The sequence below is a fragment of the Rhinoderma darwinii genome, chromosome 2 (assembly GCF_050947455.1).
Source record: "Rhinoderma darwinii isolate aRhiDar2 chromosome 2, aRhiDar2.hap1, whole genome shotgun sequence".
Classification (NCBI taxonomy): domain Eukaryota; kingdom Metazoa; phylum Chordata; class Amphibia; order Anura; family Rhinodermatidae; genus Rhinoderma; species Rhinoderma darwinii.
Window position 1 is genome coordinate 126,200,942 of NC_134688.1, and position 72,089 is coordinate 126,273,030.

Genomic DNA, 72,089 nt, shown 5'->3' on the forward strand with positions numbered 1-72,089 from the left:
ATGGTTGGTGATATTAACTTCCTGTTTATGGCACATTAGTATATGGGAGGGGGGAAACTTTTCAAGCTGGGTGTTGACCATGGCGGACATTTTGAAGTCGACCATTTTGTATCCAACTTTAGTTTTTTCAATGGGAAGAGGGTTATGTGACACATCAAACTTATCGAGAATTTCACAAGAAAAACAATGGTGTGCTTGGTTTTAACGTTACTTTATTCTTTCATGAGTTATTTACAAGTTTCTGACCACTTATAAAATGTGTTCAAAGTGCCATTCTTCATCAATGGAAACTTCAAGGCCACGGGATATCTGAAATTGCTACATGATGATGTGTTTCCCTCTTTATGCACTGAAGCTGGCACGTTCCCTGAGTTTTTCCAGCAAGATGGTGCACCACCACATTATGGGTGTCAGGTCCGAGCCTTCCTAGATTAACAGTTTCCTGGAAAGTGGATTCGTCGTCATGGGCCAGTTGAATGGCCCCCTAGGTCTCCCGATCTGACCCCCTTAGACTTTTATCTTTGGGGTCATCTGAAGGCAATTGTGTGTGAAGAGTGGGAGAAGAGGGTTGCATTGACAATCCAACACAGTGGGCAGCACTTTGAACACATTTTATAAGTGGTCAGAAACTTGTAAATAACTCATGAAAGAATAAAGTAACGTTAAAACCAAGCACACCATTGTTTTTATTGTGAAATTCTCGATAAGTTTGATGTGTCACATGACCCTCTTCCCATTGAAAAAACTAAAGTTGGATACAAAATGGCCAACTTCAAAAGGGCCGCCATGGTCAACACCCAGCTTGAAAAGTTTCCCCCCTCCCATATACTAATGTGCCACAAACAGGAAGTTAATATCACCAACAATTCCTATTTTATTTAGGTGTATCCATATAAATGGCCCACCCTGTATATAAGAAGGGGGAAATTGGAGTGGAAAGAGTGGTCAATGAATATTATATTACATCCACTACCACCAACCAGAAAGGAAGACCTTGGCACCAGAGATATGTCATATACCCATGTGCCTTAGTATCACCTTAAACTCCTGGATTAGTACATTGATTTAGATAGATCGAGAACTGCAACCCTGAATATGTGTCATGCCTACAGACCAGTACTAAAGTCACCTACATACACCGAACTCAAAACACCTTGTTCAGGTACCTCAAAATTGATAACATGAAAGTACAAAAAAACGGAATCACATGATGCCCAAGAACAGAGAGCAGCAAAATTTCAAGTATTAAAGAAATATTTATTATGTATTTATAAATCCGTGATGTCTTGTATATCCAGAGGTGATCTACGAGATGAACTTACTGCATGTCTTACACTTGTGTGTTTTTTGCGCATCACGCACTCATTGAAGTCAATTGGTGCGTGAAAATCATCCATGTGCTGTGCGTGATTCACGCAACTGTTGCTAAAGGAATGATTTTGAAAAAGAAAACCACCTCCTTCAGTTTATTTTGCTGACGTGAAACGCGTGACGTACTGATGACATACGCTTGTAAAAAACGCAGACACGCACCATACACTGATGTCACATGGAACTGCAACGCAGGAGAAACGCTGCATTTTTTACGCGCGCAAAACGGACACGTTCGTGTGAATAAGGCCTCGTGGGAACAGAACACCGTAAATCCCATTGCAAGCAATGGGCAGATGTTTGAAGGCGTAATGGTGCCGTTGTTCAAGCATAATTCGAGGAGTAAACGGCCCAAATTACGTCGGAAACCACTGCGTGTGAACATACCCTTAGTCCTCTTTCAGAAGAGTTTATTTTGCATCCATATTTTAGTCCGTAATACATATAACAAATACAGATAATACATAAAATACAAATGCATCCGTTTTTCAAAGGGACTGTCATTCAATTATCTCCCAAGAAAACAGCCCATCAGTAATATGGATCTAGCATACTGATGCAATACTGATAATATAAGGCTGAGTTCACACGACCTATTTTCAGGCGTAAACGAGGCGTATTATGCCTCGATTTACATCTGAAAATACGGCTCAAATACGTCGGCAAACATCTGCCCATTCATTTGAATGAGTTTGCCGACGTACTGTGCCGACGACCTTTAATTTTACACGTCGCTGTCAAAAGACGACGCGTAAAATTACTGTCTTGGCAAAGAAGTGCAGGACACTTCTTGGGGCGTAATTTGAGCTGTTTTTCATTGAATCCAATGAAGAGCAGCTCCAAATTACGGCCGTGATTGACGCCTCGCAAAACGCGAGTACGAGCAATTACGTCTGAAATGCAGGAGCTGTTTTCAACCTGAAAACAGCTCCGTAATTTCAGCCGTAATGGTCGATATCGTGTGCATATACCCTAATACTGATACACTGATAACATACTGATACAAACATATTACTAATCCGTATTATGACCGTTTACAAATACGCTTGCCTGAAAGAGATCTTGGGGTAAGGCCACATGCACACGACCGTAAAAAAAACTCAGAAATTGCGGACAGCAATACGGTCCGCAATTACGGACCCGCCCCGGTTCTATTGGCCGCGGACACCTTTTCGTAGCTCTACGGATAGGTGTCCGTGCCATAGAACCGTGCCGGGAAATATGGAGCATGTCCTACTTTTTTGATTTTACGAGCCGTGCTCCCATACTTTGCGTGCCGCGGTGCGTGTAGCTTTAACGCCTTGAGCAGCCACCATGCGGTAACACATGACATGACAATATTTCCAAACAATACTTACAAACATCCCCTGTATGGTTTTTTCAGATGCAGCAAAATCTATCAAATCAACTTTTAAAACGGCGTAAACCGTACGCTAATTACTCTTTGGGTATGTGCACACGATAACTGCAATTACGTCTGAAATTACGGAGCTGTTTTCAGGAGAAAACACCTCCGTCATTTCAGACGTAATTGCATGTATTGGCTTTTTGCGAGGCGTCTTTTACAAACGTAATTTGGAGCTGTTCTTCATTGGAGTCAATGAAAAACGGCTCCAATTACGTCCCAAGAAGTGTCCTGCACTTCTTTGACGAGGCTGTTATTTTACGCGCCGTCTTTTGACAGCGACGCGTAAAATTAAAGGTCGTCGGCACAGTACATCGGCAAACGCATTGAAATGAATGGGCAGATGTTTGCTGACGTATTGGAGCCGTGTAAAACGCCTCCATTACGCCTGAAAATAGGTCGTGTGAACCCAGCCTTTAAGGGGTCATGGGGTGGTGCCGCTATCCTGAAGAGTCACACAGTCCTGACTCCAAACCCAACTTTCCATGCTTGATTGACTTCTTCCTGGCTGTTCTGCATCACTACCAGTCTCCTCCAACTTGCTCGGATGCGCCATTGCCTTGTACTCCATCGGCACACTCTGTGCAGCGAGGTTTACTCTGCCAGGCTTCATCGCTGCATCGCGCATGCCAGAGGAGTACAAGGCAGCAGCGGATCTGCAAGAGTTGAGAAGGCTTGTAGTGATGTAGAACATCCAGGAGGATGTCACTGAAGATCTGGGTGGCGCCGTTTCAATTTTCGCCACAGGCAGCAGAAAAGCTAGAATCGGCCATGGCGGCAGCGTTCACATGGGATGAAACATCATCCCAGGAGGCCAGCCTGGATGAAGAAACACAGAGTTTTGGGTAAGTATAAGATATTTTTTTTCTGAGTTGCAGCGTTTATGCAAATACAATTGACATGCTGCGGATTAAAAACTGCACCACAGGTGAATTTTTCAGCGTTTTTTCCGCTCAGTGTTTATGCAGCGATTTGTTCAAATCTCATCCACTTTGCTGCTACTTAGTTATGCTGCGGATTGTACGCAATGAAATTTGTAGCGGAAAATCCCCAGTATTTACAATTACCCTAAGGCTTTATTCAGACGAACGTAAAATACGCGCGTGCAACGCGCGTGATTTTCACGCGCGTTGCCCGGACCTATATTAGTCTATGGGGCCGTGCAGACATGTGCGTGGTTTTTGCGCAGCGTTGCTCCGTTGCCAAAAAGGCACGACATGTCCGTTGATTCAGCGTTTTCAACGCATCACGCACCCATTGAAGTCAATGGGTGCGTGAAAACAACGCAGGGCACACGGAAGCACCTCCGTACGCACAGCGTTTTTCACGCAACACTTGTTAAGTCTATGTAAATGAGTTGACCAAACTAGACAAAACAAGTACAAACCAGGAAGTGGCTTTTCACTTTCTGAGCACATGCGCACAGTTTAAACTGACATCTGCAGCAATAGTAGTTTTTTTACCTGTAAAACCACCCAAAAACAACAAACACGGGCCAAAGTGTGAGGTAACGTGAAATCTTGATGCGAACATGTGCTCACAGCAAGCAGGTGTTGGAGAAGGTGTCTTTTTGTAGGCTGGCCTCTCCATTACTCCATCCTCCGTTGTTTTGACGCGCGTAAAAAACGCATGCCATACGCGCGTTAAATACGCTATCACGCTGCCCAAACGGATGCCACACGCAACTCCAACGCAACCGAAACGGCGCGTTTTTCACGCGCGCAAAAACGCAACGTTCGTGTGAATCCAGCCTCAAGGTGCAGTCACACGCGTCAGATTTTGTGGCAGAAATTTCTGTGACTGAAAATCCATTCCATTTATCTTAATGAAACTTGCAGAAATCCATACACCTGCTACAGGACCAACCCCATTCTGAATCAAAATCTGCAGCATGTGGCTGCGCCCTTAGTGCACGTTCAGACGTGGCAGAATTTTTTCGCTGCAAATGTTGGTGCAGATACGGGGCACTTACGCAACGAATCTGCACCAACATTTGCATTTTTGACAGGTAAGGGCTTATTCAGACGAACGTATAATACATCCGTGCTACGCGCGTGATTTTCACGTGCGTCGCACGGACCTATGTTAGTCAATGGGGCCGTTCAGACTGTCCGTGATTTTCACGCAGCGTATGTCCGCTGCGTAAAACTCTTGACATGTCCTATATTTGCCCGTTTTTACCCGCGCTACAGTAGTCAAAACTATGAATGAAAACAGAAAAGCACCGCGTGCTTTTCTGTTTACAAACATAAAAACAGAGTGTCATAATGATGGCGGCTGCGCGAAAATCACGCAGCCACGCATCAGATGCTCACGACGAACGGAGCTTTTATGGACCTTTTGCGAGCGCAAAACGCCCCGTTTTTTGCGCGCGCAATACGCACACGCTCGTGTGAATCCGGCCTTATTCAGATGTTGCAGATATCACAGCAGACTTGCCACAGATTTCAGTTTTTGCATTACAAAGGCTGAAATCCGCAGTGAAATTCCGCTTCTTCTCCGCAATGGAAAGTGCATGCTGCGGAGGGAAATATCTGCACCGCAGCCTAATTTCTGCAAAGTAATTTTCTGTAACGGCTGAACTAACTTTCCTAAAAATGTATAGAAAGAAATGAAAAAAACGGCCGCTGCCGAATTCCACTGCGGACTGTCCGCAGCGGAATTCCACAACAATTCCGCCACATCTGAACGTGTTAGGGTATGTTCACACGCACAAGTAAAAACGGCTGAAAATAACGGATCTGTTTTCAGAGAAAACAGCCTGTGATTTTCAGCCATTTTTTAAGCTGAAAATGTTTTTAGTGGTAATTTTTTCTTGACGTTTTTGGAGCTGTTTTTCCATTGACACAATGAAAAACCGCTCTAAAAATGGCTCAAGAAGTGACATGCTGCCTTTTACAGGGCGATTTTTTAAATTTTGAAATAGGCGGCGTAAAAAAATGCACCGTTGGAATGTTTGTAGGTGTTTACTTACTGTTTTTTAAGGCGTATTTCGGGGCATTTACGCCTGAAAACACAGCGTGTGAACATACCCTAAGGGCACGGCCAGACGAATCTGCACCAACATTTGCATATTTGACAGGTAATTCAGACGTTGCAGAAAAGACAGCGGACTTGCCATAGAGTTCAGTTTTTGCATTGCAAACGCTGAAATCCGCAGTGAAATTCCGCTTCTTCTCTGCAACAGTCAGTGCATGCTGCGGAGGGAAAATTCCACACGGCAGCCTATGGTCCGCAGCGGAGTTTTCCGCAACGTCTGAACTTAACTTGCCTAAAAATTTATTGAAACAACTGTAAAAAAACGTCTGCAGGAGAATTCCACAGCAATTGCGCCACGTCTGGCCGTGCCCTTAGGGTATGGGCACACGCAAAATCAAAAATGTCTGAAAATACAGAACTGTTTTCAAGGGAAAACAGCTCCTGATTTTCAGTTGCTTTTTAATCAAAATCCTATTTTTCGCTGCATTTTTGACAGCCATTTTTGAAAATGTTTTTCTATTTAGTCAATGAAAAATGGCTCCAAAAAAGTCACAACAAGTGACATGCACTTCTTTTTCGCGGACGTCTTTTTACGTGCCGTTTTCGGAAAATGAGGCGTAAAAAAATTCCCCCGTAGGAATAGAACGCCGTATTTCCCATTGAAAACAATGGGCAGATGATTGGAGGCGTTCTGCAAAGTGTATATACCTTTTAGGCGGGATTCACACGACTGGGTTTCCCGGCCGGACGCCGACCGTTCATAAATCGGCCGGCACCCGGCTGCATTAGGAATAATAGACCCGGGAAAACCGGCCGTCAAAAAATAGGACATGCTCTATTTTCGGCCAGGTGCCCGGCCGCCCGGCTCCCATAGAAGTCTATGGGGCCGGGTAATACACGGCCATCACCGGAATGTGTCCCGAGTGATGGCCGGGTCTACCGTCGCTCGCGCACTCTCTCTCCTCCTCCTCACAGTGCAGAGTGCATGTGAGGAGGAGGGTCTTTTATTGCTCGCTGTAGGAGTCAAAATCCCCAATCCCCGGCCGGGGATTGGGGATTCAGCTACAGGAGAAGTGCGTGACTGCACTGTCCATATATGGACACAGCGAAGTCACTCACTTCTGCAGCGGAATCCCCGACTCTATGGCCGGGGATTCCGCTACAGGAGAAGTGCGTGACTACACTGTCCATATATGGACACAGCGAAGTCACGCGCTTCTGCAGCGGAATCCCCGACTCTATGGCCGGGGATGCCGCTACAGGAGAAGTGAGTGACTACACTGTCCATATATGGACACAGCGAAGTCACTCACTTCTGCAGCGGAATCCCCGACTCTATGGCCGGGGATTCCGCTACAGGAGAAGTGCGTGACTACACTGTCCATATATGGACACAGCGAAGTCACTCACTTCTGCAGCGGAATCCACGACTCTATGGCCGGGGATTCCGCTACAGGAGAAGTGAGTGACTACACTGTCCATATATGGACACAGCGAAGTCACTCACTTCTTCAGCGGAATCCCCGACTTTATGGCCGGGCATTCCGCTACAGGAGAAGTGAGTGACTACACTGTCCATATATGAACACAGCGAAGTCACTCACTTCTGCAGCGGAATCCCCGACTCTATGGCCGGGGATTCCGCTACAGGAGAAGTGAGTGACTACACTGTCCATATATGGACACAGCGAAGTGACTCACTTCTGCAGCGAAATCCCCGACTCTATGGCCGGGGATTCCGCTACAGGAGAAGTGAGTGACTACACTGTCCATATATGGACACAGTTACGTCACTCACTTCTGAAGCGGAAATCCCGACCTGTGGCAGGGAATTCCTCTTCAGGAGAAGTCAGTGACTACACTGTCCATATATGGAAATTGAAGTCAGTGACTTCTCCTGGAAGGGGGGATGGGTGCAACCTACAGGGGGCTGTGTTGCATCACCTACAGGGGGCTGGGTGGCATCACCTACAGGGGGCAGGGTGGCATCACCTACAGGGGGTAGGGTGGCATCACCTACAGGGGGCAGGGTGGCATCACCTACAGGGGGTAGGGTGGGTGGCATCACCTACAGGGGGCTGGATGGCATCACCTACAGGGGCAGGGTGGCATCGCCTACAGGGGGCAGGGTGGCATCGCCTACAGGGGGCAGGGTGGCATCGCCTACAGGGGGCAGGGTGGCATCGCCTACAGGGGGCTGTGTGGCATCACTTACAGGAGGCTTTGTGGCATCGGCTACAGGTGGTTGTGTGGCATCGCCTACAGGGGGCTTGGTGGCATCGCCTACAGGGGCAGGGTGGCATCGCCTACAGGGGGCAGGGTGGCATCGCCTACAGGGGGCTGTGTGGCATCGCCTACAGGGGGCTTGGTGGCATCACCTACAGGGGGCTTGGTGGCATTACCTACAGGGGACTTGGTGGCATTACCTACAGGGGACTTGGTGGCATTACCTACAGGGGGCTGGGTGGCATTACCTACAGGGGGCTGGGTGGCATTACCTACAGGGAGCTGGGTGGCATTACCTACAGGGGACAGGGTGGTATTCCTACAGGGGGCTGGGTGGCATCGCCTACAGGGGGCAGGGTGGCATCGCCTGCAGGGGGCTGTGTGGCATCACGTACAGGGGGCTGTGTGGCATCACCTACAGGGGGCTGTGTGGCATTACCTACAGGGGGCTGGGTGGCATCACCAACAGGGGGCAGGGTGGCATTACCTACAGGGGGCTGGGTGGCATTACCTACAAGGGGGGCTGTGGCATTATATACAAAGGGCTGTGTGTGGCAACAAATTGAAATGAAATTCATCCGATTTTAAAACGGACAGGGAAAAAAAACGGATGCAAATCGGGTCCAAATCGGCCGGTAAAAACGCCAACTCGGCCTGGAACGGAACGGCTGCAAACCGGATGCAAACCGGCCGGCAAAAACGGCCGATTTTCCCGGCCGACACTCGGACCCTGTCGTGTGAATGAGGCCTTAGGCTAGATTCACACACACAGCGATTTGCTTTCCTGTTGTTTGTATTTTGTGGTGTTTTTCATGGAGTTTTTTTTGCAAAGTTTTTTGTTGCGTCTTTTAGCACTGCCAAATGTTAAATTGAAGTATATGGTAAAGTATAAAATGCACTAAACACAACTGCGTTTTGGTTTGTGGTGTTTTTTAGGCAATATTGTGGTTAGTGGTGTTTTTTTTCCCAAACACAGCATTCTGTGGTTATGGCATTTTTTTCAGGTGCCTTTCAAGTAGGCTTCTCTATAGAACTTCAAAAACTCCCCAAAAAAACATGTACAAAATGACACCAAATGAAAAACAAAAATTTATTTTAAAAAAACGCATTTCATTTTAATAACGCTAGTGTTCTCAAAAGCGTTTTTAAAGCAGTTTTGCCGTGCGTATATTCGTGCGGCAAAATCACAGAGTTAGGCCCCATACACACGACCATAAAAACTCCCGTAATTACGGGCCCATAGACTTCTATTGGCCACGGGTACCTCCCCGTATGCTTATATGCTTACGGGAAGGTGCCCGTGCCGTTGAAAAATATAGAACATGTCCTATTTCAGGCCGTAATTACGGCACGGGCTGGCCCATACAACTCTATGGGGCTCCCGTAATTACGGGTGACTACGTGTGTGCACCCGTAATTACGGGAGCGTTGCTAGGCGACGTCAGTGTATAGTCACTGTCCAGGGTGCTGAAAGAGTTAAACGATCGCCAGTAACTCTTTCAGCACCAGGGAGAGTGGCTACCGATCACAATATAGTTAAAGCTGTAAAAAAAAAAAAAAGACGTTCATACTTACCCAGAACTCCCTGCTTCTTCCTCCAGTCCGGCCTCCTGGGATGATGTTACAGCCCATGTGACCGCTGCAGCCAATCACAGGCCAATCACTGGCTGCAGCGGTCACATGGACTGCGCGTCATCCAGGGAGGTCGGACTGGATGTCAAGAGAGGGACGCGTCACCAAGACAACGGCCGGATTACTGTAGTGTAATTTTGCAGCGAAAACATGCCCGTAAATACGGGTGGAATACGGGTGACACCGGACCCGTATTTATGGGCACGGGTCCGTAAATACTGGTGCAATACGGGTCGAATACGTGTGACCAAGGACCCGTATTTACGCCAGTATTTACGGGTGGACAAAAATACGGTCGTGTAGTACAGTACCAGACTTCAAGAATTATCATCTACACATTGCAGATTTTTTTCTGCACGTAAATTGACCTGCGGTCCGTATTTTAAAATCTGCAGCATGTCAATTTATCTTGCGTTTCCACTTGCGAATTGTATCTGTATTTAAAAAAAACCTCACAAAAATCCACAGAATAAACGCGCACCTATTTCCGCATCAAAATGTAAAAACCACACCTAAAAACGCATAAAAAAATGCACTATTTGGCCGGATTCACACGAGCGTGTGCGTTTTGCGCACAAAAAAATGTGGCATTTTGTGCGCGCAGAAGGCACTTAACAGCTCCGTGTGTCATGATCATATGGTGCGCGGCTGCGTGCTTTTCGCGCAGCCGCCATCATTATGACACTCTGTTTGGATGTTTGTAAACAGACAAGCACGTGGTGCTTTTCTGTTTTCATTCATACTTTTCACTGCTGTTGCGCGAATCACGCGCGTCCCACGCAAGTGCTTCCGTGTGCCATGCGTGGTTTTCACGCACCCATTGACTTCAATGGGTGCGTGATGCGCGAAATACGCACAAAGAACGGACATGTTGTGAGTTTTACGCAGCGGACTCACGCTGCGTAAAATTCACGGACCGTCTGCACGGCCCCATAGACTAATATAGGTCTGTGCGAGGCGCGTGAAAATCACGCGCGTTGCACGGACGTATATCACGGTCGTCTGAAAAACCCCTTAAGGTACAGATTTTACCTGCAAAATTACCTAAGATTACTTGCAGTTTTGATGTGGATTTTCTGCACCAAATACCTCAAAACATGTGCATGTAGCCTCAAGGGTCCATTCGCACGTTATGGTTGGGGTGCGGTTAGGGCACGTTCAGACGTGGTGGAATTTTTTCGCTGAAAATGTTGGTGCAGATTTGGGGCAATTACGCAACGAATCTGCACCAACATTTGCATATTTGACAGGTAATTCAGACGTTGCAGAAGACACAGCGGACTTGCCACAGATTTCAGTTTTTGCATTGCAAAGGCTGAAATCCGCAGTGAAATTCCGCTTTTTCTCCGCAACAGATAGTGCATGCTGCGGTCTGAAAATTCCGCACCGCAGCCTATGGTCCGCAGCGGAGTTTTCCGCAACGTCTGCACGACGTTAACTAAAAAGGTGTTGAAACCAATGGACAAACTGTCTGCTGCGGATTTCCACTGCGGACTGTCCGCAGCGGAATTCAACAGCAATTCCGCCACATCTGAATGTGCCCTTAGTAATGCATTGAAAAACTGCACTAGTTTTTTACTTCAGTTATGTTTTTTACAACACATTGAAAAGCAAATCAAATCTATGTAAAAACGCATGCGGTTTTTGGATTTGATTTTTCAATGAGGTCCTAACCGCACCTTAACTGAAATGTGTGAATGGACCCTAAGGGTATGTTCACACGGCCTATTTTCGCCTGTTTTTGAAAAATGGCCCTGTAAAAAAACGACCGCGAAAAAGAAGTGCAAGACACTTTTTGGGACGTTTTTGGAGCTGTTTTTCATTGATTCTATTGACAAAAGCTCCAAACACCGACGTAAAAAACGCTGCAAAAATCGCGTGTGGCTTAAAAAACGTCTGAAAATCAGGAACTGTTTTCCCTTGAAAACAGCTCCGTATTTTCAGACGTTTTTGAGTTTGTGTGTGAACATAGCCCTACTCTCCTGTAACATTGCTATGGAATTGAGTGCTTAATAACCTGCATTTCACGTTCAGATTTCTGGGAGACAGCCCTGCCTTGCCCATGCACCAGATGCTGTGAGTAACAAAAAGTCTGCTTGTTTAATGCCAGTATCACGCACACAGTTTTTATGCAGCTTTCGTGGCAGTTTTTGGCTTGGTTTTCTGAGCCAAAGCCAGAGGAGGATCCAAAAGGAAGGAAAGGTTTAGGGTATGTGCACACACAAACTCAAAAACTTCTGAAAATACTGATTTTCAGAAGTTTTTTAATCAAAGTCGCATTTTTCGCAGTGTTTTTAACGGCCGTTTTTGGAGCTGTGTTTCTATGTGAGTCTATGAAAAACAGCTCCAAATGCGGCTCAAAAAGTGACATGCACTTTTTTTTCGGGGCCGTTTGAACAGAACGTTGTTTTTCCTGTTGAAATCAATGGGCAGATGCTTGGAGGCGTTCTCCTTCTGATTTTTCATCAGTTTTTCGGGATGTTTACAGCCTGAAAAACGGCTGAAAACACTACGTGTGAACATACCCTTAAAGAATAGACTGATGCATCTCCTTACTTTTGTGTCCACTCCTGTGTTTGGCTAAAAGAAACTGAGGCAAAAACTGCACCAAAACTGCATTAAAACTGTGTGTGGGTGACAGTGGCAGATTAAGTGTACCATAGGCCCTGGGCTGTCTACACAACTTGGGCCCCCTCCTTCCCCCTCACACGCAATTCAACCCCCCAACCCGCTGACACTGTACCCGTCAGTGCCACTGTCCTGACGGATACAGGTTTTAGCATTAGATACAGCTGCTCTGTATAAAGCAGCTGTATCTCAAAAAGTAAAAATCATTTTTAATAAAAAGTAATTAGAAAGTTGCACCAAACAAAATAATAATAATAATAATAAAATAAAAAAAATTATAACACCTCTCTTTAAAGTGTAACTAAACTTTTAACATAGCATAGTGATATGTCAGAACTTTTAATCGGTGGGGGGTTCGAGCACTGAGACCCCCATCGATCGCTAAAGTGAAGCGGCAGAAATGCACGATTGAATGCTGTGCCACTTCGCTTCTGATCAGCATTCCTCGGAGTGGTGTACGTCCGTACACTGCTTGCTCGGCTTTCCGAGAAAAGCAGATCAGAAATGAAGTGGCACAACGGTCACCTGAGCGCTTCTGCCACTTTGTTTTAGCAATGTTTTAGAGGGATGGCGCCGCTTGCGTCGTTGAAAGGCGAGGATTGGCAGTGCAAAATGACATGCCCCGTCAATCAGCGCCCTTCAAAAATGGATGCGGTGCGATGACGTCATCGCGCCACTACCATCGTTGATTGGCAGGGCAGAATGACTTCCCCCGCCACTCAGCACCTTTCAACAAGTTAAAAGGCGCTGATTGGCGGGACAACTCATTCTGCCCTGGCAATCAGCATCATTGTAAGGTGCTGAATGGTTGGGCAGGGAACGTACCCGGCCATTCAGCCCTTATACATGTTATTGTACCTGCGTTCTATAGACGCAGGTACAATTAGTACAGGAGGGGGTGGCGGCGGCTGGTTTCAGTTGCGGCGCTGCCCCCTCAGAAAGGCAGCAGAGCGGATGATGCGGCTCTATTTCCTCTCAGCCCGCCCCTCCTCCCGATTAGCAGCGCTAGAGCGCTGCACTGTAGTTTTTTTTAAATGATGTGCGGTTCGGGCGGCCATGGGCCCCCTGGGAGCCGTGGGCCCCGGGCAGCCGCCCGAACCACCCATATGATAATCTGCCACTGGTGGGTGATTCTGTCCTAATGGTGTAAGTTACACCTGGCAGATTTTGATTTAGAAATTTCTGTGCCTGACAATTCGTTCCATTTATTTGAATAGAACTTGCACAAATCCATGCACCTGTTGCAGAATTATACACATTCAGATGAAAATAACTCATTTTCAGTCGCAGAAATTTCTGCAGCAAAATCTACCGTGTATGACTGCACCCTAATCCTTGATGATCTTGGCATTCACTACTAAACAAAAAGTGATGGCCATGTCCAGGAGCAACCCACCTTCGTACAGAATCATACAGATGCGTGTGTACAAAAGACATACAGTAGGGCAGGTCAGTATATGTGGCCTCACCGCTTTCAGTGTCAAGAGATTTACTTGCTTTCATCTTTATGAGCAGACGGGGCTCATTGCCAATGCATAAAGAAAAACCGAAGGGAAAATTAAAGTCATCCCTGAATTCTCAGAAGTTAAACATGTCATAGAAGAAAGAACATTATTATGTGATGTGAAGCAGAATCTCTAGATTGGATATCACAAGTTAATCATTAATACAACAGACTATAGAAATGTCAGCTGAGTCTTTTAGGAGGTCAAGCATATAATCGGCCAGTGCACAGCCACGGTCTATTTAACATTCAAACAATATTATTTCATTTATATATGTTTGCATAGGCTGAATGGTACTGACTATATTATTTTTACCATCATCATATCATATACTTCTGTGCACATACAGTAAACATTGGCCTTTGATGTGAAAGAATAGCGCTTTATTATAATCACATGAGAAACTCAAACCTGGAGATGTACTTGTGACTGCAGTTTAAGGGTATGTTCACACACCCTATTTTTAGCCGTTTTTCGGCCTGTAAACGCCCCGAAAAATGGCTAAAAATACGGGGGCTGAAAGCCTCCAAACATCTGCGCATTGATTTCAATGGGAAAAACGTTGTTTCGTTCCCAAAAGGTGTTTTTTACGCGCCTTTTGTAAAAACAGTGCACAAACGAGGCGTAAGAAAAGCTCCGTAAAAAAAGAAGTGCATGTCACTTCTTGAGCCATTTTTTGATCCGTTTTTCATTGTCTCAATAGAAAAACAGCTCCAAAAACGGCCGTAAAAACGCATCCAAAAATGCCTGATGCATAAAAAATGGCTGAAAATCAGAGGCTGTTTTCCCCTGAAAACAGCTCTGTATTTTACAGCCGTTTTTAGTTTAGTGTGTGAACATAAGGGTATGTGCACACGATAGCAGGCTTTTACGGCTGAAAAGACAGACTGTTTTCAGGAGAAAACAGCTGCCTCGTTTCAGCCGTAATTGCTCCTCTTCGCATTTTGCGAGGCTTCTCTGACAGCCGTAAATCTTGAGCAGCTCTTCATTGAGTTCAATCAAGAACGGCTCAAATTACGTCTGAAAGAAGTGTCCTGCACTTCTTTTGACGAGGCTGTATATTTACGCGTCGTCGTTTGACAGCTGTCAAACGTCGACGCGTAAGGCTGGGTTCACACGACCTATTTTCAGACGTAAACGAGGCGTATTATGCCTCGTTTTACGTCTGAAAATAGGGCTACAATACGTCGGCAAACATCTGCCCATTCATTTGAATGGGTTTGCCGACGTACTGTGCAGACGACCTGTCATTTACGCGTCGTCGTTTGACAGCTGTCAAACGATGACGCGTAAAAATACAGCCTCGTCAAAAGAAGTGCAGGACACTTCTTTCAGACGTAATTTGAGCCGTACTTCATTGAACTCAATGAAGCACAGCTCAAAATTTACGGCTGTCAGACAAGCCTCGCAAAATGCGAGGAGGAGCAATTAGGGCTGAAACGAGGCAGCTGTTTTCTAATGAAAACAGTCTGTCATTTCAGCCGTAAAAGCCTCTCATCGTGTGCACATACCCTAAATGACAGGTCGTCTGCACAGTACGTCGGCAAACCCATTCAAATGAATGGGCAGATGTTTGCCGACGTATTGTAGCCCTATTTTCAGACGTAAAACGAGGCATAATACGCCTCGTTTACGTCTGAAAATAGGTTGTGTGAACCCAGCCTAAGGGTAAAGCCCCATGGAGCGACATTGACGAGTCTGCGATGCAGCTGACAGCTGTCCTGACACCCAGTTCAGCGCGCCTGTCAAATTGTTTGTTAATGGCCACGCATTATTACCAGATAAAATTGTTGTTTATCTGCAAAATCGTGCGGCCATTAATGAATACACCCTTTATGGCAGCACGATTTTGCAGGTAAACACATGGCCAAGTTGACAGCTGCACCGAAAGAAAGTGCCGGCACAGCTGTTGGCAGCATCGGGACCGTGTCAGTGCGGCTCTGTGGTGCCTAAGGGTATATTCACACGGCTTATTTTCGACTGTTTTCAGGCCGTAAACGGCCGAAAAACGGCCAACAAATCGGAAGCAGAACGGCTCCAAACATCTGCATTATTTCAATGGACAAACGGCGTTCTGTTCCGACGGGCCGTTTTTTTTAAAAATGGCCATGTAAATTAACACCTGCAAAAAGGAAGTGCATGTCACTTCTTGAGCCGTTTTTGGAGCCATTTTTCATTGACTCTATAGAAAAACATCTCCAAAAAGTCAGTAAAAAACAGCTCCGTATTTTCAGAGATTCTTTGCTAAGCGTGTGAACATACCCTAGGGCCTAATGCACACGGCCGGTCGGCAACTCTCTGGTGGGGGATTCCGCTCCAGGAGGAGATACTGACGTCACTGTCCATATATGGACACTGACATCAAGGGCTTCCCCGGGCTCAGCGCTTAAAGTAGCGCTGTGTCCGGGGAGTTCTCTGTACTAATGCTGAAGCAGGGAGCTGACGTTTCACTGCTTCAGCATTGGGTTCAACTGTGGACATACGATGGACATACTACCGGCCACCAAGGACAAGGAGACACTGCCCGAAATCCGTGACTGTCCCGCTGAATCCGGCACGGTTGGTAGGTATGCACCAGGATCAGTACATATATACAGAACCAGAACAAAGCTCAGTACATATATACAGCACCAGAACAAAGCTCAGTACATGAATACAGCACCAGAACAAAGCCCAGTACATATGTACAGCACCAGAACAAAGCTCAGTACATATATACAGCACGAGAACCACACTCAGTACATATATACAGCCCCAGAACCAAGATCAGTACATAAATACAACACCACAACCAAGCTCAATACATAAATACAACACCAGCACAAATACAGCTCAATTTAGTGCAAACCCTGCCATACAGGTTTGTACGGCTAAAAAGTGCAGCTGCCAGCATGGCCTGAACGTGGCCCCATCATCTCGCTGCAGATCATACAGTGCTACAGTACTGATTAGAGGCAGAATAAACATTTACATTAAATGACTCACAGGTGACGTCTTCTCAGATTCTAGTCATTATTTTTCTCTCTTCTCCATCCGGTCCAGACCTTTATGATAACTTCTCCCGGCCATGACCCATTTCTGCAGTTTGCCGCTCAAATGTCTTCAGTTTCTCACTTTTCAAATGTTTCCACCCTATAAACGAAGATAAAATTCTCTTGGTGCCTCACACTACACCCCTAAATATAATAGGGCCACACACTGCACCTCTAATTATAATAGCACCATACAGTGTGTCCCTGATTAAAATATCACCATACACTGTGTCCCTGATTTTGATAGCACCATACATTGTGTCCAACACATACACACACAGACAGTGCCCCTGTAGATAGTGCCCCCATAGAGCCCACTGTAGATAGTGACCCTCATAGAGCCTCCTGTAGATAGTGCCACTCATAGAGCCCCCTGTAGATAGTGCCACTCATAGAGCCTCCTGTAGATAATGCCCCTCATAGAGCCCCCTGTAGATAGGGCTCCTTATCGGCCCCCCTGTTGATAGTGCCCCTTATGGACCCCCCCTGTAGACAGTGCCCCTCATAGAGCGCCCTGTAGACACTGACCCTCGCAGAGCGCCCTGTAGACAGTGCCCCTCGTAGAACGCCCTCATAGAGCCCCCTGTAGATAATGCCCTTCATAGAGCCCCCTGTTGATAGTGCCCCTTATCGACCCCCTGTAGACGGTGCCCCTCATAGAGCACCCTGTATACACTGCCTCTCATAGAGCGCCCTGTAGACAGTGCCTCTCGTAGAACACCCTGTAGACGGTGCCCCTCATAGAGCGCTCTGTAGACAGTGCCACTCGTAGAGCCCCCTGTAGACAGTACCCCACGTAGAGCCCCCTGTAGACAGTGCCCCCATAAATAGTCTCAGACGAGAAGCTCAACGCGCCTCATGGATGGTGCGGCCCTGCCTGCAGCCAATCACAGGCTACAGCGGGCACATGGGATGAAATGTCATTCCAGGGCTGCAGAACGTCAGGACGTTGGAGGGACACGTGCGATGGTAAGTATCCATTTTTTTTTCTGTGCAGTTTTCCACAGCGGACATTCTGGACGGAAAAGTGCACCACAATTTGGCGTGTTTTTTTGGGCCGGAATTCCCTGCAACGCACAGGGCAGATACGCTGTGTGCTTTTACGCAGCATATCCGCCCTATGTGAACATACACTAAAAGTTTTTATAAGGGGAAAAGAGTGAACCCCTCCCTCTGTCTAACCACTTTGATGCCATGGTCGCTACTGAGTCATGTCCGATCCCGGCCGTTGCAATAGGGTGTCAGCTGTATGTTAAGGCTCAGCTCCTAAGCCTGCGCCATCAGCACGCTGTATATGTATAGCGGGTGGGGGGATGTACTTCCCAAATGCAAATGTCAGGAATGGTTTAAAAAATCTTGTGTCTATAGCTCCTATAGGTTACGCACTACAAACAAACCCTGTGCTTAGTCAGATCCTGCAGGATTAGACTACAGAGAGTTTCAGGGGCAGGCATATCTTTGGTGCATCCTGTGCAGCTGCACAGTGGGCAAGGGAAACCACTGCCACCTTTTAAGCAGCCAGCAGCTTTCTACTGTCTACAGCTCAAAATTGCTGGGGGATTGTTATAGAAACATAAGTGCGATGCTCTATCCTATGCAATGAGGCCTCATTCACACTTGCGTATTAGGTCAGAATTTTGCATCTGTATGCAAGCCGAAATTAGAAGCGGAAAATAAACAGAGAAAAGGTTTAATGTAGAGATAAAAAAAATAGTAATTGGTACACATAGCCTTGAACCCTGTGAAATAGTATAATCTGGCAATGTTACCCTCCAAATAAGTCTGGATTCACAAGTAAGTCCTGGTCAAAATGCGCAAAATCCTGGCAAATGGCGCATTTTTATCATGGTTTGCAGAACAAAACAACGTATTTTGACCTTAGTGTGTACCCAACCTAAAAAAAAGTTATTCACCCCCACCTACATCTATGTTCTATACCTTGAAGAATAACTGGACTTTCACAATGCTTTTGATATGTCATGGAGACATATCAGAAGTTCTAATTGGATCCAGGCGCTGAAAACCTCACCATTGCTGAAACGGAAGGGCAGTAGTCATCAGCTGTGGCTGTGTTCAGCTCTCTTCATTAGGCCGGTTTCACACAGGCGTGTTTGGTCCGTAAAATACCGTCCGTATGTAGGCAGTATTTCCTGGACCGAACACAGTTTAGGGAGGCAGGCTCCTAGCAGCATATTTATCTATGACGCTTGAAGTCTCTGCCTCTCCGCGGGAATACTATCCCTTACTGTAATCATGTTTTGAGTACATGTCCGTATTCCCGCGAACTGTGAACTGTGTTCGGCCCAGGAAATGCTGCCGATATACGGAGATTATTTTACGGACCAAACACGCCCGTGTGAAACCGACCTTATACTGAAGACGGGCTCACATAGAACGTCTATGAGCCCTTCTTCAGCCTTAATGAAGAGCGCTTCTGCCCCTTCGTTTCAGTGATGGGGGTTCTCAGATCCAGAACCCGGCTCCCCCACTGATTAAAACTTCTGATATGTCTCTACGTCAAATCAAAAGTTTTGCAAAAGAGCAATTACTCTTTAACAATTTATCCTTGGCAGGTGTACATTATTAAATAGTACCACTCATGTTAAGAACATTGTGCATTCTATAAAACCTTCAACCTTCACAAATTTCACTAGAACAAATAGAAAAATATATTCCTAGCGAGCAGTAGCATAATCTGCATGTCCTGCGTGCACGTTCGTTTTCTAATAAGAATTTTTAAAGCTCAAAATAATTTGTCATGTACACAACAAACAATACAATGCAAATTACGGCCATTTTTACTGATTGCTTATTAAATCCATGTCAACAGTAATTAGCAGAAGGAAATTCAGGCAGCTGGGAGTTTAATTCAGGGATTTGCATAATGGCCATTCATCCTGGAAATGGATGCTGCATAAAAATGAGTAGTTACATGGGAAGTATTGTAAGTAACTTTAGTCTTAAGAGCCTATAAATACTGCAAAGTAATTAAGGTGAAGCAGCAGTTGGGGGTCACATGAAATAATATTTTGGGTCATTGCATAAAAAAAAGTGATTCTCTGATATAATGTTAAAGAACCATAACTTAAAGGTTGTCCACACTATAGGTCATTAGTATATGATCGTAGGGGTCCAACAACCGGACCCTGCACCAATCAGCTGTTCCGGCTGCCTTCGTGCGCCGGAAGCTATGTTGGGGTTGGTGCCGGAAAAAGACGGCTTCAAGTGAATAGGAGTAGAACTGCAGTAAGCCAGCACAGCCGCTATACATTGGTCGGAGCCTTCTGCTTCCGGCAACGACCCCTGCATAGTTACTGGCATCCAGAGGCAGCGGGAACGGCTGGTCGGTGCGGTGTCCAGGTGTTGTACCCCCACCGATCAAATACTGATGACCTATCCCGTGGATACGTCATCAGGATAAACCCCCCCCCCCACACCTCTCTGTAATAGCAAAATTGGGGCTCCCAATAGGAGTGGAATCCCCATCCAGAGTATTGCTGATGCTCTGGCTGGGGATTCTTCTCCTGGAGCAGCCCATATATGTTGGCCATATATGGACAGGGACGTCAGGGGCTACCTTTAGGAGCGCGATACCAGGCCAGAGCATCGGCAACGCTATGGCTGGAAATTCCACTCCAGGAGAAGCCCCTGACGTCCCTGTCCATATATGGACAGTGACGTCAGGGGCTCCTCCAGGAGCGGAATCCCCGGCCAGAGGGTCGGCAAGCTCTGGCTGGGGATTCCGCTCCAGGAGGAGCACCTGACGTCACTGTCCATATATGAACAGGGACGTCAGGGGCTCGCTTTATGAACGGATTGCCCGGCCAGAGTGTCGGAAATGCTCTGGCCGAGGATTCCGCTCCAGAAGGAGTGAATGGCAGAGCAGGGAGCTGATGCTTACCTGCTCTGCCATAGTATTCAATTGTATCTGCACCCTGAGGATCATCATGCCTTACATTAAATCATGCCTTACTATATGCCTTACTTACATCATGTGTACTACCCCATATGTATAAAAGATGGCTTGTACTTAATTTTTTACATTTTGTGTCTCCCTTATTTCCTCATAAATTGTAAGCTCTTGCGAGCAAGGTCCTCACTCCTCTTGTTTGAATTGTAAATTAATTTTGTCAATATGTAATGTCTGATATTGTCTGTACAATGTACCCCCTGAATTGTAAAGTGCTGGTGCTATTTAAATAAAGATTATTATTATTATTATTATTATTATTATTATTATTATTCTAAAGGTTAGCCTGCCAAATGATATTCAGTGTTGGGAGGAAGCTTAGAGATAACTGAACTACTGTGTACTATCGGGAGGAGCGTTGCTGCTGCGAGAGGGGAAGGAGATAAATGTTGTTATGAAGGTGGAAGGAGGAATTGTACCACTAACTAGAGCAGAGCTGGAACTGTGGAGTCAGAGTTTGACTGGTGAGGACTGACCTAGTCAGTATCACATTGTTAGGCCTGGGCTGGTGAGCAGGGGTGGTGTGTGAGGCCCCACTGTTATGATAGTTAGTTCATGGTTAAGTGAGTAACGCCACGCTTCTACTTCATTCAGACAGTCATAAGAGGTGTACCCGTAGTGGCCAGCATAGTATTTGACTAAGAGTTAATTCATTTGAAGGCTCATAAGGTCTGAATCACAAAGCAGCAAGCAACCACCGGCACAAGGGGGCAACTTGCACAGAGCACGCAGTAGCAACCACCCTCTTGAAATTGGACATATTTTTCATAACCAGTTTTTGTGCCTCCCAAACAGAAGAAATGTACGTGACTGTGTGCACCATCAACACCAGCGAAAGAATTGTATATATTTTTATATGCAAAATAAATGTTATAGTTTACACTCTAACTTCCTGCTTTAATTTTTCCCCTGCAAGGTCTCTACCCTCGCGCCTCACTATTGCATGGTAACACAAACCCCAACGCAGAAACAACAGAACATAAATAAAAACACAAGACAACTTTAACTCCTTCCCGACCGCCCACTGTCTTTTGACGTCAGGCGGTGCAGGTCTCCAGTCTACAGCGACGTCTTTTGGTGTCGCTGTATATGAGGCTGATGAGCGCTCGTGTGAGCGCTCATCCTCTAAGCAGGAGCTGTAACTAACAGCTCCTGATCTCAGAGCAGCCTCCTGAACAGAGCTGGGGTTGGAAAACATTCCAACCCCAGCTGTTTAACCATTTGATTGCCACGGTTCGGTGATGCGATCAAACACCGGGGGAATCCCTCTGCAATCCCTCTGTTCCGTTTGCAAGCTGTTCAGGCACACTATGTGCTACCCTGACTGTATGCATATAGCAACATTTCACCCATAAGTCTCCCCCCCATCTAACATAACATACCAACTGACACGTAATTCTCTTTTAAAGTGGGGTTGACCCGGGAGTGGGCCACAGCTTTATTAATATAATAACATGTAAATAACATATTTACAAAATATATAAACGCAATGACCTTAACATAGGTCAATAAACAACCTGTATGCCTGCCTAACCAAGGCAGGTAAATTCCCTTCTACTACCGCCACCAGGTGACCGTGTATTCCTCAACTACACGGCTCACCGACCCCCAACAAAAATAGAGCCTGCTCAACCCCATCCTGCAACCCGACAGGAAAATATCCAGCCCAATCTCCGTCAGATGCACCCCGTCAGGCAACAACAAACCCCTGTTGTCACCCTCCAACTCCTGATGACGCACCACCACCCCGCCTCTAGCTCGAACAAGCCGAGATACCCTGGTATTTAATAGGCGCCTCGCCAGCTCAATAACATTTACGTCCCGCGCTCCATGCCACACCAACCTAGAAACAATTTCTGACCAGACTAACACTAAACGGGGGAAAAAGGTAGCGAACCTTTCCAAATCTGACTGTATCAGCGAGATCAATTCCCCCAACCTGACTGAACACAAATCATTGCCTCCCAGATGAATAAGCAACACAGTTGGAACCATTCGGAGCCGGCTGATATCAACCACTTCGGGCAGTGCCTGCAACCAGCGCAGGCCCCGGAGTCCTCTCCAATAAACTTCGGCACTTGCAAAGCCCAACGATCGTCCCCCAGGGCGTATGGCAGCCCTCCTCTCCGCCCAAAACACAAAAGAGTGGCCGACAATCCACACCATTGGTCTGGCACCTAAAACGGAAATTAATGCAAAATAAGGTCCGGATGAACATAACCAGCAAAAAAATCTGACTTCCATCTCCCTATGTACCTCACCGCCGCATCCGATAACCCCAATTCACTGGCCATCGTGGCAGCTCCAATACGGAACGAATGAGTACTGTAATCCCCTGGTGGTTGACCAAACCCGAATCAAAACCTTCCGAAAAATAGCCGAAAACTGAAACCTAGTAAGCGGCCTCCCATCCGAGTGCGTAAAAAATTGGACCCCGGAACTGCGCACCCCCAAGAAAGCCATCACTGCCGCCACCGGACAGGTCGTACCCGGGGCTGGCCAAAGCGCAACCCAACAACCCCGTCCAAACACGTCCGTTTTTGAGCGACGAATCCGCAATCGAACCCCCACCGAGGAGACCACGACGTCCTCCAAAAGCAAACCCCCCGGCCGTGCCGCCCCCATCGGAAATAGTTCCGAAATCCGCAGAGCCCCGAAAAAACACAACGAGAAAGCCACAGAAAACAAAACAGATTCATACGGAGAAGAACACACCGACGGCAGCGCACCTATAAGCTTCTGTAATAACGAAAAAGACACCGGACGATGCGACTCCCATCTAGAAGCCATCTTCTTCCACCCCTTCAAGGCTTGCAAAATAAAAAAGGACTTAGTCACGTCCGACCACCCCTGCAACTTGGAAAACAAAGCCACCCTGGCCAGACGCCGCTGCGCTACCACCCCCTGAAACCCCGCACTCGCGCAAAGCCGTCAAATATTCCAGCATCACCATCGTGCGCAGCACCGGATCCTCCCCACCAGTCTATCCCCCGCAGCGCTCAACCATTCCTTCCACGCATTACCGTATGTTGCCCAAGTCGAGGGACGACCTCACCAAGGGCACTAGCTCCGATCCAGCAGCCTCCACAAGAATTCCGGGCAGCTGGCCCCCTCGAGCTCCACCTGCGGACAAAGAGAGCAAAAAACCTGCCAATAAAGCATTAGTAACAACATTATGAACACCTGGGATATGTCGAGCACAAAAATTGATGTTACATTGCAAGCACCGCAACACCAAATGACGGAGCAAAGCCAACACCGGACCTGAGGAAGAAGTAAGTTGGTTAACAGCAAAAACAACACTCATGTTATCCGTCCAAAATACCACAGACCTGTTGGAGAGGCGCGCCCCCCACAATTCAACGGCGACAACTATGGGAAAAAGTTCCAACAATGTCAAATTTGCACACCAACCCTTGTCCCTCAAGGAATCAGGCCAAGCTGCAGCGCACCACGCCGAACCCAGCAATGCCCCAAATCCCACCGCACCAGCCACGTCCATAAACAATTCCATGTCCACACTGGAAACGGAAGGCGCCCTCCAACACGTACGCCCATTCTAGTGCTCCAAGAAAGTGCGCCAGATGCGCAAATCCACCTTAACAGAACTAGAAATCCGCACATGATGAGAAGGCACCGAAACGCCCACCGTAGCCAAGGACAACCTCCTGGCAAACACTCGCCCCATGGGCATAATACGACCCGCAAAAACCAACAGACCCAAGAACGATTGAATCTGCCGCAACTCCAACTTACGCACAGCCAGAGCCACGTCCTATGCGGCACACAATTTCCCCACCTTTTCCGCCGGTAGGCGAAAGACTATAGCAACCGAATCGATTTCAATGCCCAGAAAACACAACACCGTCACCGGTCCCTCCGTTTTTTCTTCAGAAAGGGGGACCCCAAAACGCTGAGCAAGAAACTGAAAGGACCTCAACAAAAACTGACACTGCCCCGAGGACCCAGGCCCCACAAACAAAAAATCATCCAGATAATGAGTCACCGACCCAGAACCGGTGAGATCCCGCACCGCCCATTCCAGAAATGAGCTGAACACCTCAAAATACGAACAAGAAATTGAACAGCCCATCGGCAAACACATGTCATAATAGAAACCCCCCCCCCCAACGCACAGCCCAACAGGTGAAAACAATCCGCATGAACAGGCAGCAAACGAAAAGCGGACGCAATATCCGACTTAGCCATAAGGGCGTCCGCCCCCTCCCGACACACCAATTCGACCGCCCGATCAAATGAAACATACGAGACCGTCGCCAAATCACTGTCAATCTCGTCATTCACCGACCGCCCCTTAGGATGGGACAGATGGTGAATCAGACAGAACTTTCCAGGCTCCTTCTTAGGAACCACCCCCAGGGGCGACACCCGAAGATTCGGGAAGGGCAATGCAGCAAATGGGCCGGTCATGCGGCCAAGCTCCACTTCCTTTTCCACCTTTTCCCTAATGACGGCTGGAAACTCCTCCGCCGACTTCAAATTCCTGGACATAACCGGGTCCACCTGTGCCGTAAACGGAATAAAGAATCCGAAAGAAAAACCCACTCTAAGCAGGGCGGCTTCCGCCATCTTGGGATACCAGTTTAACCATGGGAGCATCGCGGACACGCACACCGGCGTACTCCCCTCGACCAACACCCGCAGGGCGAGCGACTGCCGCCGCGCGACGTGAGCACCTGACCGCTGCATGGGTACCTCCGCACGAGGAGCACTCATGCCGGAACTTACACGAGGCATAAAATCTACAGTGTCCCTCATTAAAGAGCCAACAGGCTCCTGCTCGACGGACACTGGAAGGAGAAGAGGCGGGGGCGGCGGGCTGAAAGGGCCGCTGCGCCATCATCAAGCGCAGCCAAACATCCGTCGCTTTCGTATCCCACCCCACCTCCGGCCTCTGCGCTAGACGCCGACGGAACTCCTCATCATACCGCCACCAGGCCGAGCCACCGTGCGATTTATATGCACTAAAAATCGTATCCAAATACACAAACAACTGACCCGCACACGCCGGCCGAGCCTGACTAAACACCCCCCCAAAATAGCAAAGGCCTGCACCCAATTATTGAATGACCGCACGACCCTAGGCTTACTCAACACACCCCTTTCTAGTCTATGCTCTTTATCCACCGTCGACTAATCAACCGACAAAAGAGACCAAATATCAATATACGCGTTCTTCCCTATTTTCTCACGCACCTCATCAGACACATGAGCACCTAAGGGAGACACACTACAAAAATACGAATCTCTGAAAGCGGGGACCGATGGAGTGGACATAGATGTGGACGCCTCCACCGTGGACCTCGCTCCCTCGGCCTGCGACGACGGTCCCACAGGCAACGAGACGGCCCCTGCCATCAGAGATTGCACAGCAGACAATAAAACATTGGCAGACATGTTATCAGCATTCCAAGCCCTAAGGCAAGCATACTCACCATGTCCAGCAGCAGACGCACCTCCTGGCGCGGACGGACCCACTTCAGCCGTTGTGGCAACCGGGACCACCGAAACCACCTCTGGCGTAGGGGGAGCGACCCCCGGCGCTCCAACCGAGGAACGCCGACTCCGAGTCCCGCGATCGGACGCAGCACGAACACTTCTGCTACCACTCCTTGCGGCCCGCCAGCTATCCCGGGAGTCATCGGACGACGAGGAATCAGACGGAGACTGCCTATAACGGTGATAATGACGACGCCGATGCCTCCTAGACCGACTGCGACCGGACACGTGGCGCCATCCTGAACCCGCCCATTCTCGCACCGTGCCTGCTATGGGACCGATCTCGGCACCCTCCACGTACACTCGCTGCCGACACAGTTGCCTCCACCGCCGGCCCAGGCAACATCGACAGCACTTCAGCGGGAGGGGCCACCGCCTGACGTGCCACCCGCCTAGCTGACCTGCCCGAAAAGAAGAGCCCTCTTCACCTGACTCATCCACCCACTCCTCCCCCTCCCCTTCAAAAATCCCCCACCTCCCGTCCCTCTGAAGCTAGGAGCAACGTCACGCTCACAGCCTGGGAAGCAGCTGCAGCTGCAGAAATGGAGGCCGACGCCAAGGCCTGCCCCACGAATCCCCTCCCGTCCATAGGGCGGGGCCTAAGGCCCACCACACCCGTGGCTCCCCTGAATCCCTGTGTCGGGGGAACCACATCGCCCACAATGGCCGCCGACACTCCCGTTCCCGGAAGCACCGGTGCTGGAGGAGGCGACATCATCGACGGGGGAGGGACCGGAATATGTGCTGCGCTCGCAGTCCTCGCCGCCGACCACACCCCACCGAATGTGGAGGGAGAGAGCCGGACCGGCGGCCGAGAGGCCCAAGCCGAACGCCGCCGCCCGGCAAGAGGAGCAGGAGCAGCCACAGCAGACTCCCTCAGCAGGGACTGCAGCCAGCCACTCCCTTCCGCGGCAATAGTGGCGCCTAGTGCCTGAAGAAGCTGAGCATGGTCCATGTCTCAGAGAAGATTACTGACAAAGAGGACGCACTACCAGTAAGCAGCCCCTTATAAACCCACTCCCATTACCCAAAACCCACCCCCTCTCCTCCTCTAACGCCCCCTACCTAACTGATTCACCCAAGCACCAGGGAGGGGGAGGGAGACAACTCTTCCCTTCACTTAACCCCTTCCCTGAAACAGTCCCTGGCTCAGCGGCTATATGCCTTTGAGCCCCCATAACAGCCACCTGTGTCATAGTGACACAGTGTAATGTATTAGCATACAGGAGTATGCTAGTACATTATAAGTAAAAAATAAAGTTATAAATAAAGTTATCCTTTAATGGGATTAAAAAAAAAAAGTAACAAAAAGATAAATAAATAGGAAAGTCATTATTTTGCATAAAATATATTTAATTGCCCCCACATTACATAAAAACAAAGAACCTACACATATTAGGTATCTTCACGACCGTAATAACCTGAAGAATTTATTTAACAGGTTATTTAGCGTGAAACGTGACCGGGATAAAAAATAAACAATGGCAAAAATCGCTTTTTCCTATATTGACGTCGTAAAAAAAATATTTTTTACCCTCAAACTGCGGGAAAAAAACAAACAATTTTTCTCGCATAAAACAAGGTCTCATACAGCCACGTCAATGAAAAAATAAAAAAGTTATGGCTGTTGAAAGGCAAAAACAGAAAAATTTAGCTGGTCATCAGGGGTTAAATTTGGAAAAGATAGGCCGCGATGTTTATTAAGGGTTACCAAAGAATAAATAATTTAATACCACATAACCATAAAATTATTGAAAATTCATTAATCAATCATCATAAAAATATTGTACCAATTCCCCCCAGCATTAGCTGGGAGACTAAACCCCACTAGTAAACATTGCGACAAGGAATGAATGTATTAAAAAAGGGCGAGGGCGGGCGGTGGCTTTTTTCAAAATCTTCTTCAAATGACCCAGAGCGCGGGCGAAAACACCAGAATATAAAGGGGAATTCTTCCATGTCATTGCCACTCAACAGCCAATCAGGAGAAAGCGTGGGCTTCATGAGCGCAAGGTGGAAGATTCCAGAACCTGCTCGTATATACCATAAAGCTGACTGACAGTTGACCCCAGCAGGTAAGTACCAACTGTAAAAAGAAGGGGAGGAAGGGAGAAACCCCCCCAAAAAAACACACAAACAAAACAGCACTTTTAACCCCTTAATACCGAAGGTATTTTAAACCTTAATGACCGAGCAATTTTTTACGTTTTTCCATCGTCGCATCGACATAGCTGTATAAGGACTTTTTTTTTGCGGGACAAGTTGTGTTTTATAATAGCACCATTTTCGGGTACATATAATTTATTGATTAACTTTTGAATAACTTTTTTAGTGGGGTACTGGAAAAAAACCTGAAATTTCGCCATTTTTTTGCGTCTTAATTTTACGCCGTTTACTGTGTGGCATATATAACATAATAACTTTATTCAGCGGGTCGTTACGATTGCGGCGATACCAAATTTATATGAATTTGTTTATATAGTGCATGTGACAACAATCTCCCATATTCCTCATATGTCTGGGCAGTGGGGTAGGGTGGCAAGACGGAATCCTTTTCTAACAAAGAAAAACATCCAAGCCCGACTCTGTTTTGCAAAGACCTACATCAAGTCTTCCAAAAGCATGTGGGAAAACGTGTTATGGTCTAATAAGACCAAGGTTTAACTTTTTGGCCATAATTCCAAAAGGTGTGTTTGGCGCAAAACCAACACTGCACATCACCAAAAGAACACCATACCCACAGTGAAGCATGGTGGTGCAGCATTATGCTTTGGGGCTGTTTTTCTGCAGCTGGAACTGGGGCTTTAGTCAAGGTGGAGGGAATTATGAACAGTTCCAAATACCAGGCAATATTGGCACAAAACCTGCAGGCCTCTGCTAAAGAGCTGAAGATGAATAGGAATTTCACCTTTCAGCATGACTACTGCCCAAAGCATACCTCCAAATCAACAAAAGAATGGCTTCACCAGCAGATCAAAGTTTTGGAATGGCCCAGCCAGAGCCCAGACCTGAATCCCATTGAAAATATGTGGGGTGACATGAAGAGGGCTGTATACAGGAGATGCCCTCGCAATCTGACAGATTTGAAGCGCTTTTGCAAGGAAGAGTGGGCAACAATTGCCAAGTCAAGATGTGCCATGCTGATAAACTTCTACCCTAAAAGACTGAATGCTCTCATAAAATCAAAGGGTAGTTCAACAAAGTATTCGTTTAAGGGTGCGCATATTTATGCAACCACATAGTTTTTGTTCTTTATTTTAATTTTTCCACTCAAAAAGATTTCAGTTTGTTTTTTAATACAATTGTAGAGATTATAGGTGGATTAAAGGTGGAAAAAGTTCTGAATTATTAATCTTGTACTGATTTTTTGACATGACAAAAACCTGGCATTTTAACAGGGGTGTGTTGACTTTTTATATCCAGTTTAAATTAGGGCCTAAACGTTTAAGATAATTAATGCCTAGACCTTGCTGTTTTCCTATCGGCTCCACACCACCAGTCTATTTGTTAACGTGCAATACCTTTCCTGGTGACGTGTCATCTCTATGGATAACATGTCGGCATGTAGGAATGTACACAGACAGCCATGGGTGATGGGGCTGGACCAATAAAATAGCAATAAGTATTTTGAAAACTTTTCTTTTAGGGCATGCCCCCACGTGGCGGATTTCCTCCGCAACTGTCCGCATCAATGCCGCACCTAATCCGGGTTGCGGATTACGGCTGCGGATCTGCCCAAAATGTGCAGTAAATTGATGCGGACTAGCTGCTGCGGACTGCGGATAAAGTGCTTCCCTTCTCTCTATCAGTGCAGGATAGAGAGAAGGGACAGCACTTTCCCTAGTGAAAGTAAACGCATTTCATACTTACCGGCCGTTGTCTTGGTGACGCGTCCCTCTTTCGGCATCCAGCCCTACCTCCCTGGATGACGCGGCAGTCCATGTGACCGCTGCAGCCTGTGATTGGCTGCAGCCGTCACTTAGACTGAAACGTCATCCTGGGAAGCCGGACTGGAGACAGAAGCAGGGAGTTCTCGGTAAGTATGAACTTCTATTTTTTTACAGGTTGCTGTATATTGGGATCGGTAGTCACTGTCCAGGGTGCAGAAACAGTTACTGCCGATCGCTTAACTCTTTCAGCACCCTGGACAGTGACTATTTACTGACGTCTCCTAGCAACGCTCCCGTAATTCCGGGAGCCCCATTGACTTCCTCAGTCTGGCTGTAGACCTAGAAATACATAGGTCCAGCCAGAATGAAGAAATGTCATGTTAAAAAAGCAAGACGCATCCGCAGCACACATAACATGTGCATGACAGCTGCGGACTTCATTGCGGAATTTAGAATCTCCATTGAAGTCAATGGAGAAATTCCGCCATGAGTCCGCAACCAGTCCGCCACTGCTCCGCAACAGCCCTAGCATGCTGCGGACACCAAATTCCGCTCCGCAGCCTATGCTCCGCAGCGGAATTTTACTCAACGTCTAAACGAACACTTCTAAATTAAAGTGGAAGTCAATGGAGAAACGGCTCCGCTGCGGATTAACGCTGCGGAGTGTCCGCAGCGGAATTCAAGTGAAATTCCGCCACGTGTGAACCCAGCTTTACAGTTAAAGTCCTTTTACATTTGCAAATATTCTGCCCATTTAATGAACGCTGATCGACAATACAGCATGTCGATTGGCGCTCACTTGCTCTATTAAAACGGAGCAATGATTAATGTATGGGGACGAATGATCGTCCTCATACATTTTGCATCTCGTCAGCACATCCTCTGTTTAAATCTGTAGATGTCCTTGTGAATAGCAAATATTTTTCTGGCCATATTAAATATCCAAACAGCCGATGAACGAGTTATTGCTTGCTCATCAGCTGATCGCTGACCTGTTTACACAGGGCAATGATCGGGACCGAGATTTCGTACAAATACTTTTTCACCTGATCATTGGCCCGTGTAATAGGTCCTTTAGGCACATTGCAAATTTTTGGCTTCCATGGAAAACCCCTTTATGTCAAAATGACAAAAGTGATATTAAAAGTAGAAGTATTGTATATAAAGATGCTGCAAGTTTATTTTGGTTGTTTTTTCCCCCTATTCAAACGGATCTGTTAATGGATCCAAAGGTGGGGCATCCGTCACGGTTAAAAGTGTTTTTTGGCTTTGTTTTACAAGTTTCTGTCAGGATTCGCTTTTTCAATAGGATGGACAAACAAAGACGGATCCTTTTTTTTTTGCACAAAGCAAGTCTATGGCAACAGGATGCTACAGGATAGGCTTTGTTCACATTTGCATCAGGACTCGTAATTGTTCTACTCTGTCATGGGAGGTGAACTACTAAAAACCGCGGTCACCATATTCCCTGCATGATGGAAACCAATGGCGCTCGATGGAATGCATTCACTTCAATTGATTCTTTTGGATTACCGTCATGGTGTCTGTTGTTTTGGCAGACAAAATATGCAGCGCTATGTTGTCTACCGAAAACTGAGATCTGCGACGGAGACTCCTAACGGGGCTTCTGACACAGATGTGAACAGAGCCGTAGGCATTCTGTTGCACCATTCTGTTTGACATCCGCTTTTTTTACATTATAAAAAAAAACCAGGACATTTAAACAGGATACTGAAATGTGATGTGAACCTAGCATTAGGCTCAGTTCACATCCGCATCTGGGGTTCTGTTAGGAGCCTCCATCACAGATTCCATAATGTTTGCTGGCTGCGCGATTTTGTTTGGCAAAATGACTGAAACCATGATGAAGGAGTGTCTCAGGTTTCCATCCTGCAGTGGATACGACATTTACGTTTCTGCCATTATTCTGTTCTTCTGACGGAACAGAATAATGTACCAGCTAGCATAGATGTCAACAGAGATTTAGGCTAGGTTCACATCTACGTTGGAGGGTCTGTCAGGAGCCTCTGTCACAGATTTAGTGAAAAATACCAGACATCGTGACGGGAATTGATTGATTAAAGTCAATGGTTTCCATCGGGTGCCATTGACGTCTGTCATGCAACGCATCTGGCGCTTCCGTTTTTTCTGTTGTTCTACTCCTATGACGGAGATCTTTGGACCACACTAAACAATAGAGATTTTGCCAGTTTTGAGACTTACTATGAATTGTGAATGTTCTCAGAGTTTACTAAATCCCAATTAATTTCTGATTCACTGTTTATGAATAAAAAAAACACGGATTGATATTTTCCCCATAGAAGTCGATTACATTTTAAAATATAGATCTGCAATAAGAATCCTTGTTTTCACCATAGAAGTCTATCAAGACTAAAACAATGCTACAGATTTTTTTACTTTATTGACTACTATAGGGACAACACAGATCTTTTTAAAGCTCTATATTATCTGAAGCATGACTTCTAGGGGAGAATAGCTCTGGAATACAGCTTGCGATGGAACATACCACAAATTTTTTTCTTGCTGATTCTCACAAGAAAAAAACCCTAGTGTGCCTCCGTGTAACTTTGTTACAGCATGGACAACTAGCAGTCTGTGGGTATTGTATTCCGCATCTATACCGCATGGATCCCATGTGCATGAGTCCTTAACCTATTGAGCCCCCTGAATTTATTCTGTTTTGCAATTTGAAATATTTCCATTAATGCTCGCGCTCAAGCCAGTCCCTGTACTGTACATGAATACTTGTAGGCAGTGGAGTAATGCTGAATGCACTGTATATCTGCACAGATTTACAAGCTAACATAACTTTAACTTTGCAATCATGTAAATAAATGTAATTCTCCTTATAATTTAATCTGACTAGTTCGTTACTGGTCTCCTTTATTGAATTTTGTATAGACAGTGCTTAGATTAGTAGTAAAATCTAGTAAAAGGAATACACAGTTTATAGTTTCTAAGAAAAGGTTAAGGAAATAGATTTAATTTATGATAGAAATTAAGTTGCATTTTCTCAAGGAAGTTTTTTTTAAAACCATTTTGCCATTTAAAACATGAATGAATACACAAGTGTTGTGGGATCTTGGTAATTTGTGCCATGATTTCATTTGGTTAAATAATAATACTCCGTTTCAGTTAATCATTACGCTACTGTCTAAATGCAGAGGTGCTCATTAAAAAATAAAACCTGCTACTCAAGGGTGTACAATCCATCCATAGTGGCAAACCATGCAGCCTGTTAAGGGACCCATGGAGAGATGGCCCAGCTCTGTCTGATCCCATCCCCTTGGCTGCTGGATGGTGAGAACCTGTGTGTAACGTCTGTGGTCCCTGACCACGAACTCCTTCCATCCAGTCGACGCCCTTCTCTCCAGAGATGTCTGCACATGCGGCCGTCCTGTTCCACAGTGACCACCAGGGTGCGCTCGCGAGCTCAGTCCAGACAAGAAGCCAGGTCGCACACAGGTGGGAGATTGAGCTGATTGCTCCCAAAGCACCCTGAACTATAAGAAGGGCCCAGCCCCTTCCTGCCATGCCTGAGCCTTGTTGTCGTTATCCTAGTATGTCTATGCAAATGGTCTCCTAAGTGTTTTCCAGTTCCCAGTGTTCCCCGTTCCTGCTACCTGTAACCTGTATCCCATGCTATCCTGGTCAAGTGCCGTGTTGAGCTGAAGTCGTGCTGTGCTGTGTACCACGCCTGTCCTGCTGCACCACGCCTGGCGCCTGCCTGCTGCCTAGTCCCAGCCGAGCATGTCTTGGTACTGTCTGAGCTACCACAGGTACACTATAAGAACTATAGACTGTGACCTGGGTTCTGTTGGCCAGCTACCATACCGTCAAGGCGGTACGGCCCAGTGGGTCCACATACCCAACGTGACAGTGACTATAACTCCCTTCTCCTAAGGCAAGGCATTGTTAGCAAACAATGCTTTGCCTTAGGATAAGGCAAAGCATTGTTTGCTAACAATGCTATTCCTTAGGCAAAGCATTGTTAGCAAACAAGGATTGGGATATTAGCCCAAGGGTCATGAAGACGGCATCGAGGGGAAAGCAAACCCCAAACCCTTCTGTCCTGGTTGGCGAAACCTGGTACCGTAAAAAGAGGCCCATTTTAATCTTTGCTATATAGCCCCTCTCTTTAATGTAGACAACTGTTGCTACTGTTTACTTGCAAAAAAATAATGAACTTCACTGCACTCACCAACTGTAGTTGCATATCCTCATGTTTATTGCATAATTCAAGGACCATGACTTTTCTGTCTTGCATGGGCCTTCACTTGTGGGACCACGATCCAATGGCAATGAAGCTTATCAGTCAGTATTAGGCTAGATTCACATTGCATTTTATTTTTACGTTTAGAGTATATTAATGTACACCTTTAAAATGTAGAGCGATGTGATCCATTTTAGACTTACCTCTTCATTATAATCCGCTTGTATACGTTTTAAAAAAATACTTTTTTTTAATGTAGTCAGGGTGGGTAATAGGAGAGGGACTACGTTTTTCTTTATTTTATTTTTTGCAACACACTTTATTCAAAAACATATCTGTTAAACATATGCGAACATAAACCGTTACGCTTGCATAAGGTACCCATAGACTACAATGTAAAAAATCTATAGACTGTTTTACCTGTTTTCCTTCAGTCAAGTTTACTTGTTTGGACTCCGTTTGACTCATTAAAGTCCAGCCTCCCCACCCACTGAATCTTCCTAAGTGTTTAGGGTAAAGGGAATAGCTTCCAAGTTGCAACCCATGCCTCATTGCTTAGAATGAGATTAATAATGCACATCCTGATAGACCACAATCTTGGTTTTCTTCTTGAGGTGGTGACCAAATAAAACATTTTTAATGTGTTTTTAAATTGGGGGTCACTTTCGCAACTCCAAAAGGAAATTTGCTACATAAAATTAAAGATAGGTGAAAATGTGGCAAGGAAAAGTTTGATCATTGATAGCATCTATTTCAGTAAGTAATCACATATGTGTTTTATCATATACAGTGGAGGAAATAAGTATTTGATCCCTTGCTGATTTTGTAAGTTTGCCCACTGTCAAAGTCATGAACAGTCTAGAATTTTTAGGCTAGGTTAATTTTACCAGTGAGAGATAGATTATATTTTAAAAAAAACTGAAAATCACATTGTCAAAATTATATATATTTATTTGCATTGTGCACAGAGAAATAAGTATTTGATCCCCTACCAACCATTAAGAGTTCAGCCTCCTCCAGACCAGTTACACGCTCCAAATGAACTTGGTGCCTGCATTAAAGACAGCTGTCTTACATGGTCACCTGTATAAAAGACTCCTGTCCCCAGACTCAATTAATCAGTCTTATTCTAACCTCTACAACATGGGCATGACCAAAGAGCTTTCTAAGGATGTCAGGGACAAGATCATAGACCTGCACAAGGCTGGAATGGGCTACAAAACCATAAGTAAGATGCTGGGTGAGAAGGAGACAACTGTTGGTGCAATAGTAAGAAAATGGAAGACATACAAAATGACTGTCAATCGACATCGATTTGGGGCTCCATGCAAAATCTCACCTTGTGGGGTATCCTTGATCCTGAGGAAGGTGAGAGCTCAGCCGAAAACTACACGGGGGGAACTTGTTAATGATCTCAAGGCAGCTGGGACCACAGTCACCAAGAAAACAATTGGTAACACATTACGCCGTAATGGATTAAAATCCTGCAGTGCCCGCAAGGTCCCCCTGCTCAAGAAGGCACATGTACAGGCCCGTCTGAAGTTTGCAAATGAACATCTGGATGATTCTGAGAGTGATTGGGAGAAGGTGCTGTGGTCAGATGAGACTAAAATTGAGCTCTTTGGCATTAACTCAACTCGCCGTTTTTGGAGGAAGAGAAATGCTGCCTATGATCAAAAGAACACCGTCCCCACTGTCAAGCATGGAGGTGGAAACATTATGTTTTGGGGATGTTTCTCTGCTAAGGGCACAGGACTACTTCACCGCATCAATGGGAGAATGGATGGAGCCATGTACCGTCAAATCCTGAGAGACAACCTCCTTCCCTCCACCAGGACATTAAAAATTGCTCGTGGCTGGGTCTTCCAGCACGAGCAATTACACGAAACATACAGCCAAGGCAACAAAGGAGTGGCTCAAAAAGAAGCACATTAAGGTCATGGAGTGGCCTAGCCAGTCTCCAGACCTTAATCCTGTCGAAAACTTATGGAGGGAGCTGAAGATCCGAGTTGCCAAGCGACAGCCTCGAAATCTTAATGATTTACAGATGATCTGCAAAAAGGAGTGGAACAAAATTCCATCTAACATGTGTGCAAACCTCATCATCAACTACTAAAAATTTCTGACTGCTGTGCTTGCCAACAAGGGTTTTGCCACCAAGTATTAAGTCTTGTTTGCCAAAGGGATCAAATACTTATTTCTCTGTGCACAATGCAAATAAATATATCTAATTTTGACAATGTGATTTTTTTTTTTTTTTTTTTAATATAATCTATCTCTCACTGGTAAAATTAACCTAGCCTAAAAATTCTAGACTGTTCATGTCTTTGACAGTGGGCAAACTTACAAAACCATCAAGGGATCAAATACTTATTTCCTTCACTGTATATGTAATCTTTTAGGCTTGCAATATAGAAATTTGCTTGTACCCAAAAGAAATAGGTTGAAGATAGCTTATAATAAGTGGTCAATTATATGATATAGGATCAGTGGTTGTCAAAAGAACAGGCTAGATGCTCTTCCTTACATACAGTACAATAATACTTATTCTAGGTTTTGATATTTTTATGGAGCTTTTAGCTGACTTATATTTTACCCCTTCCCGACGTATGACTTATACTTGAATCATAGCCGGGTAGGGAAAGCATGGAGCGGCCTCAGAGGCTGCGCCCGCTTTATACAACGTGGGTGTCGGCTGGATGATACATCTTGTCAAGGTTCTGGGGTATGTGGACCCACTAGGCCGCTCCACCGTAGCGGAGTTCCAGCTGGCCAAACAACAGTCAATGAAAGTCTAGCACAAGAGTACCTGTATGAGAGTCCAGACGGACACGACATGTAGCAGACGCTTTGGACAGATGACACTTGAAATTTCAGATGACACTTAGCGTGGCAAATGACACTTAGCGTGGCAGATGACACTGGATGTGGCTAATGACACTTAGCGAGGCAGATGACACTGGACGTGGCAGATGGAACAACACGACTGCAACACTAGGCTTCAGCTCACGAACAAGCACAGTAAGGGCATGACCAGACGTGGCGTATTTTTTCCGCCACTGTCCGTATCAATGCCGCACATAATCTGCGTTGCAGATTCTGTTGCAGCTCTGCCTAAAATGGGCATTAAATTGATGCGGACTAGCCATTGCGTATTGAGGGGAAAGTACTTTCCCTTCTCTCTATCAGTGCAGGATAGAGAGAACGGACAGCCCTTTCCCTAGTAAAATTAAAAGAAATCATACTTACTATGCCGTTGTCTTGGTGACGCGTCCCTCTCTTGACATCCAGCCGACCTCCCTGGATGACGCGGCAGTCCATGTGATCGCTGCAGCCTGTTATTGGCTCCAGCCGTCACTTGGACTGAAACGTCATCCCAGGACGCCAGACTGGAGGAAGAAGCAGGGAGTTCTCGGTAAGTATGAACTTCTATTTTTTTTTTACAGGTTGATGGATATTGTGATCGGAAGTCACTGTCCAGGGTGCTGAAACAGTTACTGCCGATCGTTTAACTCCTTCAGCACCCTGGACAGTGACTATTTACTGACGTCGCCTAGCAACGCTCCCGTAATTACGGGAGCCCCATTGACTTCTATGGGCCTGCCCGTGCCGTAATAACGGCCCGTGATTATGGGCGTTTTTACGTAGTGTGCATGGGGCTATAGTCTGGCTGTAGACCTAGAAATACATAGGTCCAGCCAGAATGAAGAAAGATCATGTTCGTAAAACAAATACGCTACGCAGCAGACATAACATCTGCGGACTTCATTGCGGAATTTTGACTCTCCATTGAAGTCAATGGAGAAATTCTGCACCGCAGCGTATGCTCCGCAGCGGAATTGTCTGCAACGTGTAAACGAACCTAACAAAAAAGGTGTGGAAAACTATGGAGAAACGTGTACGCTGCGGATTTCCGCAGCGGACTGTCCGCAGCGGAATTCCAGAGCAATTCCGCCACGTCTGGTCATGCCCTAACAGGATACAGGAATCAGGATACGAGAACACTTGGAACAGGATACAACTAAAGGACCATTTGCTTAATTAACATGGGAAGACAATAACAATGCTCAGGCAAGGAGAGGAAGGGCAGAGCCTGATTTTGCACAGGTGCGCGTGCTGGCCCTTTAAGGCTGGGAGTGTTTGCGTGCGCACCCTACAGGAGACAGAGGGGAGCTGCAGCCGCACGGCCGGAGTATCTGGGGAGGGAGACACCGACATGTAGAAAGTGTCCTACGGTCGTAGCTGCTGGTAAGTTAGACGTGTTGACAGTCAGCGACCGCGGGCAAAACACACCTGACACTTCACTGTAAAGAGCGGTATCCTTAGATGCCACAGTCCATAGCGACCGCGGTATCCAAGCTTTTAAGAGGGGGGCGACCCCCACCTACAGCCCTTCGCCCCCATGTGACGTGATTGTGGTGTGCTGATGGTTGTCACGGCAGCCTGGTGGCCTAATGAAGGCTCCCAGGTCTGCCATCTTTGTACTCCTATTGTCAGAATCACACATACTGCAATAAATTTGTATTGCAGTATATCGTGCAAGTGGTCCGCTGGTTTAAGTCCCCTATTCAAACTTTTAAAAAGAGTAAAATGTTTTTATTATGTACAAAAACATATCAAAAGTTTTAAAAAAAACTTTTACCCTTTTCCCCCTAAGACATTGTAAGAAAAATAAAAATAAACCTAGTTGGTATTGCCAAGTCTCAACTATTACAATATAACATTATTTAACCTAAAGGTAAACACAGTAAAAAAAAAACATATTGAAAATGACAAAATCGCTGTTTTTTTGGTCACCTCATCTCCCACATAAAATGGAATAAAAAGTGATAGAAAATTCTCATATACCACAAAATGGTACCATTAACAACAGCTTGTCCTGTAAAAAATAAGCCCTCATACCGCTCAATTGACGGAAAAATAAAAAAGTTATGGCTCTCAGAATGTGGCGACACAAAAAATACATTTTATTTTAGGCAACTAATTTTTTCCTTGTAAAATTAGTAAAGTATAAAAAAAATTATATAAATTTGGTATCTATATAATTGTGCAGACCCGCAGAATAAAGCTAACATGTTGTTTAAAAACGAAACCAAAAAACAATGGAAGAATCGCTGTTTTTTCCCATTCCATCCCACAAATGTTTTTTTTCCAGTTTCCTAGTAGATTATATGGTACAATAAATGGTGCCATGACAAACTACAAGTCGTCGTACAAAAATCAAGCCCTCATTTAGCTATATCGACGGAAAAGTTAAAAAGTTACGGCTTTTGGAAGGTGGGGTGGAAAAACCAAAAATGAAAATCCGGAAAAAAGATGCAGCGGGAAGGGGTTTAAAAACCATGTGTACTAACCACTTCCAACTATAGTATTATCAAGGGAGTGGGTGATATACAACTCCTCCGCTCTGAGGTTGACATAACCTTAATAATTGAATGTAAATTATGGGTTATTTTAATTATTACTTTGATTCTGCATTTTAGCAATACATTTTTTGTCGGGAAACTTTATTATAACTAGATTATTTCACTGCAGTTTAAACTTAATTTATTCATCATCAACTTTCACGTCACTAGCCCCCAATAACACTATTATAACACCGTATATACACTACCGTTCAAAAGTTTGGGGTCACACAGACAATTTTGTGTTTTCCATGAAAACTCACACTTATATTTATCAAATGAGTTGCAAAATGACTAGAAAATATAGTCAAGACATTGACAAGGTTAGAAATAATGATTTTTATTTGAAATAATAATTTTCTCCTTCAAACTTTGCTTTCGTCAAAGAATGCTCCATTTGCAGCAATTACAGCATTGCAGACCTTTGGCATTCTAGCTGTTAATTTGCTGAGGTAATCGGGAGAAATTTCACCCCATGCTTCCAGAAGGCCCTCCCACAAGTTGGATTGGCTTGATGGGCACTTCTTGCATACCATACGGTCAAGCTGCTCCCACAACAGCTCTATGGGGTTGAGATCTGGTGACTGCTGTAAAGGATCTGCCTGACACAGCTTCTGTGTCGACGCCCGTGGTTACTCACTCTGCACCTGCTCCTAAGTCTGGTCGAGTGACCCCTTCTTCCACTAATCAGTCAAGGAGGCTGAGGAGTGGGAGAGCATATTTATACCTTCACTTCCTGCTCCTCCTTTGCCTGTGATTCTTTCAGTCTGTTTCCTGGCTTTGCTGCTGCTTACTACTTGTCTTCTGCTTCATATTGACCCTGGCTTGACTGACTATTCTCCTGCTCTGCGTTTTGTACCTCGTCCACTTCTGGTTTGACTCGGCTCGTTCACTATTCTTGTTGCTCACGGGGTTTCCATGGGCAACTGCCCCATTTCCCTTAGCTTCTGTGTACCCTTGTCTGTTTGTCTGTCGTGCACTTAGTGAGCGTAGGGACCGTCGCCCAGTTGTACGCCGTCTCTTAGGACGGGTCGTTGCAAGTAGGCAGGGACTGAGAGGGGGGTAGATTAGGGCTCACCTGTCTGTCTCCCTACCCCGCCATTACAACTGCGCTGTTCACTTCATTACAGATAGAATACCAGCTGCCTTCTTCTTCCCTAAATAGTTCTTGCATAATTTGGAGGTGTGCTTTGGGTCATTGTCCTGTTGTAGGATGAAATTGGCTCCAATCAAGCGCTGTCCACAGGGTATGGCATAGCGTTGCAAAATGGAGTGATAGCCTTCCTTATTCAAAATCCCTTTTACCTTGTACAAATCTCCCACTTTACCAGCATCAAAGCAACCCCAGACCATCACATTACCTCCACCATGCTTGACAGATGGCGTCAGGCACTCTTCCAGCGTCTTTTCAGTTGTTCTGCGTCTCACAAATGTTCTTCTGTGTGATCCAAACACCTCAAACTTCGATTCGTCTGTCCATAACACTTTTTTCCAATCTTCCTCTGTCCAATGTCTGTGTGCTTTTGCCCATATCAATCTTTTCCTTTTATTAGCCAGTCTCAGATATGGCTTTTTCTTTGCCACTCTGCCCTGAATGCCAGCATCCCGGAGTCGCCTCTTCACTGTAGACGTTGACACTGGCGTTTTGCGGTTACTATTTAATGAAGCTGCCAGTTGAGGACCTGTGAGGCGTCTATTTCTCAAACTAGAGACTCTAATGTACTTGTCTTGTTGCTCAGTTGTGCAGCGGGGCCTCTCACTTCTCTTTCTACTCTGGTTAGAGCCTCTGTGTGCTGTCCTCTGAAGAGAGTAGTACACACCGTTGTAGGAAATCTTCAGTTTCTTGGCAATTTCTCGCATGGAATAGCCTTCATTTCTAAGAACAAGAATAGACTGTCAAGTTTCACATGGAAGCTCTATTTTTCTAGCCATTTTGAGAGTTTAATCGAACCCACAAATGTAATGCTCCAGATTCTCAACTAGCTCAAAGGAAGGTCAGTTTTATAGCTCCTCTAAACAGCAAAACTGTTTACAGCGGTGCTAACATATTTTGTGTTTTCTAATCATCCATTAGCCTTCTAACACAGTTAGCAAACACAATGTACCATTAGAACACTGGAGTGATGGTTGCTGGAAATGGGCCTCTATACACCTATGTAGATATTGCATTAAAAACCAGACGTGGAAAGCATGTGGTGTGAAGAATTTTGAACTTCCGTGTGCCTCACATTAATAGTAATTAATTCCATCGTGTTTCTTAGTCATAATGGACAACATTGGGTTAATGTGTGAGGTATATGATGGGGTTAATTACTATTAATAAGTGAAAGAAAGCAGTTTTTATATTTTATTTAGTGTTCACATTATAAATGACGCTATAAATTTGTTGTCCAGGTTGTTACGGTCACGATGATACCGAATGTGTGTATATTTTATGTATTGAGACTTATTTTAATGTTTATTGTAAAAAAATTGTGGATTTTTTATTTTTATTTTATTTAACATGACTTTATTTTTACTTTTTTATTTTTAATCTTTAATGAACTGGTACACAGGCAGTTGTTAGGACATACCTCAGTATGCCCTAACAACAGGAAATATGGTCAGACAGCCCTGGGGCCCTACAATGAACCCTGCATTGTCTGCCCATATATGGTATGTCCTTCAATTGCGCCACAGGGAATCCCTGTGACGCAACCCAAGGGGCATCTCCCTTTGCATTTTCCCCTTGAATGCTGCAGTTGGCTTTGGTCATTAGGCATTGCCCCGCTCCTGACCAACAAGTGTGTGTGTGTGTGTGTGTGTGTGTGTGTGTGTGTGTGTGTGTGTATGTGTGTGTGCGTGCGGTCAGCATAAGGTGATGCGGCTGACACTGCACTAATGAGCAGCGACACCAGCACTGACGACAGAACATGGTGGTGTTTTGCAGTGCGTCCACCATGTTCTCTGTCTTCAGTGCCAGCAGTCATTAGTGCAGCGCCAGCCGCATCACCTCATGCTGACCGCTCGCGCACACTTGTCAGGGGCGGGGCAATGGCTATATTACACAGCCGCAGCCCCGCTCACTAAATTAATGTATTTCGATACTAGGCTGTGCGACTGCACAGCTTAGTATTGAAATACATGAAGTAACGGTATTCAACCCTACATTGTTAAACATTTACTTACCTGACCTGCGGCGGTGCCGTCCTGTCCGGCTCTGCTCTGCCGTCTCAGTGTCTTAAGCCTAAGAAGCGCATGCACCCCCCCCGCCCTGTGAGTCACCGGACCGCTAGCCGGCCAGGTTGCAAGATACATTTTTCATTAAAACATTTTAAAAAAGAGGATCCTGCAGCCGCCCCCCCCCTGCTGGACGCCCTAGGCATTGCACCCCCAGTGCCTAGTGGCAAATACGGCCCTGATTGTAGATGCAGGGGCGTAACTAGGAAAGACTGGACCCCATAGAAAACTTTTGACTGGGGTCCCCCCTCCCCTGGGTGTCACACAACCCCCCCTTGTAGATAGTGCCTTTTTTACAGCCCCCATCTGTAGATAACGCCATACAGCCCCCCCTGTAGATAACGCCATACAACCCCCTTTGTAGATATCTACAAAGAGACCTGTATGGCGTTATCTACAAAGGGGGCTGTATGGCATTATCTACAGGGGGGCTGTATGGCGTTATCTACAGAGGGGGCTGTATGGCGTTCTCTACAGAGGGGGCTGTATGGCGTTCTCTACAGAGGGGGCTGTATGGCGTTCTCTACAGAGGGGGCTGTATGGCGTTCTCTACAGGGGGGTCTGTATGGTGTTCTCTACAGGGGGGCTGTATGGCGTTCTCTACAGGGGGGGCTGTAGAGAACGCCATACAGCCCCCCCTGTAGAGAACGCCATACAGCCCCCCCTGTAGAGAACGCCACACATCCCCCCCTGTAGGGAACGCCATACAGCCCACCCTGTAGGGAACGCCATACAGCTCCCCCCCTGTAGGGAACGCCATACAGCTCCCCCCCTGTAGGAAACGCCATACCGCCCCCCCCTGTACGGAATGCCGTACAGCCCCCCCCTCCCAAAAATATGCGACCTACAGTGTCTCCTACAAAAGACATGTATCCCCTATCCTCAGGATAGGGGATACATGTGTGATCGCTGGCATTGATAGGGAGAACGAGGGACTGAAAGTCCCCCGAAGTTCTCCATGACTAACCTCTGACTTCCGGCGTCTGCGCAGCTCAATAAAAATGAAAGGAGCGCTGGTCACGCATGCGCAGAAGCGCGACCGGCACTCCATTCATTTCTACGGAGCTGCCGACACAGACCCCGGAAGTCCGAGGTTTGTGATGGAGAACTTCACGGGACTTTCAGTCCCCCGTTCTCCCTATCAATGCCAGCGATCACACATGTATACCCTATCCTGTGGATAGGGGATACATGTCTTTTGTTTAATGGCAGAGCGGGGAGATACCTCCCTGCTCTGCCGTAGTGTTAAGTGACGTCGCGCTGTAGCAGCTGCTAGCGGAGCCTCCGGCCATGGTGGGGGCCCGTGCCGGCGGGTGACACGGGCCCCCTCATGTCGCGGGCCCGTAGCAGCCGCTACGGCTGCTACGGCGGTAGTTACGCCACTGTGTAGATGGTTTTCTATCATAACTGGATTAGCTTTTGTATGTTGTCAAACCAACAAAGAGATTTCATTGCTGTTTATTATTGATATTATAACTTAATATCAATATTGTTTTAGTAATATTCTCACAATTCAACTTTTAATAAATATATTCTTGTGCTTTTTCCCTCTTTATTTGGTTTCCTACTGTGATGCTTAGCCATATATTAATATCCTCTGACTTTATAATCCAGGATATAACATCTACAGCATGTACTGAGCACTGGAGAAAGAACCATTGTGTTGTAACCAGGACAACAAAAAGAAACAAATCTGTTTTATTACGTGTACACATTCAGGACTAAATATAGACAAGGGAACTTTAACAAAGCAAAGTATTTAGTAAAAGTTTCGTACAAACTTTTAAAGCAGTAACACATTTTTAAATATAGCAAGTGAAAATGTAAATCTGGCTTATATAATTGGATGAACTTCTACATATATTAATATATCTTCACTTATCCCTAGTAAGAAAGTAAGTAGTTATACTGTAGTTATACTATTTGGTTTTATGATTGTTATTAAGTTATATTATTATTATTATTATTATTATTATTATTATTATTATTATTATTATTATTATTATTATTATTATTATTATTATGTTATATAGTTTTATAAAGCTGAGCATAGAAAGTATCTCAATCCCAGGGCATCAAATCAGCAAATACTTAACCAGAGACCGTGGGTTGGCTGGATAATCTTATTGTAAGGAGAATTGCTGCAATCTCTTCCTATAATGCCGGTTTCAGATGGCTGTAGTGCAGCTGCATTTTAGTATCTGTATTACAGTCTCTGTATTCAGACTTCCCATGGCACTATAGAACCAAACTTAGATTACCATTGAGTTCTATAGTGGTCTTAGGTCAGTTTAGTAGAACATCAGGTGGTCCAGGTATTGAGGAAGTTGGGCTCTGTTCACATCTCTGTTCACATCTATTTGTTGAAGGTATTTGTCGGGAGTGTTTTTCCGGTGGCCCACTGTGTAGTGAGATGTGAACATCGGCTAATACAGACAATAAAATGTGCGTACGTTACGGCTGTATGAAACTGGCCTAATTTTGGGGTACCTTTAAATGCTTTGAATGTGCTTATGTACATACCAATCAGCATAAATGCCCTCCCATTGTTATGCCATGTACCAAGTGTGAGAAAATCAGAGCCTACGCTATGCGGGAATGGCCAGACCCAGCACCAAGAAGTACAGGGAGCTATGGTTCTGTGGTCATTGAGGAGGAAGGGCTGTACCTAGAAGTTTTCTATTATAATGCCTGTGAAAATCAGTCGCACCTACAGCTGGAATAAATGCCCTTAAAAACACAAGTTAGAAACAAGAGATTCTTAAAACAAACATAACACTTTTATTTTATTTTTATAGCCTGTGACACACACCTTGGGGTTTTAGTTTTTACCACTAGAAGCCCGCATTCTTGAGAACTTCTATGATTGTTACATACAAAAAACCTCTCACTACTAAACTTAAAGGTGACAGAAAGGCTCCTCACTTTTGGCTGTGTAATCTGTGATTTCTGTGAGAAAGTACAGCTCAGACCTCCCTTTAGGCCTCATGCACACGAACATATTTTTTTTAAATACTGGCGTAAATACGAGCCCGTTGTCACCAGTATTCCACCCGTATTTACGGACCCGTTTTCTCTGCAAAATTGCACTGCACTAATCGGCAGCCCCTTCTCTCTATAAGTGCTGGATAGAGAGAAGGGGCAGCCATTTCGGGCAGAGTTTCCGCAGCGGAACGCAGCGATTGTAAGTAAAAGAAATTCATACGTACCCCGGCCGTTGTCTTGGTGACGCGTCCCTCTTTTGACATCCAGTCCGACCTCCCTGTATAACGCGGCAGTCCATGGGACCGCTGCAGCCTGTGATTGGCCTGTGATTGGCTGAAGCGGTCATATGGGATGAAACGTCATCCCAGGAGGTCGGACTGGAGGAAGAAGCAGGGATTTCTGGGTAAGTTAACTTTTAATACTATTAACTCCAGCGGTAGTCACTGTCCAGGGTGCTGAAAGAGTTACTGCCGATCAGTTAACTCTTTCAGCACCCTGGACAGTGACTATGCCCTGACGTCGCCCAGCAACGCTCCCGTAATTACGGGTGCACTCACGTAGCCACCTGTAATTACGGGAACCCCATAGACTTCTATGGTCCTGCCCGTGCCGTAATTACGGCCCGAAATAGGACTTGTTCCATTTTTTTCAATGGCACGGGCACCTTCCCGTAAGCAAACGGGAAGGCACCTGTGGCCAATAGAAGTCTATGTGCCCGTAATTACGGCCCGTAATTACGTCCGTTTTTACGTTCGTGTACATGAGGACTTAGGGATATATATAATATGCTATGTGTGAATAATACTGACCTATTTTGACCACAGATCTCCTTTTAAAGTGCACAGGAGGTTATTAAGAAGCAGGGGTTAAAGTGTGAGTAACAAGTAATTGCAGGATCAGGCTACACACAGGGTTTTTGTTTTTTTCGGTCTAAAACCATGGTGAAGTAGTCTGCATAGGATGTAGGCTGTATATACCAAACACTATGATACTTTTAATTTAGACTATTTTCAAATGTGCACACAGCTATTATAAACCCATATTGGTATAGGAGCTGTTGACCTGGGAAAGTGTAAGTAGCAGCCCAGTCATAATATTACAATACAGGACTAGTATATCTGACCATTTCATAGTTCTGGAGTGCAGCATCACGTAGTCAGATTGCACAACTTAAAAGGCTGGTATAAAAATGTTGACGTCATGTATATTACAAAGATTTAGCACATTCAAAGCCCTTTTTATATCAACTCCCTATCTCTGCCCCTCTGCTAGGTACATGCCTAGCGTTAACACAATATAGGACATACATATTAATGTTTATTGTTAAGTATCCAGAAAAAAGAGTAATCACAGCACCGGAGTTTCAAAGTGAAATGCAATATAATGGGTGCAAGCCTTTTAAGGAACCTGATCCAAAGTCCCATTAATGGAATCCACAAAAATCGAAAGACAAGGCAGCACATCCAAAATAACTGGGAATTTATTTCACCCACAAATGCAACGTTTCAGTCCAACAGGACCTTCCTCAAGCATGTCACAGCACTTGTGGGTGCAATAAATTCCCAGTTATTTTGGATGTGCTGCCTTGTCTTTTGATTATTGTAAGTATCCATCCTTAAGATTCTTCTGACAATGTGCTAGTTGTCCAGAGGGCAATTCTTCTTTTGTTCTTCCTAAAAATCTGATAATGGAGACATAATGCATTGTATAAGAAAGAAAAATTATACATTAAAGAGTTTTCCCTTTAAGTCACGGTTAAATAAAATAAATGATTTAGTCGTCTATTATTTGCACATAATTTCATGTGAAATAGCTATTAGCTCTAAATCAGACCGTATTAGGAATTGTGCAATCAGTCTATTGTGTTCTCCAAATGTTCTGCAAGGCTCGGGAGTGACAGGTTGCACAGTGGCAGAGATTCTATCTGATGCTGTCTTAACAGTGCTGCTGCCAATCAAATAGCGTGCCACCCCCACATTTGTTCCCGTTATCCAAATGCTAGCTATACAATTAAAAAGACGTGTGGGCATATATCCATATATAGTTCCATGGCACTATTCAGCTCACTGGTATTGAGATTTTATATGTTCATTACTGCTTGGAACATAAAATTGCCTGAAATACAAATTAAACTATACCTCACTTTCCTATAGTTTTTGTTTGTATTTTTTTTTACAAATACATTTATTATTTTTTTACACTTTACATTTACTTATTAATCACTCGCACAGAAGCCTCATTTCTAGGACTGCCTATCTTGCACATTTTTCTAAATGAGATTAAAAGGGGCAAAAGGCTTTTTTATGAAGACACGGAGCTTTGTCATAGAGCCTCGTTTTATGTCTGCTCCTGGCCATTTGCCTGGGGATCTGAGAAGTCTTTTCATTCCTTGCCAAGACTTTGAAGTTGTAATGTTTCCATACAGTTTTATATCTTGGTCTCTGAACCTACAGTATAGTGGCGTCTAATCCTCCTTATAATATAATACAATTGCACAAAACATTCTGTGCACAGATAAATAGTAGGATATAATTTTGGAGAGCAGCACATGGGAAGATACTGTTTATTAATATTGAATCATCAGTTAATTAAATGCTATGAGAGATTGCAAAATATCTACAGGAATGTAAAATGCAGGCTGTATGAACACCTTCATAGTGTAAAAGGTTTAGCATCAGTATGACATTCTGCTTAATAGATATATTTTATTTTTTATGTAAGTGTTCTAATTGGAATATGCCAACAATTGACTGCTCGACATGACACATAATCATTACATTTTGCCTTAAAAACTATGCAAACCTTTGCGCACTTTTTCTAAAAAAATAAAACATAAAACATCATGTTATGGGATTTTTAACATCTTTTTAATTGTTTGTTATTAAAGAAATGTTTTTACTTTCAAATTATTATGCACAACAGAGATCAAAACATTTTAAAGGTTGTAAAGAGAACTAAAATGGTAATTTGTTGAATTTGCAGCATCAGGAGGTCATATTTACAGAAATCAAAAGCTCTTTCAATAAAAAAAAACTTAACAGGCCAAGTTACATGTTAACATAGGACCCCTTCTTTGATATCACCTTCACAATTCTTGCATCCATTGAATTTGTGAGTATTTGGACAGTTTCTGCTTGAAAATCTTTGCAGGATGTCAGAATAGCCTCCCACCCTCATAGATATTTTGCTTGAGGATGCTCCAAAGGTTCTCAATAGGGTTGAGGTCAGGGGAACATGGGGGCCACACCATAAGTTTCTCTCCTTTTATGCCCGTAGCAGCCAATGACACAGAGGTATTCTTTGCAGCATGAGATGGTGCATTGTCATGCATGAAGATAATTTTTCTCCGTAAGGCATGGTTCTTCTTTTTGTACCACAGAAGAAAGTGGTCAGTCATAAACTCTACGTACTTTGCAGAGGTCATTTTCACACCGTCAGGGACCTTAAAGGGGCCTACCAGATCTCTCCCCATGATTCCAGCCCAAAACGTGACTCCGCCACCTCCTTGCTGACGTGGCAGCCTTGTTGGGACATGTTGGCCATTCACCGACTATCCACTACTCCATCCATCTGGACCATCCAGGGTTGCACGGCACTTATCAGTAAACAACACGGTTTGAAAATTAGTCTTCATGTATTTCTGAGCACACTGCAACCGTTCCTTCTCGTGAGCATTGTTTAGGGGTGGCCGAATAATAGCTTTGTGCACACTTGCAAACCTCTGGAGGATCCTACACCTTGAGGTTCGCGGGACTCCAGAGGCACCAGCGGCTTCAAATACCTGTTTGAAACCTTCAGAAACCTTCCTCATTATGCCTTTATCTGAACGAACCCGTCTGTGCTCTGAATCAGCCACAAATCTTTTCACAGTACGATGATCACGCTTAAGTTTTCTTGAAATATCCAATGTTTTCATACCTTGTCCAAGGTATTGCATTATTTCACGCTTTTCGGCAGCAGAGAGATCCTTTTTCTTTCCCATATTGCTTGAAACCTGTGGCTTGCTTAATAATGTGGAACGTCCTTCTTAAGTAGTTTTCCTTTGATTGGGCACACCTGGCAAACTAATTATCACAGGTGTCTGAGATTGATTACAATGATCCAAAGAGCCCTAAGACACAATACCATCCATGAGTTTAATTGAAAAACTAATCATTAAATGTTTATGACACTTAAATGCAATGTGCATAATAATTTGGAACACGGTGTAAGTTCATAACACACACAACCTGCTGTCACAGAAATCGTCAGTCCCGCTGACCTGACAGATTCAGATCTTCACGAACTATACAGCTGCTGTGTATCCAGGATACACAGCAGCTGTATCTGAAAAAGTAAAAATATTTTTTAGTACAAAGTATTTACATAGTTGCACCATACACACTGAAAACATATTTTTTTTTTATAAAAATGTCTATCAAAGATGTACATAGCCTTTAAAAAAAGAACACATGCACACAAGACAGCACTTATGTAGATTCTAGAAAGTAATAACTGTCCTTTTAAACAACAGACTGCACATTAACCCATACAATGTCATTATGTACTTATTGTCCTCTATTATTTTTAGTATTATTTATTATCTTGCAATCTTCCATGTTACATTTATAAACCAGCGACTGTGTTTCCAAAGAAACTATTTCCAAACAGAATCCTTACAAAAACAATTCATCTCTCGGGTCAATGTGCCTTAGACTGTTTACACTGCTGAATCATTTCTAACAGGCACATCGCGTCCAGGATTTCCTTATAATAACCTTTAGAGAGCTTGAAGACTTGGTAAACAGTAAGTACGTCACCAGCGCACACAATTTCCACTTGGGAGTGGCACGCAAATTACTCATTATTAGTAAAGATGATAAAATAGGTTACTGTTACAATGCAACTTATGACAGTCAAATTAAAAAGCAAGGTATGAGTCACGAACTCCCACATTATTACTCATGCAAGATTTCATTTTATCTTACAGTATCTTAAGACAAAGCTGCAAATTGCTACTTACGCAAGAATTAGAAGAGCAAGGTGGATTTAAGACTTGTTCACGGTCATTAATTAAGTTTACTTATAACCTGGAACTATTGGGAATTCCATGAAAACTAGTTTCAAGTTTATGCCTTTGCCAATAAGAATCAAGTAACTACTTTAATTTTAAATGCAAAAGCTAGTTGGTTGTTATGGGCAACACATTCGGGGAGATATCAATATTAGGCATTGCCAATTTTTTAAAAATGACGCACTTGGCATAATTTATTTTCCGCAACTCGCTAGGGGTGCTAGGTACACCTCCCTTCTGTACACTACCAAAGAACTGTTGTACATGTTCATATACATTTTAAATGAAAAATAGGTGACACATTTTTTAAAATTTTTATGACTTAGCCATGCTCCTTTCTCTTAAAAATTTAAAAAACTGTTAATGTAGGTGTCAAATTGTCAAAAATACATTATGTGGCACATGCCATGAACTCCATATTGCGATAGAAATCAGGCACATTTTGCTTAATAAACCTCCACAATTATTATTTCTCATAAGTTAACCCCGTTAAACTATTTTGGTCCTGACTCATAAGTATAAAAACATTAAATACTCTCATGACATCACTAAGGCTATGTTCACACGGAGTATTTTGGGGGAGGAATATCTGCCTCAAAATTCCGTTTGGAACTTTGAGGCAGATATTCCTCTCCCTGCACGCCGATTTTCGCTGCAATTATCGCGCCGTTTTTCGCCCGCGGCCATTGAGCGCTGCGGGCATAAAACAGCGAGATATACGCTTTCTCCTGCCTCCCATTGAAGTCAATGGGAGGTCGGAGGCGGAAGCGCCCGAAGATAGGGAAAGTCGCTTCTTTTTCCCGCGAGGCAGTTTTACTGCTCGCGGGAAAAAGACGCCGACGCCTCCCATTGAAATCAATGGGAGGCGTTCTCGGGCCGTTTCTGCCGAGTTTTGCGACGCGGTTTCCGCGTCAAAAAACTCGGCAAAATACCCCGTGTGAACATAGCCTAAGGAATTGGGTACTTTTAGTCCTTTAATGACATCACTAAGCAAAGCTGTTTTTTATACCTACTGTCTAACTAATAATCACAATATTACTTTTTAAATATTAGTTTATTCTACAAAATGTTGTACTCTCCTTTATGCTTCAGCATGAAAAGAGTTGTCTGCTATAGACAGCACCTTACAAACGCCCGATATAAACCATGCAGGGCTGGTCTTAACTCTGGCGGTCCACCATCAACTAAATCATTGGACGTTCCTTGATTTTTAGTGGGCACCATATCATTTCTCATTTTCCCTGTAGTCTGTTTCTTCCACTTTTTAAACTGGTTTATTTTAGGATTTATGTTGCATTAATAGTAAAGTATTTTAATTTTTTTTATTTTTTACTCATTGCATTACGCCACAGAATTAACTGTGTGGGAGTTTTGCTACAGGCAAGCCTTGGAGTGGAAGTAATTTGTCACGCAGAAGAGATTATGCAAACTACTCACCTGCTTACCTTAGCAACAGTTTCAGTTTACACCAGTTTACAGTGGCATGTATGGAAATAAAGCCAACAGTACAGGATACATATCCTAAAAGGCTGGTGTGGTCTCTGGAGTAGTTTCTGTTTGGCACAGATACTAAACATCAACACTACAGTTCAGAGAGGAAAAAAAAAAGAGATTTTCAACTAACTGGTTCAATGTCAATGGTTGTGTCTTGGTTAAATCCATGAGCTATGGGTGATCTATCAGCAGCAAGTACAACATTGTATTAATTATTTTATAGTTCTGCTCATCTTCTTTGGCTTGTGTATAAAATTAGGCTGTATTCACATCTGCATCGCAGCTTAATTTGAAATATCGGAAGTCACTATACAGGATCCGGTATTTTCTGTCATTTTGAAAAGCTTCTAAAAATAGGACTAAGCCAGTTCTAAATATGTAATATTGTATTGCCATTCCTGCGCCACTCCGATATTGTGTACCACCTTCATATCTTGTTTTAATTTATTGTAGTGTGACCTTGGCAGCCAATGCCTGGCCTTAGAGGTTTAGCTATATTTTTAGCAGTCGGAAAACCCTTTTAAAGTTGCAAAATAGGGGTACTTTCCCGGATTTAAGTTTTGCTGATTCAGAAATCCATTGGTAATTCATGGGCTATTGGGATGCATTGGAGATAGGTCATAAGTAAACTGTGAATAGATTCTCCTATTCTATTTTTATAGACTAGCAAATGGGCCAACTGTTAGTCAATAGGAAAAATAGGACGTTTTCAACCCATCATTGATCCACAGTTATAATGCAGTTTAAGCTAGGTTTTGGCGTAAATTGCATTGCAAAAATGTTGCAAGGGATGATGTGAAATTTTAGCAGTAACATTTTTTACTTTTCTCATTGCTTGTCAAATATGGCAATTGACCATAAAAGTGTCCGTGGTCTCTAAAGGAGAAATAGTTTACGCTGCAATTTTCAGAAAAGTAGGAAATGGCGCAAATTTTGGAGCAAATTAAAGCGGGCATAAATCAAATTTCCTTATTGTTAGGCGTCTTTTACATGGCAGTATTTTGGACAGTATTTTGAATCCGTATTTGTGAGCCAAAACCAGGAGAGGGTCCAAAATACAGAAGAGGTGCACATATGTCCATTATACTTTTTGTCTGTGTAGATTCCACTGGTTTTAGCTTACAAATACTGGAGCAAAATACTGATCAAAATACTGGAGCAAAATACTGATCAAAATACTGAAGCAAAATACTGATCAAAATACGGCCCTGTGAAAGAAACCTTAGACACGTAAATATGTGACTTATGTGATATTTTATGTTTGAGTTGTCATTCTTTTTTTTTCTTTTTTTGCTAAGGGGCCTTACATGCTTGAATAGTATATTTTCCAGGTGAACATCCAATCAGTTATTGAGCGGGTCATAAACCTTTCCAGATATCAACATTTCATCACTATCTTGAGGCGGAAAATAGTTTTCCTGGAACAATATAACTGTTGGGCAGCCAATTAGATAACTGACAGTGAACATCATTACAAAACGGGTTCCGTCAGAACTTTCCATCAGGGGAACCCATGATCAGAATCCAAACGGAAACCATAGGTTTCCGTTTGCATCACCATTGTTTCCAATGGTGACGGATCCGGTGTAAATGGTTTCCGTTTGTCACCGTTGTGTAAGGGTTCCGTCGTTTTACTGAATCATTAGCGTAGTCGACTACTGTATTTATTCCGTCAAAACGATGGAACCCTTACACAACGGTGACAAACGGAAACCATTTGCACCGGATCCGTATTTAAAAGTAACAGAATTAGAAATCTAAATATACAGTAGGGCCCAACAAATAAGAACTACTAAAATACTGATGACACCAATTGTTCATAGAACACTGATATCCGAAATTCAATATAAGACCCTGTTCACACTGAGTTTTTTGTAGGCGGAAAAAAATCTGCCTCAAAATTCCCTCATGAATTTTAAGGCAGATTTTGAACTGCCAGCGTTGTTTTAAATCTTTTTTTTTTCTGCGTTTTTCGCTGTATTTTTTGACCATGGCTACTGAATCCAATGCAAGGACTGCAGGCAAAAAACGCAACAAATAACACTCAGAAACGAGCAAGAAAGAACATGCTGCTTTTTTTTCCCCCACATGAGGCCAAAAGACGCCCAGAAAAAAAACCGCCTCTGCCTCCCATTCAATGGGGTGCAAATTAGGCCATTTCTTGGTGCTGAATCTGTCATGGTTTCCGCATTAAAATCAAAACCAAAAAACTCCTTGTGAACTGACCCTAAAAGTCAATTCAAAAACACATAAAACAGCAAAAAAAAAAGCATAAACATCAAATAAAACAACTATAATTGCACAACAGTTTACAAAATATATGGTCAATTTCTGAAGGATAGAAACCGTGGAAAGCCAAAAGATGACGCACAAACATCTAATAGCCTGTTATTATCTCAGCTTATTATTATCCTTTATTTGTAAAGTTGAAGGAGTGCCTGATGGGAATTTCAAGTGTCTGAAATTCTGTCTGGAGTGGAAGGAAAAGCGCTTGAGTTTTGCTAAAATATCAGATTAGTATCGATGTAATCTGCATTCTTCAGATTTCTTATTTTAATCTCTGCTGCAATATCAATAACACATGTTTTTAAACTTCATGATAGGGGAAAAAATGGTAGGGTGAAGTCCTGCTGATGGACAGAAATAGGAAAAGGTATAGCTATCTATCTATATATCTAACTATAGTATAGTCTCTAATTATTCTGTGTATCAAGTGTGTGTGCTTATTACATGTCAAGGACAAAGGTACACATTTTAGACTGGTGTGTTGCAAAGGACCAGAAAATTTTCAGCATAGCCATAATGCTAGCTAGGACAGGAAGCTGGACTGGCACAATTTGAGAGAATCAAATATTGGGGATTTCGGATTAAATCTGTCACATGCCAAAATATAGATGGATAACCAAACATCCCAATCATTTTAACTTGCGTGGCCCTCCTTTCTGCTATAATAATCTCCACTACGGGATGACTTTCAACTAGGTTCTGAAGTTGTGATGAAGTTTATGAAGCCTGAAGCCAGTTTGCCTTGGCATACATATAGCCACTTTTTAGGGACCATTTTATGGACGACACACTCATGCCTTCCAGGGTTCTGCTAAAATAAATTTAGATCACCAAAGGGTTCTATGGTAATCTAAGTTTGGTTTTGTAGAAGAGCAGGGGGCTCTAGGTGTTTTGGCCATAATACAGACCTTAAAATGTGGCTGTAGGTAAATGAAACCAGCCTAAAGGTGTTTAATTGTTTTTAGTGCAGCAATATGATGAACATGCTTGCTGCCATGGAAAATCACTGAGCTCTTCAGTAATGTTGGACTATAGTTAGTGCATTGCCATATGCTTTATTTTGGGCACTTAGTATTGAGTATGGTTGAAATATCCACAATCACTAATAAGAAGTGGCACGCCTACACTTTTAGCTGCATAGTGTTCATGGTATAGACACAGAAAGCATAAAAACCGTTTTTCTTTACCTCATGTGTCACTTGTATTTAATCTACCTGCATCTCATATTGAAAATCCCATCCTATCACCATGAAATCAACTTTACATCAGCTAATATATTGCTTAAAGGGGTTTTCCTGTATTTTACATTATTGGCCTATCCTTAGTATAGGACATCCAGGTATAGGACATCAAGTTGTGAGCAGTAGAGCTCACATCCATGGGAAAAAAAATGAAGGGCGGGTGGCGATTACTGGAGTTCTTCTGACAGGTGGGAATCCCTAGGGTCAGACCTCACTAGTCCTACACTGGTGGCATATCCTAGATGTAGACCATCCATGTAAAGTCCTGGAAACCCCATTTAAATAGACCTTCCATCAGGATATATTGTGGTGTGATAGGATGTAACTCTGTGTACTGCGGTCAGGAAGAGATTAAAGATGATCTCATAAATTCTGGAATATAGTTTGTAACATAACCCAGTAAGAATAAATAATGACAGCAAATTATGCATTGGAATAAGTCTGCAAGTTACCGTCTGCTGTTTCGGAGGGAGGAGATGTTTTCCTGCTGTTGACTTTTTAAGCAGAGTCATTCACATTCTGTGTTTACATATTTAAATGATTTGGGCTCAGCGATGTAGAACATAAAGCACAGTGTGTTTTCCTTGACCTGACATGCCCTTCCAGTCACTCAGGACATTACAGTAAGCCGTCTGTCTTTGGCTCTTCTCTGTATTTGGAAGCTTGCATTTTCCGTGCACTTTCTCAGTAATAACCACTATTAACTTAATAAATTGCGGAGAGGAAATGTTTGGTGACGTGTGATCATCAGCTGTGAATGAGCATTCATCTATACACATGACTAAATCTCAAAACACATAGTTACAAGGTCACAAATTTGCACTTACTAGCCTGGATTTGCTTATGGTTTTATATTAAAACAACTACTAGTATATCATCTTATCTTCTCATATTCTCATTTGACTGTCCACATTCCAATATAGGATGTAAACGAAGTCTTTGTTTATTACCATGGGATGTGACCATGAATATAGGCTGGCAACAGATTTTTAGCCTATGGGTCTCAAAATCAGGTGACTTCCGCTGCCGGGTAATCATTCAGCCAATACATTTCGTCCGCAATCATCACCTCCTAATACCGAAAGCTTTGCCCTCGCCACAGTGAGCTTTTTTGAGGTAGAAGTAGGGATTCACTAGATGGAGCAATATTTTAAGGATTTAGCCATGGTAAAAGGTTTGGGAATCACTACCTTTTAGGGTGAATACTGTGATCTTTTAACCTCACTGTCACATAAAAGCGAATTTTCCAAAAAGCTTGTCAGCTATCCGAAAGCCAACAACAGCATGATGTCATGCACACATCCATATTACGGCTCCGTACAACTTCTGAGTTATACTTAGCTATAATACAGCATCCATAACAGTCTAATGGGCTCTACAGTACCTCTGTAGGCGCTCTAAATCATGTTCAATCAGATGCCATATAACGGAGGTATTCTTCCCTATGAGAATTGCTTATGGGGGAGAATAAATTTGTAATATGGTGCCACTATAAGAGGCACCATACTATAGCACACAAAGTGCCAACAGCTTTGTTGTATGACGCTGCAGGGATTGCATGTACCTTCATAAACACTCAATGTATGTATTTGGCTGTGCCATGTGCATGACGCCTGAAACTACACTGGACACTGTCACGGTCTGTGGGTATGTGGACCCACTAGGCCGTACCGCCGTAGTGGGGAGGCAGCTGGCCAAACCACAGAGCACCCCAGCAATACAAAGTCCCACACAAGGGTACCTGAATAGTCCAGACAATGGCCGAGGCTTTGCCGCGGTTGGAGGTGGCTGCAGCAGGTTACGCCAGATGTGACAGATGACAGCAGGTGCAGTACGTTGCACCAGATGTGGCGGATCACACTGGGCGAGGAGGATGGCACTGGACGTGGCAGGTGACAGCTGGTGCAGCACGTTGTGCCAGACGTGGCGGATCACACTGGACGTGGAAGATGGAACTGGACATGGCAGATGACACAGGATGTGGCAAACGACAGCAGGTGCAGTAGACACGACTCCAACACTAGTAGGCAGAGGAACAAGAACACAGCACGGGATACAGGAACAGGTAACAGGGCACGGGTAACAACTGTAACGGGAAACACTAAGGGACCATTTGCAAGACTGACTTGGGAAACACTAACAACGCCCAGGCAAGCATCAGAAGGGCAGGGCCCTTCTTATAGTCTAGAAAATCATGTGTAGTTGATGATGATGATTGTTCACATGTGCGCGGGCTGGCCCTTTAAGACCGGGCACAAGCGTGCGCACGCTACAGGACACAGCGGACCGGAGCGTAAGCGAGCGCTGGTGTCTCCTAGGAAGGTGCTCACTGATCCATGGCTGCGGGCGTCGGGAGGTGAGTAAACCCATGGACGCTACAGACATGACACAGTTTCCTGAAAATATATTACTTGTAGAGATGATAAAATTTCTAAATAATCACTCCTCTATAAAAGGTGATAGAAATTACTTGCCAGGCTTGAGATTTGCCGTCTGTTTAAAGATTTGCTCATCTGTAGTCACATGCCATGACAAAGTCATAAATCTACTTTCAGTCATTTTGAACAGATGAGCTCCTTTGACAGAGATGATTGGCATAATTTTGAAAAGGAGTGCTTTACTATTTTTACATTAGGTGGAGTGGTCCGACATTGTATCACAATCATATTGTTGATAAAAGGTTATGACAGAATCACAATACAGTTTCTACAGTCAAATAATTTTACTATAGCTTTAGTAGATATTGTTATACATATAGTATTTGTTCATTTTCAGCCTCTTCTGGCCTGTTTTTTTGCATCAGCTTTGCTCCTTACCACATCATCTGTGCATTCAGCACATGGTGGACTACAACAGTACACTATTGCACTCAAATTTCCTCCTAAATCCTCTGGATGTCAGAGGTTCTAGAGCCAAATAAACTTGACTGAAGAACTCACTTAAGAAATATATATAGATACTGTATATATATTTTTTTTAACAATTTATCAAAAATACATTCGAAACAAAGTAGAGTTCTAGCTTACATCATCGCATTACTTCAGCACTTATTTAAATTTTGAACATTTTACGATATTCAGTAAAGAATAAAAGGAAGCCAGTTATCCTAACTTACAAAACAAAGGATGAACAAGCCAAACACTTAATGCAATATAATAATTGTGGGAAAGGAGTTATCAAATGTAGTACAAAGAAAGGGTGGAAATTAACAGAAAGGCGTTGGTAAATGTACCAGACACAAACAAAGTTGAAGTTTCCCTCATGCATGTGGGAATAGTTATAAATTGTATGGAATAAGAAACAATTTAGAAAGAACAGAATTTTTTATACAGTGCCGTGCAAACGTTTTAGGTAGTTGTGGAAAAATGCTGCAATGTATGAATGCATTCAAAAATAAAAGTGTTAATATTATTTTAACAATTATCAAAATACAAAGTGAATGAACAAAAGAGAAATGTAAATCATATCAATATTTGGTGTGACCTCCTTTTACATTTAAAACTGCATCAATTATTCAAGGTTCACTTGTACACTTATAGTCAAGCGTATGATTAACTAATTATACCAAACAGGTAAAAATTATCATCATTTTCATATGTAGGTTGAAATACAGTCATTACCTGTAACAGAAACAGCTGTGTAGGAGACTTAAAACTGGAACAGCTAATCTCTGCTACAAAGGTGAGGTTGTGGAAAACAGTTTCATATCACAAGCATCATGGCAAGACTGAGAACAGCAACAAGACACAAGGTAGTTATACTGCATCAGCAAGGTCTCTCCCAGGCAAAGATTTCAAAGCAGACTGGGGTTTCAAGATGTGCAGTTCAATGTCAAGTTTTGAAGAAGCGCAAAGAAACAGGCAACGTTGAGGACCATAGACACAAGGAAACAGTGCAGCAGATCAAAAACACATCTTGCTTACATCCTTTCAAACTCGGAAGATGTCCAGTAATGCCATCAGCTCAGAACTGGCAGAAACCATTGGGACACAAGTAAACTCATCTACTTTTCTGAGAAATCTGGCCAGTAGTGGTCTTCATGGAAGAATTGCGGCCAAAAAGCCATACCTTCGACGTGGAAACAAGGCCAAGCAAATCAACTATGCACGAAAATGTAGGAACTGGCATGCAGAAAAAGAGCAGCAGGTTCTCTGGACTGATGATTTAAAATTTGAAATATTTGGCTGTAACAGAAGGCGGTTTGTTCACCGAAGGGCTGGAGAGCGGTACAATAATGAGTGTCTGCAGTCAACAGTGAAGCACGGTGGAGGTTCTTTGCAAGTTTGGGTCTGCATTTCAGCAAATGGAGTTGGTGATTTTGTCAGGATTAATTATGTCCTCAATGCTGAGAAATACAGGCAGATACTTATCCATCAAGCAATACCATCAGGGAGGTACCTGATTGGCTCCAAATGTATTCTGCAGCAGGACATTGACCACAAGCCAATGTCATTAAGAACTATCTTCAGTATAAAGAAGAACAAAGAGCCCTGGAAGTGATGATATGGCACCCACAGAGCCCTGATCTCGACACCTTTCGAGTCTGTCTTGGATTACTTGATGAGACAGATGGATTTGAGGAAACCTACATCTACAGAAGATCTGTGGTTAGTAATCCAAGATGTTTGGAACAACCTCGTTGCCAAATTCCATCAAAAAACTTTGTTTACCTAGTTTACCTTGATTATTGATGCTGTTTTGAAGGCAAAGGGTGGTCACACCAAATATTGATTTAATTTAGATTGTCATCTGTTCATTCGCTTTGCATTTTGTTAATTGATGAAAAAAAACAAAACTCCTAACACTTCTATTTTTGAAAGCATTCTTACTTTGCAGCATTTTTCCACAACTGCCTAAAACTTTTACACAGTACTGTATTTGGGAGAGCGAGGGAGAGGATAAGCAAAACATATAAACAAACAGAAGAAAGCAAATTGTTGTTGGTTTTAGCCAAGTTTTGCTGTTCTGAGTGAGGTGCAATGGTTGTGCTCCTACCTAGATAAGGCACAGACTAGACTGAATACAAATGGGACAAGATTCCATATTTTCATAGCTTATACATTATGCATTTCATTTCAAGATTATTATTTTTATTTTACTAGAATTCCACTTGTGCTGGTGGTTTATGCCCAAAAAAATGTCCTAACTCTGTTTAGAAAACCACGTGTCACCTACTATATTAGGGCATATCTGTAATGAGGCCAACAAAAGAAGTGGATCCACTGGGTCACTAATGGATTTGGCTTAGGGTGTGTTCACATCAGCGTTAGGTGCGGTTGATGGGTTCTGTCAGACCTTTCTGTCGGAGGAACCCATCAACGGAAAGGGAACGGAAACCATAGCTTTCCCTTAGCATTGCCATTGATTTCAATGGTAATGCTTCCATTGCTAATGGTTTCCGTTTGTCTCCATTCCATTAGGTTTCATTTTTTTGGACGGAATCTATAGCGCAGTCGAATGTGTTATCAGATATATACTGTGTCATTGTAGGAATACTCTGAAAATATGTGACTGCAGCTGGTGAGACAGACCATGTACCTGTAATAATATCTGAATGCAGCTGGTGAGACAGACCCTGCGTCTCTGATAATATGTGACGGCAGCTGGTTAGATTGACCCTGCACCTCTGGTAATATGTCAAAGACGCAAGATGATTGTGGTTGGCGCTACTTCTCTCCATTGCAATACAGCGGGATACATGCGCTGCTGGGCTCTGTGGTGCTTCAGCTGACTATAGGGACGGTGCTCTGTACGTGCAAAGTGTAAACTCCAAATATGCAAACAAAAGTGTAAAAGGAATGCACGGCTCTCACCCTTTAAAGATCAATCTCAAACTCTATATTTGCAAAAAATTAGGGAGGTTTAAACGGGAGACGTGCACAAAGCAGTCGGTCTACGTCCGTTTCACATCCTCCAGACGCTTTCTCAAGACACCTCCGATAACTGCAGCTTGTGAGATAGACCATTTACATGTTATACATGTCTGTGCTAGGAAGACGAGAAGATGTAACCCCTTCCCGACATTTGTCATATGGATACATCATGGAAAGCCAGTGCTTCCCGCTCCATACGACAAATGGTGGAAATCGGCTCAGAAGCTGAGTCGGTGCCATCATCCCCAGGTGTCAGCTGTATTTTACAGCTGACACCCTGCGGTAATGGCGGAGATCGAAGTTAGCTCCGATCCCCGCCATTAACCCCTTAAATGCAGCGGTCAAAAGTGATTGCTGCATTTAAGGTGTTTGCAGCTAAACACCACCCTGGCAACTAAATCGCCAGGGTGCCAGTGGCTCCAATGGCAACCGGAGGCCTAATACTGGCCTCCCAGTCTGCCTAGTACGGAAGCCTTCCAGGCCCCACCCTGAGGCAGGGCCTAAAAGGGTTCTGGTACCGACGGCAAGATGGCGCGGTCTCAGAAGCTGAGCCCGTGTCATCAGTGCGAGTGCCAGCTGTATGTTCATGCCATTAACCCCTTAGATGCAGCAATCGAAATCGATTGCTGCATCTTAGTGGTTGGTAGCAAATCGGCAGCCCTGCATGTGATCGCAGGGCTGCCGACTGCTGCTTTAGCAACAGGAGGCCTAACAATGGCTTCCTGGTCTGCCATTATGGAAGCCAATTAGGCCCTGCACGGAGGCGGGGCCTAATTGGCTTGCTGTCAGTGAACAACTGACAGATCTAATACATTGCACTACATAGGTAGTGCAATGCATTAGAAAATAAATCAGACTGTTGGACCTTCAAGTCCCTTAGTTGGGACTAAAAAACACGTGTAAAACAAAGTGTAAGAAAAGTGAAGAAAAGCTGTAAAAAATCTAATAAAAGTTTAAAGTAATAAAATAAAACACAATCGCCCTTTTTCCCTTATCAGGTCCTTTATTATTGAAAAAATAATAATAAACCATACATATTTGGTATTGCCGCGACCGTAACAGCGTGACCTCTAAAAATATTCTGTTTATTCCACGCGCTGAATGCCTTTAAAAAAAAAAACCTAAAGAATAATGCTAGAATTTCAGTTTTTTTGGTCACTTTGCCCTACAAAAATTGGAATAAAAAGGGATCAAAAAGTTGCATGTATCCAAAAATGGTACCGCGTCTCGCAAAGAATAAGCCCTCATGCAGCTCCGTTGATGACATTTTTTTTAAAGTTATGGCTCTCAGAACATGGCGACAGAAAAAATACGTTCTTTTTACAAAAGTAATTTTAGTGTGCAAAAAGTTGTAAAACATAAAAAAGCGCTATAAATTTGGTATAGCCGGAATAGTACTGACTCGCAGAATAAAGTTAACATGTAATTTATAATGCATGGTGAACGCTATATAAAAAAAACTAAGAAACTATGCCAGATTTGCTGTTTTTTGGTCACCTTGCCTCCCAAAAAAATAGAATAAAAAGTGATCTAAATGTCACATGTGCCCCAAAGTGGTACCAATAATAACTACAGCTCGTCCTGCAAAAAAAATAAAAATAACAGCCCTCATACCACTACGACTATGAAAAAATAAAATTAATTAAGGCTCCAGTCAGGAAGCACACTTTCCTCTATATCAGTTTGTGGATGGGCTAGGTATTTCTGCCCTATCCCTTATGTTTATAACCAACCATCTACTATGATTTAGGACTGTGTATACTAATTAAAATTGACTTTTCAGTCCCCTTCCGTGTTATCCTTTTGAGTATAATACCTCTATATCTATACACTGTGTTCTATACCTGTCTGGCTTCCAAACATTTCCACACTGTGGCAATCATCCTTGATTTTAATGTGTGATATATGTTTTATGTTTTGTACAAATAAAGATCATTATGTTTATTAGTCAAAGCTGTGTATTGACTCCATTTTTTAGGTTTTTGTTCTTGATATCTCAGGAGTCATAGCTACCTGTTACTTATAGTCATAGGCATTATTGTACGCCCCTCTTTTTCCTTGTCTATATGACATTACTTATGGACATAATTTTAAGGGGAATTCAGGTTGTCCTCCAAATTGGTTGTGTAGAATAAAAAGTGATCTAAATGTCACATGTGCCCCAAAGTGGTACCAATAATAACTACAGCTCGTCCTGCAAAAAAAATAAAAATAACAGCCCTCATACCACTACGACTATGAAAAAATAAAATTAATTAAGGCTCCAGTCAGGAAATAAAAATATGCAGTTGTGCAGGCCCGAGGGGAACATTTCTTTTGTTTCAAAAGGCGATTTATCAAGGCCCTAAAATTAGGGAACCAGGAAGAGTAGGACTCAAAAATATCTTCTGGGTGCCCGTATTATACTATGGTGCAGAGTGTGTAACAAAAGGGGGATAAGAAAGTAAGAAAGGACACCATCTATCAGTGCGACACTGACTTAAACAAACATAAACACACATCTATGGATTCATTTATTGTTTTTTTATCCCATTATTATGCCACCTTATTATGCCCTGATGTACTCCGCACTGATTACATATGCCCCCACATTATAAACAAAAACACCTTTAATAGTCAAACAAAACTACTACCATGAAAAATCCACGCTCCAAAAGCCAAAGGGCACTCCCTCCCTTCTGAGCCCTACAGTGTGCCCAAACTTCCACATATATGGCATCGCCATACCCGGGAGAACCCTTTAACAATTTTTGTGGTGTGTGTCTCCAGTGGCAAAATCTAGACACAACATATTTTCCACTGAAATGGCATATATAGGGAAAATTATTTTTTTTTACTATACACTATCCGCAGCTCATTCATTTATGGGAAAGACCTGTGGGGTGAAAATGCTCACTACACCCCTTAATTAATGCCTTGATGGTTGTAGTTTCCAAAATGGGGTCACTTCTCATGGGTTTCTTTTATTATTTCACATCAGAGGCTCTGCAATTGTGAACCAATACTTTGTAAGTCGCCAAATTAGGCCCCAATTTTGCATGGTACTCTTTCACTCCTGAGCCTGGTCGAATGTCCAGGCAAAAGATTAGGGCCACAGGTAGGGTGTTTTTAAAATCAGGAAAAACAGCATAATAATTAGAGAGCTGTCTTTTCATGGTGCACAAGCTGGGCACCACATATTTGCATATATATTGAAAAATTGCCAGCTTCACACTGCAACATCGAGTGCACACTAATTTCTGGAAAACACCTGCAGGGTTAACATGCTCACTACACCCCTAGATGAATACCTTGAGGGGTGTAGTTTCCAAAATGGGGTCACTTCTGGGGGGTTTCCACTGTTTTGGTCCCTCAGGGGCTTTGCAAATGCTACATAGCTCCCAGGAACCAATCTAGCAAAATCTGCACTCCAAAAGCCAAATGGCACTCTTTCCCTTCTGTGCCCTACTTTGTGTCCAAGCAGCAGTTTATGACCACATATGGGGTATTTCCAAACTCTGGAGAAATTGCTTGTGTTGGGGTACTTTTTCTCCTTTATTTGGTGGGAAAATGAAAAATTTTGAGCTAAAGCTACGTCATATTGGAAGAAAATTTAATTTTTATTTTCACTGCCCAATTCTAATAAAATCTTTGAAAAACCTGTGGGGTCAAAATGCTCACTGCACCCCTTTTTGAATTCCTCAAGGTGTGTAGTTTCGTGAATGGAGTCACTTTTGGGTAGTTTCCACTGCACTGATACCTTAGGGGCTTTGGAAAACCGACATGGTGTCAAGAAACCAATCCAGTAAAATCTGTACTCCAAAAGCCAAATGGCACTCCCTCTCTTCTGAGCCCTGCCATGTGCCGAAAGAGCAGTTTATGCCCACATATGGGGTATTTCCCTACCCCAGAGAAGTTGCTTTACAAATGTTGGAGGGCTTTTTCTTCTTTATTCCTTGTGGACATTGTTTTTTTTCTTATTGTAAAAAAATAAAACTTTCCATTTTCACGTCTAAATTCTAATAAAATGTATGAAACACCAGTGGAGTCAAAATGCACACTGCACCTCTAGATGAATTCCTTGTGGGGTGTAGTTTCCAAAATGGGGTCTCTTTTGGGGTGTTTCCTTTGTTTTGGCACCACAAGACCTATTCAAACCTGACATGATGCCTAAAATATAATCTAATAAAAAGAAAGCCCCTAAAATCTGCTGTGCTTCAGACCATTAGCAGACTAGGGCAACATGTGGGATATTTCTAAAAGCTGCAGAATTTGTGTTTCTCTCGTAAAACCTTTTTTGTTGCAGAAAAAAATGAATTCAAAATGAATTTCTGCAAAAAAAATTAAATTTGTAAATTTCACCATTACTTTTCTTTAATTCTTGTGAAACGCTGTTTTTAAAATGGGGTGATATATGGGGGTTTGTGTTGTATGGGCCTCTCAAAGCCACTTCAGAACTGAGCTGTTCCCAGAAAAAATAGCCTTTTGAAATTTTCTTGAAAATGGGAGAAATTTCTGCTAAAGTTCTTAGCCTTGTAACGTCCTCGAAAAATAAAAGGATGTTCAAAATTCGATGCCAATCTAAAGTAGACATATGGGAAATGTTAATTAGCAACTATTTTGTGTGGTATAACTATTTTTCTTACAAGCAGATACATTTAAATTGATACAAATGCTAATTTTTGCAATTTTTCGCTACATTTTGGTGTTTTGCATAATTAAAAACTGAATGTATCGACCAAATTTTACCAGTAACATAAAGTCCAATGTGTCACGAGAAAAGAATCTCAGAATAGCTTGGATAGGTAAAAGCATTCCAAAGTTATTACCACATAAAGTGAAATAGGTCAGATTTAGAAAATAAGGCTCTGTCAGGAAGGTCTAAAGTGGCTGCAGCGGGAAGGGGTTAAAGAATAGTGGCCTCAGTTTGTTTGAAAATGAAAGTTGCCTTTTATATGGCAATGTAACTGCATTCTCTGAGCATTTGCTTCACTATTGGTTCAAAACATATAGACAGGTGATTTCTTCTTCATTTATCTACAGCTAACAGAATTCCTCACAAGTTGTGCCGGACTCTAGTCCACTCTACACATCAACAGTTGCTAGGTGACTGTCTTTCGAGGAGAAAAAGAGAGTTTGCAGGAATCTATGACTTGCAAACGACATTTTCTTTAGGGAAGGGACAAACACCAAGCAACAGCGCCCATCCCTCCCTCCCGCCCAGGGGCGTAGCTAGAGGCTCATGGGCCCCGATGCAAAAATTCTTACTGGGCCCCCCCCCCCCCGCAAACTTCTCATGGCCGACGGTCCGCTTTCAGCTGCATCGCTGGGACTCCTAAGTGACCCAACAATGCAGCACTAGCAGCCGGGGCGTCACTAAGGCTGGGTTCACACACACTATTTACGGACGTAATTCGGGCGTTTTAGCATTGAATTACGTCCGAAAATGCGGCTCAAAAGCGTCGGAAAACATCTGCCCATTCATTTGAATGGGTCTTACGATGTTCTGTGCCGACGGTCATTTTTTTTTACGCGCAGCTGTCAAAAGGCGGCGTGTAAAAAAGTGCCTGTCACTTCTTCAGACGTAAATGGAGCCGTTTTCCATGGACTCCATGGAAAACCAGCTTCAATTACTTCCGTAATGGACGCAGCAAAAGACGCCTGCACATGCCATTACGTCTGAAATTACGGTGCTGTTTTCTCCTGAAAACAGCACAGTAATTTCAGCCGTAACAGACGCTGCCGTGTGAACATACCCTGAGGGCTTAAAATGTCAGGGGAAATAGCCCCAATACATATGTGTCCGCCCCCAAAAAAAATGTGTGTATATGAGACAGCATAGCATATCTATAGCACTACGACCCTATAAACTATGGATAGGATTAGATACAGTGGATGAGCAGACAGTATCACACATGATAGGATTAGATACAGTGGCTCAGAAGGCAGTATCACACATGATAGGATTAGATACACAGCTCAGCAGACAGTATCACACATGATAGGATTAGATACAGTGGCCCAGCAGACAGTATCACACATGATAGGATTAGATACAGTGGCTCAGCAGACAGTACCACACATGATAGGATTAGATACAGTGGCTGAGCAGACAGTACCACACATGATAGGATTAGATACAGTGGCTCAGCAGACAGTATCACACATGATAGGATTAGATACAGTGGCTCAGCAGACAGTACCACACATGATAGGATTAGATACAGTGGCTCAGCAGACAGTATCACACAAGATCGGATTAGATATAGGGCCCAGCAGACAGTATCATACATGATTGGATTAGATACACATCTCAGCAGACTGTATCACACATGATAGGATTAGATACAGGGCCCAGCTCGTTGACATTGCGGCTCCAGCGCTGGACCCAGGATAGGTAAGAATAATAATTTTGCTTCTTTATGTGTTACTGATTATTTTTGTGTGTTTGTGTTTTTTTTACAGGTTCGGTTGTTGGACTTCGGATACGAGGACTTCAATGATGGCGTTTTTTTTATTCTCAATAAAATGGTTAATGAGGGTTGTGTTTTTTTATTTCAATAAAATATTTTTTCTATGTGCTTGTATCTTTCTAAACTTTATTATCACCGCCTTAGTAATGGCCGCTGGCTGATTGACAATCTCCATTACTAAAGCGAGGCTTAATGTTAGCCGGTGCAGAGGCCAACACTAACCCCCATTATTACCCCGGTACCCACCGCCACCAGTGGTACTGGGAAGAGCCGGGTACAAACCAGTACCCGACCATCTGTAGTGACGGGCAGGCACCGGGGTGGCCGCAGGCTGGTAGTATTAGGCTGGGGAAGGCCAAAAACAGTGGCACTTCCCACCCTTGTAATGCTGCCTGCTGCTGCTGTGTTGTATCTGGCTGGTTATGAAAATTGGGGGGGACCCGACATCGTTCTTTCCAATTATTTTTTATTTTTATTTTTTTTAAATGACGTGGGGTCCCCCCCATTTTCATAACCAGCCAGATACAATAAAGCAGCAGGCAGCATTACCAGGATGGGAAGGGCCACTGTTTTTGGCCTTTCCCCTCCTGATAATACCAGCCTGCGGCCACCCCAGTGGCCGACCATCACTACAGATGGTCAGGTACTGGATCGTACCCGGCTCTTCCAAGCACCCCTGGTGGCGGTGGGTACCGGGGTAATAAAGGGGGTTAGTGTTAGCCTCTGCATCCGCTAACACTAAGCCCCGCCTTAGCAATGGATGCTGTCAATCAGCCGGCGGCCATTACTAAGGCGGTAGTAATATAGTTTAAAAAAAAAACACAAAGACATAGAAAAAATATTTTATTGAAATAAAAAAAAAACCCCCACACAACCCTAATTAACCATTTTATTAATAAAAAAAAAGCTGTCATTGAAGTAGTCCTGGAATCCACCGTAGTCCAACGACCGAACCTGTAAGAAAACACACAAAAAATGATTAGTAACACGTGTTAGGGTATGTGCACACACACTAATTACGTCCGTAATTGACAGACTTATTTCGGCCGCAAGTACCGGACCGAACACAGTGCAGGGAGCCGGGCTCCTAGCGTCGTACTAGGAGTCCCTGCCTCGCTGCCGGACAACTGTCCCGTACTAAAAACATGTTTACAGTATGGGACAGTTGTCCTGCAGCAAAAGAAACAGGCAACGTTGAGGACCATAGACACAAGGAAACAGTGCAGCAGATCAAAAACACATCTTGCTTACATCCTTTCAAACTCGGAAGATGTCCAGTAATGCCATCAGCTCAGAACTGGCAGAAACCATTGGGACACAAGTAAACTCATCTACTTTTCTGAGAAATCTGGCCAGTAGTGGTCTTCATGGAAGAATTGCGGCCAAAAAGCCATACCTTCGACGTGGAAACAAGGCCAAGCAAATCAACTATGCACGAAAATGTAGGAACTGGCATGCAGAAAAAGAGCAGCAGGTTCTCTGGACTGATGATTTAAAATTTGAAATATTTGGCTGTAACAGAAGGCGGTTTGTTCACCGAAGGGCTGGAGAGCGGTACAATAATGAGTGTCTGCAGTCAACAGTGAAGCACGGTGGAGGTTCTTTGCAAGTTTGGGTCTGCATTTCAGCAAATGGAGTTGGTGATTTTGTCAGGATTAATTATGTCCTCAATGCTGAGAAATACAGGCAGATACTTATCCATCAAGCAATACCATCAGGGAGGTACCTGATTGGCTCCAAATGTATTCTGCAGCAGGACATTGACCACAAGCCAATGTCATTAAGAACTATCTTCAGTATAAAGAAGAACAAAGAGCCCTGGAAGTGATGATATGGCACCCACAGAGCCCTGATCTCTACACCTTTCGAGTCTGTCTTGGATTACTTGATGAGACAGATGGATTTGAGGAAACCTACATCTACAGAAGATCTGTGGTTAGTAATCCAAGATGTTTGGAACAACCTCGTTGCCAAATTCCATCAAAAAACTTTGTTTACCTAGTTTACCTTGATTATTGATGCTGTTTTGAAGGCAAAGGGTGGTCACACCAAATATTGATTTAATTTAGATTGTCATCTGTTCATTCGCTTTGCATTTTGTTAATTGATGAAAAAAAACAAAACTCCTAACACTTCTATTTTTGAAAGCATTCTTACTTTGCAGCATTTTTCCACAACTGCCTAAAACTTTTACACAGTACTGTATTTGGGAGAGCGAGGGAGAGGATAAGCAAAACATATAAACAAACAGAAGAAAGCAAATTGTTGTTGGTTTTAGCCAAGTTTTGCTGTTCTGAGTGAGGTGCAATGGTTGTGCTCCTACCTAGATAAGGCACAGACTAGACTGAATACAAATGGGACAAGATTCCATATTTTCATAGCTTATACATTATGCATTTCATTTCAAGATTGTTATTTTTATTTTACTAGAATTCCACTTGTGCTGGTGGTTTATGCCCAAAAAAATGTCCTAACTCTGTTTAGAAAACCACGTGTCACCTACTATATTAGGGCATATCTGTAATGAGGCCAACAAAAGAAGTGGATCCACTGGGTCACTAATGGATTTGGCTTAGGGTGTGTTCACATCAGCGTTAGGTGCGGTTGATGGGTTCTGTCAGACCTTTCTGTCGGAGGAACCCATCAACGGAAAGGGAACGGAAACCATAGCTTTCCCTTAGCATTGCCATTGATTTCAATGGTAATGCTTCCATTGCTAATGGTTTCCGTTTGTCTCCATTCCATTAGGTTTCATTTTTTTGGACGGAATCTATAGCGCAGTCGAATGTGTTATCAGATATATACTGTGTCATTGTAGGAATACTCTGAAAATATGTGACTGCAGCTGGTGAGACAGACCATGTACCTGTAATAATATCTGAATGCAGCTGGTGAGACAGACCCTGCGTCTCTGATAATATGTGACGGCAGCTGGTTAGATTGACCCTGCACCTCTGGTAATATGTCAAAGACGCAAGATGATTGTGGTTGGCGCTACTTCTCTCCATTGCAATACAGCGGGATACATGCGCTGCTGGGCTCTGTGGTGCTTCAGCTGACTATAGGGACGGTGCTCTGTACGTGCAAAGTGTAAACTCCAAATATGCAAACAAAAGTGTAAAAGGAATGCACGGCTCTCACCCTTTAAAGATCAATCTCAAACTCTATATTTGCAAAAAATTAGGGAGGTTTAAACGGGAGACGTGCACAAAGCAGTCGGTCTACGTCCGTTTCACATCCTCCAGACGCTTTCTCAAGACACCTCCGATAACTGCAGCTTGTGAGATAGACCATTTACATGTTATACATGTCTGTGCTAGGAAGACGAGAAGATGTAACCCCTTCCCGACATTTGTCATATGGATACATCATGGAAAGCCAGTGCTTCCCGCTCCATACGACAAATGGTGGAAATCGGCTCAGAAGCTGAGTCGGTGCCATCATCCCCAGGTGTCAGCTGTATTTTACAGCTGACACCCTGCGGTAATGGCGGAGATCGAAGTTAGCTCCGATCCCCGCCATTAACCCCTTAAATGCAGCGGTCAAAAGTGATTGCTGCATTTAAGGTGTTTGCAGCTAAACACCACCCTGGCAACTAAATCGCCAGGGTGCCAGTGGCTCCAATGGCAACCGGAGGCCTAATACTGGCCTCCCAGTCTGCCTAGTACGGAAGCCTTCCAGGCCCCACC